We start from the raw sequence: 62,533 nt of genomic DNA, 5'->3' as shown, positions 1-62,533 counted from the left end.
AAAAACGTAGCAAGTGTTTTATAACGGTAAAAATCACTGGTTGTAATAAAAAATTGAGTTTGAAATGTAGTGTTTTTTGAAATAATTTTTACATGTTTTTTTAATTATATTTAGTAAAATATTGTTTGTTTTTATATTTTAAAAGTGTTTTTTAAAAAAATTAATAATTTTTATTTTTTTGGCTTTAAATTAATATTTTTTTGGTGTTTTAGATCATTTTGATTCGCTGATATCAAAAATAATTTTTTTAAAATAAAAATATATTATTTTAATGCATTTCTAAGTAAAAAAACACTTTGAAAAGCAACTACAATCACACAACTACCAAACATTTTATACATGTTTTTTGCTACACATAAACCCCAAGAACAATTTTTACCAAACACATATTTAAATATAAGTAACCACACCTAACCATAATTTTTTTAAACTTACTTTTTTTAAAATTACAACCACACAAAAGCTACCTAAAAGCACATATATTTCGATGAAAATTGAAATTGAAAAAGTAAAGTAGAACATAATTATTAAACTGAAACGTTTTAAACGTATCATATTTTCTTTCTACGTAAAAACAAACAAAACAATAAAAGAAAGAAAAATGATGAAAGAAGATGAAATATGGAAGATCAATCATCATGATATATGGACCAATATAGGCTGCTGGAATGATCTGTACTTGCATCTACATTTTCACAGTATGATTAAACATGGCCTAGCCTGCCACCGGACCTTTCCGAGGCCGAGTTTAAAAAAACTAGGTTGAAGTCTAGATAAATATCAAACTCAAGAAACTCCAGTAGACTCCAATAAGAACTCAATTTAATTTAAATAAAAAAAATCAAAACTAATTTTATTTTAACTTTATATATATAAAACTAAAATAATATTATTTTAATTAACTCGAATTCATCTACTCAACTCATTACTTAACTCATTACATGACATTTAAACTTAATCAGAATACTATACTAATATGAATTTAATAACTTTGTTTTATTTTTCTCACTTATATATATTCTCATTTCATATAGTTTTGAGGGGTCATAAAAATAATCCTAATTAGTTTTTTTTAATTTAAATTTCATGGTATTATAAGCATCATAAATATCTCTTATATTTTTTTTTATGAAAATAGTTTTCAAAAAAATAAAAATCATTAATATGTTAAATATATACTAGTAAAAAGAACATGGTTTTATGATACCATCAAAATAAAATATTATTTATAATAAAAAAAATTGGTAATAATAAATGGTAAAATATAACAACCCATTTCATAATTAAATATCAGTTTAGTTATATAAAAAATATCAAAACTTAATGAACAAGGTCAAATTTATACAAATTTATTTTTATTTTCTTATAAGTTTAGATTTATTATTATTATTATTATTATTATTATTATTATTATTATTATTATTATTATTATTATTTATAGCTATCCTTAAACTTCATTTAAGAGAAAACATAACATTAATTATTATTCTACAAATTTTTTCATATCTTTTATTTTTATTTTTTATTTGAATAAATCAATATTTCTACTTGATTGTTTTAATTTTAATTAAGTTATCTTGATCGAATATGGTCTACAGAAGTAGTAGTTGCGGAGATACCTTAGGGCAAGAGGCAGGAACATGCCCCCCCTCCCCAAGTTCAATTCAATTCAATTCAATTCTTATAGTCTTAGAAATATTTCATATATGTTCTTAACTATTTAAAATTATTAAATGGATCCCTGAAAAATATTCTATAAAACTAGAGTTTATGAATGTAAACTAAAATTTTCTACTCCTATTAAGGTTTTTTTTTTTTTTGGTAATAGTTGAAAGTTTTATTAAAAAAATGGCTATAAAGATAATAGCCTAACTTACATTAGATGAACAAGCAGAGGAAAGGAAACAGAGAACAGGAAAGCACAAAAGCTGCTGCAACTTTGAAACAGGGGAGCACAACAATTGGGGGGAACGAAAAAAACATAAGAAACCAACTCCTCTCTATTGAACATTCTCTATATTAAGCTCCAAAGAGCTGGAATCAAGCCTCAGCCATAAAACAATTCTTTGACACACTATAGAGAAACAAATTTGGAGGTTAGGGGAAGCGTCATTAAGACTTTGTTTGGTAATGAGGTTGCGTCTGTGTTTTGTTTAAAACACAGATGCAACCTGTTTGGTAAATAAAAAAACACATTTTACTGTGTATGGGTCCCACATGTTTTTAGGTCCGAGACGCAGGAAAAGAAAAAGCAACAAAATGCTGCTTTTTGCACACTGTTCATGCTAATTAATTAGCATGAACACTGTAGCATACACTGTTCTGGTCGGACCGGTTCCAGTTCAAAACTCAAAATGCATTGAACCAGGTCTGACCCAGTAAAATAAAAAATAAAAAATAAAAATATTTTTTATTTTTTAATTGTGTTTTATTCGAAAAACTACTGTTTAACATTATTCAATGACACTATATAAATTAGACAGTGATCGCTTGATGACGTAGCATTTGTAGAATTTGATCGCAATCCTAATTTTGTTCCTGATTGTATTTTACCTGATGTTGTTGCACGCTTAAGAAACCAAAAAAAACTAAAGTCCTTGTCGGATGTATTTCATACGTGATAAAATTGTAGATAGTTTAATGGAAAAATAAAAATTATTTTATATAAAGTATTATTTATTTCATGATTAATAATAATAGTTAAATCTACAATATTTAAATTAAAAACCATCAATATTAATATATATTTTTTAAAATTATTTTATAACCTCAATTTCAAAAGCATTATTAACCAAACACATTAAACTACTTTTTATTCAACCTCAATTTCAACCACAGTTTTAAACAAACATATATAAATACCAAATCAACCTCAACTAAAAGTATTTTTTATAAAATAACTTTTTTCAAACCACAACCACAACAGTTACCACAATACCAAACACACTATCATGATTCCGGTGAGCCAAAGATTCCATACAACGCATGAGAAAAGAAGTTGTCGTGAGAGATTCTGCTGCTTACCTTTAACCATGAAAGACCATTGGTAACACATATCATCAACATATTTTGGAAAAACACTATAAAAACCCTGATTAGAAAGCAGTTTCATCCATATATTCCAAGTGAAGTGGCAGTGAATGAAGAGGTGACTTGAAGATTCCAAGCTTTTATTGCAGAAAGCGCATCTTAATTCCTGAAAGGTGAGGTAGTCATGCTGAAATAGAAAATCTCTTATGGTTACTTTGTCTTGGACAACAAGCCAGAGGAAAAGTTGCACTTTTGATGGGGTTAGTTTTATCCAAACAGAAGATTGGAATAGTTTGGCATCACAATAGAGCAGCTGGTCCAGCATTTTGGAGCAAGATTTTACATTGAAATGACCATTGTTATTAAGAGTCCATATTTTCTTATCCAACTTGTGGCAGGACATAGGCTTGGAATCCAACAAGGATGATAAAAGTGATAGTTGTTATTGTTTAAAATGAAATAGAGGTCTGTGCCATTGCAAGGACCAGAGCCAGATTCCATTGCTTCATTTACCCATGTCAGCCATCAAAGCAGATTTAAAGGAAGACAAAAGATATAGTCTGTGGAAGGCTGTTTTGAGAAGGTAGTCACCAATCCAATTGTCTAGTCAAAAAGATGTTAAAATACCATTCCCCACCATGAATTTGCAATGATTTGTGAAGACGTGGTGAACGTCGATTTGAACATTGGATATAATATCCTTCTAGATCTTGGAGGGTTGGTTGCAGAAAATCAGGATTCCATTCTCATAAGCTGAATTGTACATCGAAGAGATAATCATTTTCCATAAACTTGTACCTGGGGAAGAGAGTCTCCAAATCCATTTTAGCAGCAGGGCTCTAATTTTTTATATAAGGGAGCCTACACCGAGGCCTTCATGTTTCTTATCGTGCTTCACTGGTCTTTATTGGATCTTGCAGAAATATCTCTGCTTGGTACATCCGCACCATAAGAAACGTCTTTGGATGGATGAAAGAAGTTTGCCTACCCTTTTCGGCATCTTGAATACAAACATAAAACATATAGGCAGAGAATTAAGGATATTTTTAATGAGATAAAGATGTCTAGCCATGCTTAATAATCTCCCTTTCCACATAGAAGCCTTTTATAAAACTTCTCTATTTTGACTTCTATGTGGAGATACGAGATGGATTGGCTCCTAGTGGCATGTCGAGATATTTGTTTGGAAGAGAGTCTGATCTACAAAAAATAAACGTAGCAAAGGGCAAGCATAAGTTATTATCGAAATTGATACCAATAATGGAGCTTTTATGAAAGTTTATGAGAAGGCCTGAACTCAGAGCAAACCATCTCAGAATTCTTTTGACTTGAACTAACTTATCAATATCTGTCGGGATGAATATTAGCGTGTCATCTGCATATTGCAGGTGACTGAGGAAAATTCCTGATGCGAACTGTAACCCTTTGAGAATGTTCCCCCTAGATGCCTTTGAAAGAGGACCGAGAGGCCCTCAGCAACTATATTAAATAGAAAAGGGAAAACCAGATCTTCTTAACGCAATCCTTATCGAACAAAAAATTCTTTTGAAGGAGATCTATTGATGAGGACCGAGAGTTTTGATGAAGAAAGAAATTCGTAAATCATGCTTCTCCATTTTCTGCCAAACCCTATATAACCCTTGATATCATTTAGGTAATCCCAAGAGACTAAGTCGAAGGTTTTATAGAAATCAATCTTGAAAATCAGACCTGCTACCTTTTTGTTTTTGTAGATCACTTACACCAGCTCATTTGCAATCATGAAGTCATTTATAATGTTGCGGTCTACTATGAATGCTAATTGGTTAATGCTAATGATGTCTTGCATGACAGTCTTCAGCCTGGATGTAAGGATTTTAGTAATGATCTTGTAGATACCATGAATCATATTGATAGGCTGAAAATCTTTAAACTTCATGGGGTCTATTGTCTTAGGGAAAAGAGTTATATAGGTTGTATTGATTCCTTTGGGTAGCCTTTATGTTCTAAATAAGCTTAAAACTATATCAAGGAAGTCTTGAGCAATAAAATCTCATGGTAATTTGTAGAATTTGAAGTTGAAACCATCTGGTCTAGGACACTTTGACCCACACACTACACTTCATTTCTTCCATTGTGATTTCTTGCTCCCACCATTCAGAGGATTTTTTAGAGAGGCATTTGAAACCCAAAGGATTTAACAGCGGCTTTCTTTTAGAGGGAGAGTCATACAACACAGAGAAATATTTCATAGCATCCTACTTAATACCATGCTGAGAATCAAAAGTGTTGCCACTATAGTGGATTTTTAGGATATATGATTTAGCCTTCTTGAAATTGGCAATCAAGTGAAAAAACTTGCTATTCCTATCACCCAATTTGCACCACATCTGTCTTGATTTCTGCCTCCAAATAGATTCAATATGGTTGTTGTGAACCCAACGGTCTTTCAACAGAAAGTCTAAATGCTCCTGCTCTTGGTTGGTTATACCTTCTTCTTCATATTTTTCCTTTATTATGTTGATAGCCGAAAGGGTTTGTTGAAGGGCAACTTCTTCATTTCTAAATTCGAGCTTATTCCACAATTTGGCTACAATATAATTGAGTTTTTTGAGAAATTTGAAGCGGCCAGGGTGAAGGGAGCATGCATCATTCCAGAAGTTTTCAATTATGTGCTTGAAATTTAGGTACCGAATCCAACAGTCTAAGAAACGAAAAGGACGCCATCTATGGTCCTGCAAGAAGTTAGACAAAATTAAAGGGCAATGATCTAAGAACTTTCTTGGAAGTTGACGGAGAGATAAATTGGGGAAATGAAGATGGCAAGATGAGTTTGTAAACATACGGTCCAATTTGCTCTTGGACCCTCATCTGAACCAAGTAAAAAAAACCTTCTGCTAAAGGGTATTCAATGAGTTTAAAGAATTTGAGCTTGTAGGGTGACAGATTCCACTGTTTCTGTTTTTTTGAGATGGTGTTTCATTAAAATCTCATACTATTATCCAAGGAAATTCAAAAGTGTGTTTAAGAAAAATAAGATCACTCCAAAGTTGTTGTCTATCCTAATAGTTACAAGGAGCATAGATGTCAATAACAAAGCAATGAAAATCACTATGAACATGTTTACTATATAAACCCATCCAACCATAACCATATTCAATGTTAGAGACTTCAAAGTTAGTGTTTTTCCACGTGGCAACCAAACCTCCTTTTGATCCTTGAGCATCATTACTAAACCAACTCACATGATTTTCATACCAAATACGAGACACAAAGCCAATGAAATAGTTAGCCAGCTTAGTTTCCAACAAGAAACATGTATCAATATTATATTATGTTATTAATTTCATGATTCTTCTTTGTTTCCTTATCATGCACAAGCCACATGAGTTCCAAGAAAGAATATTCATAACAAAATTAAAAGATCTATCTGCAGAAACTGGGGATGAAAACTTACTATTCATTGTTGTTTCTACCAATCTTCCCTCTCCTTTTCCAACTGCCATATGATAAGCCTGGAATTTTTTTCTAAGAGAGCTGAATTACCAAGACCCAGAGCTTCTCCCAGATGGATCATTTTGTTGACTTCATTGTGAGACAACTCCATTGCGGATTCCTTCAGGTTATGAGTATTATTCACCCTGATGTAAGAGTCTATAGAAGATATGCTTACTGAAAAGTGCAAGGAAATGAGGCTCCCAGTGGAGGATATTTTCTACTCCTATTAAGTAATTCATCATGTGATTTAGCATATATATTTATCTTTTTTTATGAGAGAAAAAATTATATTTTTCATATAAACAATAATACATGTTGTCACACCCGGACATCGCGACGACCGATTAAAAATTATCAATCGATTGGAAAAAAGAACAGATATATGGCATCTTGCTCTTTTAGGGGGAAATGTCTTGTTCAAGGAGTCGTCACCTAGTATTATGGTCACTAGGAACCCTAACTGGTCAACAGAAATTCTATGGTACGAGACTGGTTACACAAAAGGGAAGATACTATCACCCCCTAAGCGTTTTACATGAGGCATGCTACATTGCTAGTCTTGTCTAAAATTGCTTAAGAATTTGTTCTCCTTTTCCCCTTTTTTATTCTTCCTTTCATGTTCCTGACTCTGGCGTCAGTGAACAATTCCTACAAATATTTTCAACTTTGACGTTGGTAAAAATCGCACAAATTCAAAAAATACGATACTCCTGACTCTAGCGTCAGTGAATATTTTCGCAAAAAATGAATTTGAAGAAGAAATTTTCTATGCTATTTTTTTCTTATTTATCCTTTATTATTATTTGCCCTTTTTAGATGGAAATAAAAAAACATTGCACGACAGATTTGCATTAACAATAACAGGCCACAGATTGAGCACATAACTTAAAAAAAAAATACAAAACGCAAAGGAAAAAAATAAATCAAAGTGCGAGGGGCCCACAAATAAATCAACAAAGATCCCTAAATATTTTTTGGAATTCTTTGATATCAAAAAGGGGCTCGTTTGGCCAAATATCAAACTAAAATGGGCATAAAAATTATGGCCAAGGCACAAGGGTGTGTTTTGCCAAACACGCCCTTAATAAACATAATTTAGGTCGGCTGGGTCTAAAGCCCAGATCCGGCCCGCTCTCTCTTTTTTTTTGGGCTGGGCTAGGCAGCAGGCACGCGTGGCTCAACCCACACTTGCACTGCACAGTGCGAAGGTAATTAAATTACCTTCGAATTGTTTTCTTGTAACAATTACACAGAAGCAAAGAGAAGAAGACTTTACTTGGTGAAGTCGAAGGCAACAATGCAAGCACCGGGTGGAGAATGCTCTTTTTGTCCTTATCTTTTCAGTCTGTCCTCCCTCTATTCTTGGTTGTTTTGGGTTCTTTCCTCTGTTTTCTCCTTTGTTTTTTTTTCTTTATTTTCTCCTCTATTTTTTGCTATGTTTTTCTCCTTTGTTTTTTTATCTGTTTTTTTTCTCTATATCATCTTCCCCCCGTTTTTGCATACATTTAGATCTGTATTTATAGTGCCAAAGTCCCTTCGCGTGTGAGAAACAAAGTTTCAATCAAACTCATTCTCTTTTTTGAAGTTTGAATTTGATTAAGAATCAAATTTGAAAGTAGATAACTATTATTATCTTAAAGACAAGGACTATCTTGAAGATAGAGATTATCTTGAAGATAAAAATAGAATGACAAAAACACATTGTACTCCCTAGGTTTCACGCAAGTTGACAAATCACACTTTTCATCAAAATAAATCTCTGATCTTTTAATTTTACATTTTAAACCCTGTAAAATTAAATTAAAAAGCCAATAGGCCAAAATTGAGTTACAACAGTGGCCCCCTTTTTACAATGCTTATGGTGCAAAGGCATTAGACAATTTATTTTCTTTTGATTTTTGTATAGTAAGTTTTGTAAAGAAGAATAATTGTGAAAGCCCTTCCTTTTTTTTCTTTCTTTCTTTTTATTGAGTTTTTGTTTTTTTTTAAATGGTTTCATTGTAATGGGTGACTTACCCGGTGAAAAAAAAATACAAAGAAAGGGTCTCATTGTAATAGGTGACCTACTCAAGTAAAAAAATGAAGAAAAGGTCTCATTGTAACGCATAACCTACCCAAGAAAAAAAAGGGATCTCATTATAATTGGTGACCTACCAACGAAAGGGTCATTGTAATGGGTAACCTACCTAAGAAAGGAAGGAAGGGTTTCATTGTAATGGGTGACCTACGCAAGAAAAAAAAAAGAGGTCTCATTATAATGAGTGATCTACCCAAGTGGAAAAAAAAAGTCTTACAGGGATGACATGATAGGGCTTAAATATGCATTGTCTCCGAGATGGGGGTTCAAAGAAGCACTCAAAAAGAAGATGAGGGCTTGAAGGAGAACTCTAAAAGAGGTGAGGGCTCGAATGCGTACTTGAAAAGAAGGTGAGGGATCGAAGGCACACTCAAAAATAGGTAAGGGCTTGAAGGCACACTTAAAAGAATGGTCGATGGCTCAAAGGCGCACTCAAAGGTGCACTAGAAAGAAAATAAGGGCTCGAACACGCACTCAAAATAATGGTTAAGGGCTCGAAAGTGAACTTAAAAGGATGGTCGAGGGCTCGAAGGCACACTCGAAGGAGGTGAGGGCTCAAAGGAGCACTCAAAAGGAGGTGAGGGCTCGAAGGCGCACTAAAAAAAAGGTGATGGCTCTAAGGCACACTCGAAATAAAATGAGGGCTCAAAGGCGCACTAAAAAGGATGGTCAAGGCTCGAAAGAAGTGAGGGCTCGAAGGCGCACTAAAAAAAGGTGAGGGCTCGAAAGCGCACTCAAAAGAAAATAAGGGCTCGAAGGCGCACTCGAAAGAAAATGAGGGCTCGAAAGTGCACTTAAAAGGATGGTCGAGGGCTCAAAGGTGCACTCGAAGGAGTGATGGCTCTAAGGCGCACTCAAAAAAGAGGTGAGAGCTTTAAGGCGCACTCAAAAGGAAATGAGGGTTTGAAGGTGCACTAAAAAAAGAGGTGAGGGCTTAAAGGCGCACTCGATAGAAAATAAGGGCCCGAAAGTGCACTCAAAAAGATGGTCGGGGGCTCAAAGACGCACTCGAAAATGGTGAGGGCTTGAAGGTGCACTCAAAAGGAGGTGAGGGCTCGAAGGCGCATTAAAAAGGAGGTAGAGTTAGGAAACACGCTACTTTAGGGATGAGAAATGAAAGATGGTGGAAAAATACAAAGATTTTTTTTTCTGCGACCTGATTCTCATGGGCGGCCTGCCCAAGTTAAAATTTCTCATAGGTGAAAAATTTTTAAAAGCAATTTCAACCTTGGCCATTTCAAGATGACATTCCATTTGATGGTCCCGTCTGACATTTCTCTTGTGAAATTTGCAAAACTCATTGTCCAATGTCTCAAAGTTTAGATGATATGCATGCATCTTTACCTGATTTAAAATATAGGCCCCCATTTCTTTTTAATCTTCTTGTTTGCTTGATTGATGACGACTTGCTATCTATGATTTGGGTCATCTTTGTCTTTTAGCTTCTAGCCTACTCGAGTTGGCCCTTGTAAGTCTCTTCCCAGATTCGTTTACACAGCTTAGCCATTATGGTGCCCATCGTGACCCACTTACTTGCTAGAGATTTTTAGTCTCGTCAAATAATTTAAGAGGATTATTCATTAATCCCTGTCTCACTTTTAGAAACATTCGTTGTCACTTGCTGAAAGAATCAAGCTGCCTTTTATAAACCAAGATGCCCTTTTATCTTGTTGTAGGAAATGTTCATCTCTTTTTCTAGAAGGGATCGATTTTTCCTTCTAAACATAATGTTGCTCCCTTGTATTGGTCATTGCCCCTAGATGTGCTTTGTCAGCAACTCTACCACATAATGGTTTTTAAGCGACCATTTTCTTATTTCTCCTATTTTCAGTTTGGTGAAGGAATATTTGTCCAGAATGAATCTTGAAATCTTGATCTTGCATTTTGCAACAAAAATTGTTTTAATGTAAGTTTAAAAGCATTTGCTTTTGAAATCTTGCAACTTAGTTTTTTCTTGGAAAAGATATTATTTGCTCTTGTATTTGGCGATATTGTCTTTGGTGAAAGTACATCATGAGGTGACTTTCTGTTTCTTATGAGTTTCCAAAGTTAAGGGCTCGAGAAAAAGGTCGAGGTTTTGTTTGAGAAAAACTTGTCTCTTTTTTAACACTCATTTTACCAACATGAATAATGTGGTGTAGTTTGTTCTCGATGTCATGACTCCTGTGAAAAAGTACTCTTTGCATTTTGAGAGCATTGTTTATTGTTCCAGGTTGCTTGCTTGCTTGATTAGAAAGGACTTCTACATGCATGTAATGTAGGCTATGGTTTTTGATTATGAAAGAAAAGATCATAAGGCTCACAGAGTGTTTTAAGGTTTCAAAAATTAAGGATCACTATCAGTAGTTTGACTCTTTATGTCATTCCTTTCCTCTCGTTTTTGCCGTTTTTCTTTGATCTGTCCTTTTTCTTTTTTCATTGTTTTTCTAGGGCATACTCATTTTATCTTGATTATCACTCTTTCTTGTGATTTGAGCATGCCCCCTAGTCATTGAGTTTCTTGGGCTCTTTTGTCTTTTCGGCTTTCTCACGGTTTTCTCATTCAATGTTTCACTTGCCCTTAGTGTGGGGTGTGATCCTAGTCGGGATTTTTCATGAAAGAAACATTATTCAGGCTTAAAATAGGACCGTAAGGGATATTCTCTTTTAGAATATGAAAGGAATAACAAAGATGGTTTTTCTTTATTTCAAGCACAAACATTTAAGATCAATAAACTTTGACCTCGTCTAGTGTTATGATTTGGAATTGTGCAAAGAAATGCATTTCATGAGTCTATGAACAACAAGTCCACTACATACCATTATGCATACATTTAAAACACAGGGCTTAAGGGTCATGATGTGATGGTGAAAGTTCATTTTCTATTCGTGCACTATGGTTTAGAGTTTAGGCACCTCAATGAAGGAGTTGCTTGATTCATGTGTCATTCTACAAGTAGAATGTCAAAAATATCATTTTAAATAAACATCAAATTGTTTTTTAAATCAAATAAACATCAAATTATTTTTGAAATCAAAATGCAAGTTTAATTTTTAAACTTCCAATGGGGAAACTGATTTTGGTAAAAGAGATGAATTGAGTCTATGAGATCACGCGAGGCTTCAAAAGTGTATTTGTGAGTGCTTAAAGGGAATATTTTTCAGGATATTTTGGTTGTAAATCAAAGAAAGAGACACAATTGAAGGACAAACTCATTATTTCATTGAAATCTTAAAAAAGCAACAAAAACCTTATACTAGCAAGGTGACATATAAAAGGGCTAAACACTTAACGATCATCAATTGGAATTTTTGGAATCTTTCAACCATCTCTCTCCTATGAATTCCTTGACAAGGGCATCTTTTTAATAGTCAATTGAGGTCACACATAGACAAGTATTAGCCTAATGACACTGTAGCTTCGTCTTCAGGACGAGTGATCTCTAGATGTCTTTGTTTTGGTAGCTCTTTCTATCATTTTTGTAACGAACTTTGACATTGTGAACCTCAGTTTCTTTCTTTTCTTTAGTGAAATGTTTCTCCTTAGTTGAGTCAGCAATCCTTCCTAAATGGATAGCTTGTTCAATCCTCTCAGCTATAGCAACCTGGTCAGAAAAATGTTGTGCAGAGCTTCCAACTAGGTATTCAAAGTACGGGGCCTTGAAAGTGTTAACAAACAAATTGATCATCTCCTTTTCCAACAAAGAAGGATCAACCTGTGTGGATGTCTCACTCCACCTTTGTGTATTCTCTTATGGAGTCCTTGTTTTCCTTTTCCATACCTTGCAAGCTTGACCTATCAGGGCCCACATCCATATTGAACTTATATTGCCTAATGAAGGCATCAAATAAGTCCTTCCACCTTTTTACCTTAGTATTATCCAATAGCATATACCAAGTAAGGGCAATGTCACTCAAACTATCTTGAAAGAAGTGAATCAACAGTTTCTCGTCATAAACTACCCTAGTTATTTTGTTGCAGTATGCCTTGAGATGAGTTACAAGGTCAGTTCTTGTATATTTGACAAATTCTGGCACCCTAAACTTCTTAGGAATGACTACGTTAGGTACCAAACACATCTCGACGGCTTTCACTGGGTCATACAAATGGTTTCCCTTAACTGCCCTCACCCTATCTTCTAGGGCAGTCCATTTTTCTAGACCCTCATCTCCTACCGTTTTGTTCCTGTGAGACTCCTTCAAGGTCGACTCAACAACATCAGGGATCCTCATTGGGTATACAGGTTGAGCTGGGAAATGTGTAGCATATTAGGGCTCTGATGAGGTCCTACTTGCCCCTAAGTTTGGTGGATTGAAAAGAGTTGCAGGCATCGGTGGAATTTGGGTTGTAAATGCTTGTTGAGAGGATGTCCTTTCTCTTGACTTAGATCTTAGAGCTGTTCGAGTAGGCTAGTAAGCCTTGCGACTTCTTCTCTAAGACTTTCAATCTCTTTTCGGTGTTGGGCGTCCAACTAGGCTTTTTCTTCGTTTTTCATTTGTCTTTTTTGCAGTCGAGTGTTATAAGTGTGTTTCAATGGGGGATCTATATTTCACCTGGAGTGCAGTATTATGACAATTTATAAGTGTATGTTCAAACATGCATGAAGATGAATGCAATATATTGGGTATGGATTTGTCTTTTGGGGGATGACATAACGATCACTATTCTTTGGATGTATGGTTAGATCCAAATCCGATATTCATTGCAATACCGAGAGGAGATTTGTTTAGCCTTTTGTCATCTGAACTTTCAACCATATTTTTGGTGTCTTTTATTATGCATCTAATGTCTTTGAGTAACAGTATCCAGTCTAGGGCAGTCTCTCTCGGTCATTTGCGAGGATTTAGACTCGATTCCATACTCATCAATTGTTATCTTAGGAATAGCAACCATTATGTCACTCGAAGGCCCTGTAATAAGGACGCTTACACGTTTAAGATTATCTTAGTGAAATTACGCAGGGATCAACCTAAAAGGTAGGTTCTAGTCATTAAATGCATTAGGGTAATTTTGTTATCTAGTCTCAACGGTCTTTCGCATGCTCGGTGATCATCCTCGAAAGTTTAATATGAGGTTTACAAGCAGCATGAAGATAGAGGCCCTAAATAATATCAGTTCGGCATATCAACCACTGTCGAGCAAACAATCATGTGAGAGTTGGATAGTTTCACGAGCCTTACCTACGCTAAAGCCATTGGGATGCTGTTACTCCTCCACTTATCTTAAAGTCGATATCATATGTATTTTAAAAATAAGATGAGTGATGTGTGAAGGCTTTAGATCCATATCCAATATATATGCATGATAAACATGAATAAATATGCATGCTAAAACAATAAAAAAGAGCAAAAAAATAAAAATAAAACTTGATAAACTCAACATGGCCACAACAAGGAAAACAGTACAACAAATATTGTTTAGCAATAAAAAACAAATAGCAAAGCTTTGTCCTAAAAGTCCCCAGTGGAGTCGTCATTCTGTCACACCCGGATATCATGGCAACCAATTAAAATAATATCACTCGATTGGAAAAAAGAACAGATATCTGGCATCTTGTTCTTTTAGGGGAAAATATCTTGTTCAAGGAGTCGCCACCTAATATTATGGTCATTAGAAAACCTAACTGGTCAACAAAGATTCTATGGTTTGGGACTAGTTACGCAAAATGAAAGATGTTATCACCCCCTAAACATCCTACCTGAGGCAGGCCACATTGCTGCTCTTGTCTAAAATTGCTTAAGAATTTGTTCTCCTTTTTCCTTTTTTTATTCTTCCTTTCATGTTCCTAACTCTGGCTTCAGTGAACAATTCATACGAATATTTCCAACTCTGGCGTTGGTAAATATCACACAAATCCAAAAAATACGATACTCGTAACTCTGGCGTCAGTAAATATTTTCGCAAAAAATGAATTTGAAGAAGAAATTTTCTATGTCATTTTTTTCTTATTTATCCTTTATTATTATTTGCCATTTTTAGATGGAAATAAAAAAAAAACATTGCACGACATATTTGCATTTAACAATAATAGGCCACAAATGGAGCACATAATTTTTTTAAAAATACAAAACGCAAAGAAAAATAAATAAATCAAAGTGCGAGGGGTGCATAAATAAATCAACAAAGATCCTCAAATATTTTTGGAATTTTCTGATATCGAAAAGGGGCTTGTTTGGCCAAATATCAAACTAAAATGGGCATAAAAATTATGGTCATGGCATAAGGGTGTGTTTTGCCAAACACACCCATAATAAACATAATTTAGGCTGGCTGGGCCTAAAGCCCAGATCCAACCCACTCTCTTTTCTTCTTTTTTTTTGGGGGGGGGCTGGGTCTAGCCCAACCAACATGGGCTGGGTTAGGCTGGACCCAGCCAGCCCAGCCTGGTCACTGGCCCAAGCCAGTGACCCGGTTGTGTAGCAGGCACGCGTGCACTGCACAGTGCGAAGGTAATTAAATAACCTTCGCACTGTTTTCTTGCAACAATTACACATAAACAGAGAGAAGAAGAAGAAGACTTTACATGGCGAAGGCGAAGGTAACGATGCAGGCACCGGCTGAAGAATGCTCTCCTTCTTCTCTTTTCAGTCTCTCCTGCCTCTGTTCTTGGGGTTTTTTTTTTGCTCTCTCCTCTGTTTTCTCCTTTGTTTTTTTTCTTTATTTTCTCCTCCATTATTTTTCTCTGTTTTTCTCCTTTGTTTTTTTCTCTGTTTTTTTTTCTCTATATCGTCTTCCCTCTTTTTTTGCATACATTGAGATCTGTATTTATAGTGCTAGAGTCCCTTCGCATGTGAGAAACAAAGTTTCAATCAAACTCACTTTCTTTTTTGAAGTTTGAATTTGATTAAGAATCAAATTTGAAAGCGAATAACTATCATTATCTTGAAGATAAGGATAGAATGATAAAAGCACATTGTAGTCCCTAGTTTTCATGCAAGTTGACAAATCACACTTTTCATCGAAATAAATCTCTGATATTTTAATTTTACAATTTAAATCCTGTAAAATTAAATTAAAAGCCAATGGGTCAAAATTGGATTACAACACATACCAAATTGAAAAATATGAAAAGGTTATATTTTCACTTTTCAGTCAATTATATTTTTATTAGTTATTAAAAAATTATCATTTAGTAATAGTAATCGTAATTCATTTAGTAATAGTATCAATTATATTTACATGTTTTTAGTATTTCAAAGCTGTAAAAAGATATTGTAATAAAATATGTTTTTAGTAATAGTAATTGTAATTATTGGTACATATATTTTTATATAAAAAAAGGTTCATGATTCTATGTTTTCTTGATATGTTTTCTCATCATATTTTCAAATAATACATAAATAATTTTTCTAAAAAAAGTGAATTTGAATATGTGAGTTTGCTAGATGCTTTACTTTCTAAAAAAAGAAAGTTCATGATTCTATGCTTTACAATACCTTTTTCACTTACCTTTTCCCATTAAATAGTAATCCCTTTTCCTACTAATGGTTTCATCGTTGAGGTAATAACATTTGTGTGTGTGTATAAAGCATGCCCTTTTATTTTATATCTTGTTGTTATTCTCATTATTATTATTTTATGTTTTATTTATTTGGTGATAATGCATGCTATAATTTTTTTTGGTAAGTTTCAGAAATATTTTTTTTTTGTAATATATAATGAGTTGATTTGAACTAGGTTAATGTGATCCCAAAAAATTCATTAAAAGTGAGTGATGGCTTACGAGTCTAATCCATCTTCCTTTTGAGCCAATGCTTGCATCTCAAAAAATAAGAATCGGGTTTTCAGATCATATTCCAAATCACTTTTTAAGAAAATCTAGGTTCACTTTAGGCAAATAATTAGAAAAGCCTAATAGATATGTCATTACAAGTTTGAAGCAGCTTATTCTAGGTATGATATTTTAAAATAATGAGTTTTTTTTTAGTATAACTAGTTCCTTATCAAATAATATTTGAAAATTATTTAGTATTTCTAGTTATTATTTTAATGTTATTTTTTGCCATTATCTGGTTTTCATGGCTTCTCCGTAATGAATTGATCTTTAATAAATAACAACCAGACTATATATGATACCACTTTTCTACTCATATATATTAACAAGGCTATGTGTGTGGATTAAAGCCCTACATTCTGATTCTCCATATTGTGCTCTGGATTTACTTGTCTCTGCCAATGGTTTGAGAAGACGGTCCAACATGAAAAAAGTTAGACCTAATGTTTACTGGTTTCCTCCTGAGGCACAGGTATTGAAATGGAATGTCGATTATCATTATCATCTTTAAAAGAAAGACGTGAATATGTGATTATATTGTCTGCGATAGTGGGAGTTGGAATTATTGCTGTCTGTGTAGTGGAAATATAGTGTTTAAATTGGAAAGAAAAAAAAGTTCTCTTTTGTTGATCAAATATGAGAATGGCATTTTGTTGAATTATTTGAATGCACTTGGGACATTCGTTAAGTGTTCTTTGAGTGAGTTTATTGAACTACGTTTATTGTTGAAGATTGAATATATAAAAATAAAATATTTAAATAAAAAAATAAATGATTAAATAAATTAAACTAGTGCTTCAGTGTCTTTATATTAATCATAACATTTTTTTATGAGAAATAGCTTTTTATTTCACTTTTCAAGAAGGAGAGAATATCTTATTTGGTACTGCTAACTCATTATATTTATCAATACTATAATTATTATTATTGCTACCATCACGCATCATTATGATCACCACCATCATGTCACTATCGTCCATCACTGCTGACCACACCATCTTATTTCTTATATAATTACTTTTCTATTATTGTCCTACCATAACCTTTTAATACCAATACCACCACCACAATAACCACAAGCACCTTGTAATCATAAAACCAAATATGAAATTACTGTCAAAGAACCAATTCAACCCAGTAGCATAAACTGTTAGATGAGGTCTCAGGATATGATTTATATTATTCTCTAACACATCCCCTCAAGTGAAAGTCCTTTGAGCTTGAAACTTGCACAAGCTCATAATACCATGTGCTAAATTTTTATCAAATAAATAGAGATGGTGAGATTTAAATTCATGACCGCTTGATCATCAAGGCTCTGATATCATGTCAAATAACTATCTCAACCCAATAATTTAAGTTATTAGGTGAGATCTCAGGATATAATTTATATTATTCTCTAACAGTTACATTCATGCAATTTAGCTTTATTTTTAAAACATGAATCTTTATATATTTTTGTTTAAGTCAATGGCGATGTATCTAAGCATCTACTTGAGCTCCAGCAAGCTTCCATTTTGATGAAGCTGACAAAATGACTCGATTCACTGGGAATTTAAGAAAAGCTATATACTCGTGTAATGCCTTTACGAGAGTAGAAAGTCGTATCTCTAAGGAATGCCTTCATGTCTCCCCGTATATTTAGAAATGGATCCCAGTAATAAATCTTGCTGAACATGTGATATTGCATCAGCTTTTTTTTTTTTTTTGCAGTGATTAATTTTTTGTAAACTTGTATATTGAATTTTATAGTTAAGTTTGGATTTCATTTAAAAAAAAAAACTTCAATTTTATGATGGGTGGTTCGTTCTCAATATCTTATATTATTTATTTTTTGTGTTTATGATCACCACAAAACTATATATAATTCCTTAAAAAAGAAATTATGAACAGCTAGCAGGCCATTAATTTTGCTATGATCAGGAACTCTACAACCACAACAGCTGATAGCTTGACTTCGATTTTTATTCCCTATAATTACATCTTTTATAGAAAAAAGAAACAAAAAAAATTGATATCTTCATGACTTACCTCAGAACAAATAATATTCTCCTAAATTTATTGAAATATTTTAAAATTGAAATGCATAATTATTCAAGTCATAAACATAGCCAGCCTCGACCTTTAGAACTCTCCCTTTTTATGTTGGAAGGAAATAATTCCCTCCAATTTTTCCTTATTTTGGATATCCAGTTTTAGGCTCTAATTGTCTCAGTGAAATTCTTTAGCATTCTAATTTTTTACCACCAATGTCAACTCTCAGATCACAACTTAAACTCAGCAGGAAAAATAAAAATTGTACGTAAGCACACGTCCAGGCTTGCTGCAAATCATTGAGACAAGTGCATGTTCTTCATACAATTTTTCTTTCTCCCTTTTTTGGCATATCGATTCCTTTCTCATTCACATAGCTTCTTCACCAACTAATAACTCTCTGTCACCTAACATGCAAATCCATGTTACCATGAATACCAGCCACACCCCCCACCCACCCCAAAAACAAATTACTTGGAAAATAAAGAGAGTTATAGAAGTAAAACTTGGACTGACTCAATGGGTCGATCACAACCCTGTTAACCGGGGGTCTAGACCAATATGGACTAAAAATAAAATAGAATGAAAGTTGACCGGGTTAAAACTCGATCTTCAGCCGTTAATTCTTTTAAAAGAAGAGTTGATCAAAACAATAATGTTTTGACTAAAAAAAAAAAAGGGGTTGGCTCATGAGGTTTTATAACTACAAAGAAAATTTAATAATTTTAGAAGCACTTCGTATGCGCACGTGATTGTTTAGTTGGTGAAAGTTTGGAGGTCGTGGCTAGACTATAGCTAGATAAAATTTTATTGGAAACAAAATCCATTGTGGAACCATTATTTATACTTAATAATTCATTAAGATGACACTACCGGGATTTTTATATTTATCAACGGAGTATTCTGTTGGCAGGTGGATATTAAGTCTGTCGGGATGGTTTTTACTGAGAGGACTACGAACGGTTACTGTTGGTTGTAAAAACTTTCTTGGGTGATTCCTGATTTATCTGTAATTTTATCTGTAAAATATTCACCGATAAATTTATAGATGAAAAAAACATGTTAAATAAAAATCTAATAAAATAAGTAGAAAAACATTAAAAGCAATTACATTATAAAAAAGAAATCAAAGATTTATTATAGATTTAAAAATTTATTAGTTCAAATACAATTCAGCTAGAATAGAGGAGTTGGAGGTGGAGGCGCACGGGTCTTCGCTAAAACCGTGGAGCCAATAAGGGGGAACACATGTACCACTGATTTGTGATTTCAGCTCCATGTACATTCTCCAGAGTTCAATCGTTTCAGCACTAAGTTGTTCTGTCTTAGCAGCAAAGGATAGGTCGTCTGAGCTTTAACTCATTGGTTTAAAATCACCTCGAATTTTGGAGTTTGAGTGCTCGGAATTGATTGCGAGTATCCAACTGTTGAACACTTCAGGTCATCTACAAGTCCTTGGTAGTATTGTTTGAGATACCGTAAGCCCGATTTCAATCGGATCCACCGGACGATCCTGTCTCCAATCACAAATCTGAATCGAGTTCTGGATGGGTCGAAAGATCATCCCTATATCTTTTCTGCAATCGGGTGTTATATGTTTTCTAGAAAAAAAAAGTCAGCAAATTCAAAAAAATAATAACTTAAGAAAAGAAATTGTTGAAATCCAACAAGCCACGAAGTACTGAGCTTGATTATCCACAGGTTGTTGCACCCTTTTCTGATTGTCATCATTCCACACATGTCTCTACAAAAAGCTTCTTCGGTCTTGGTTCACGTCAGGAACCATAGTTGCAAGAAAAAAACTATTGTTAGTTAAATATGTTCATATAAAACAACAATTTTTTAAAAAAAATGGATGTAAAAAAAAAATAATATTATCATTTGTTGCAAAACAAATGGAATGGATCTACCAGTATGCGTTGTAATGAAACCATGAATTTGTTTGTTCTAGTTCTCCACACCAGATTGTGACGGTTGCATGAAACACTCGGATACCACATGCTGAATATATTCTTTCCATGCAGCCTTCGAGACATATATAGAGGTCTAAAATTTTTCTGACCGCCACGTCCTTCCAACCTCAAAGCTTTATTTCTTTAACATATTTTTTTAGTTTTTTTTCTGGACTTATTATTGGTTAATAAATAAAAATAAAATTTTAATATTTAAATACAAAAATATTTATCTTAATTTTATTTTTATATAGTTATATCGTGATTCTCCCGAACCACGTATACTTAATAATTCATTAAGATGAAGAAGAGATGAAATGAGAACCACATAAACATAAGCAGAATGTGAACCAAGTGATACGGTGGTCCTGGCAAATCCAAGCTGGGTTCATGTACTATATATGGTTCTGCAACTATCATGATATATAGTAAGGTCACATCTTGCACAAATTTGGAAAGAGAAGTCATGTGGTCCACTATATTAATCCAGCTATCATGGAAAGAAAGTGGGGAGATTTTCTTCAACCTTTAGTCAATGAGTTATGATTGATTTTTCCTTCTTTCTGTTTTCATTTAGTGTTTTTTTCTCCGTCTGAATCCTATAATGATTCCATCGTATTTGGTTTTGTGTTTTAAAAATGCTTTTTAAAAATTTTAAATTTTTTTTAATTTTTATTTACTTTAAATTAATAATTTTTTTATATTTTTATATTATTTTGATATGATGATATAAAAAATATTATTTTAATATATTTTCAAGCAAAAAATATTTTTAAAAACAAATGCCTTAAAACTACCGAACATCACCGAAAAGTTGTCATGATGTTTTTCTACTCCTCTTTAATGTGAATTGTTTTTTGTTATTTCATAAATATTGATGAATGAATCTTTTTATGTGAATATATATATATATATATATATATATATATATTGCAAGAGTTAAAATTAAGTATTTCCGGACCAACTTTCTCATATCGAATCCGTAAGGAAATATAATAAAAATGTTTCTTCAGATTAATATAAAATTTTAAGTTGAGTGTTTTTAATATGATTGTGGTATGTGTGCTTTATAAAAGAATTTATGCTTTAATTTTTTTTCTGAGTTCCTATACTTTTTTAAAATTAAAAGAATTATGATTTTGTTATGATTTTGGTGTGTTTTATTAAAACTTCTATGCTTTAATTTTTTTTCTAATTTAGTTCCTATATTTTTTTAAAAAATTTCATGTTCCTTCATTCTTAGAAAATGATCAATCATACACATTTGTTTCAAAATCACCTTCTCGAAGGTATTTAAATAATTTTTTTTTATTAACATGGATATCTGAGCCAGCTTGTGTTTATCTCGACTAATCCTACGGGCCCTGAAGTTAACGACCATATAAACCTCTAGTGGTTCTGAGATTTGTGAGACTCAAACTGGTAACCTCTAGGAATCAACTCTAGAGCTTGACCAATTAAGTTACACCCCTCATATTTAAATAATTAAATCACTGCCAAATTAAAAAGTCTTTTTTTTAATAATTGTACTCAATTGATCCACTTTTAAATAAATAACTAAAATGTGGGACATTAAATAGAATTTTCTAAAAAATACAGCCATAAACATAGGTGATTCCCTCTTATTGCCAAAATTATCGTAAATTACAACATGGGAAATTTGCATGAAATACAGCTTTAAAATCAATTGTTATCACATACTCAATTGATCAACTTTTATATATTTCATTGAATTAATATTGTTAGAGCGAGAAGTTGCTTGCCACCTAGATTTTGCTTCACACTTCATAGGGTTAACCTATCATTTTGCCTTTTGTTTGTCTCATTTACTCAAAATTATCCTCTATTAATAATATACATGTTTGTAAAATTGGCTTAATTGTGTTAATTGTCATCCATTTGCTCTGTTATTTGACAACAACATTAAAAGTCAATTCACACAGTATAAATATTGTTCTTACATGTCAAGTGAGTTATGCCACATGAACCATAGAGATTCTTTTAATGTTGGATGGGTCAGGGCTATACCATGATTTTATTTAAGTTTGGAAGGATTTATATTATTTTAGTTTTAGAGAAGAAATTAGGATTTAGATTATGGGATCAATGCAGTTCATTCATAAGAATAATGAGAGATTTTTTTTACCATGCACATGCCATGTAAGATAGTTTTCAATTAAAAATTTATCAAAATAATATTTTTATTTAAAAAAAACATAAAATCATCTAAAAACACTTAAAAAATATCAATTTGAAGTTCTCCAACCAAAAATACAACTTATTTGGAGCAATTGGATGATTGCCAAACAGCAATCCAAATGAAACCAATTTTACGAACACAAAGTGTTAATAAACCAGTTGTTAACATGTTGACTTTGAATAATAGTTCACACATTAAAGGTTAAACGAACTCTTTGATAAAAACAGCTGCCTACAACAACAAAGGTGATTAGCAGCAAGATTATACCAATGATGGATGCTGGCCTGCTGTAAGGGGTAGTTTTCACCCAATTGATAGCTTTTTTCATCCTAATCATGCCAAGAGTTGAGTAAGACAACACAGCAGCAAAATTCTGAAATCAAATTTCAATTGATAACCAAGAATTTTCCAATTAAATAATCAATATTTCTGATCACTAGTAATGGGAAAGTTACATGAAAGTTGGAAAGAAAGAAAAAAAAGGGAAGAAAACCCTCTTTGGAGAGGTTAACAACTTGAAATAAACCGTTGACAAAACTCACTGATGGTCACAGGTATTCATTAAACTCCCTTTTCAGTATGCTTCACTGTCATCTGCTGCTGACCTACTTTATGCTATAATCTATGCTGGAAACTCTTAGCTGCTTTGAAATAAATTATGGGGAAAAAAACAAAAGAATGAGACCCTTTGATATGATACTAGTTAGACAGACTAATAGGCCAAAAATGCTAACGGATTCAACAATGATGTCTAGCTTCTATATTGTTCCTCAAGATTAATAACTCTACTTCAAAACTCTTCTGTAGAAAAGAACATATGCAGCAGAAGTCTTTATCTTCTCCTGGCTGATTGGGGAAACATGACTATCGTCAAAGTCATACCACTGATCACCCCCATACTGCATCAGAACAAAGACAAAAAATAAACATTCTACACAGAACATGAGCTCACTTAGAAACACAATCATTTGTAATAATTCTTATGAGAAAGGGCAGAACAAGCCTCCAATTTCATACTAATGTATGAATTACAAATACAGCAGACATATTGCCCTTTTGCAGTAGCTATGCAGTTTAAGACCAAGCACACACATCCACATGCAGACAGCCAAACTAAAAGGAGCATACTTTCCTGGCATGCACACTCCAGGTTAAAAGGAGTTTGTTTTTACTTTTAAGCCACACCCACATGCAAACCTGAGTAAGTGTTCGAGTAAATGGTTCGGTGCATCAATTCTTGTGAATTTCTTAGTAATATCATCAGATGTATGTTACATATTTGCAGGCTTTAAGCCTCCAGTTACCCAAAACATAAAAACTAGATGAAATCATAGTCTTTGTTTGATTGGAATCCCTGTTAACAGTGCATCCAATCTGATGGTTGACTAGCTTGATTTACATTCCACATAAGCAAAAGTAAGGTTTTGATATCAACTATGAGATAGATTCAAATGTCACTAAAGCAATACATGATATAGCATACCACAAACTATGTAATATGTCATTAGCTGTCAAATTCTACGAAGTCCAGGATGAGAATGAAATCCCAGTCATTAGCTACAGCTGGGGAGAAGGAGGGAAGAAAGGGGACGGTGAAACAGAAAAGGGAGAAAATACATCACTTACATGGATAAATGCTGTGTAGTGACCGCCTCCCATGCTTCCATAGTGATTACTGATAGCATAAAGCATGTAACGATGGGATAACTGACCATTCTTGTGGGAAAGATGCGTTGACAAATCAAGATCATCAACAGGGAAGTCAACATATGTCTCTAGCTTGTTCTTTGCAGAATGCGTATACGAGAATCTCTTTAAATGAATAACCAGAATCTCTGGCAGTCTCCAGAGATCTAATTTTTTACTGGCTTGACGATGCTGCTTGCAACTTGGACAGTACCTAAAATTGCATAAGACATTTCCTAAGTTACAAGAATAAAAAAAGAAACACAAGACTACATTTTACAGCAGGGAACCTCCAGGTTTAACAAGTATAAACACACACACCCTACTTGATCACTTCTCAAGTGTGCAAATCCCCTGCATACGTAATTCACAAATATAATGAGCAAATATACACTCACCAATCCCAGATACACATAATTCCAATAAAGATGCTGAGGTTAGTTAGTGGCATTTGTTGAGAGCAAAAATCCATAGCAAAAAGAAAATTGCACTTTTAGATGCAAAACATAGAGCCATTTGATTTTTTATTGCTTGTGCAACTCAAGTCATATTAAAAAGGAGGATAACATGAGTTGACTTAGAGAAAAAAATTATTAAAAGGGATTTCAGAGCTAATACAGAGAACCTGATTGCTACAGCAAATGTGTATATAATGACAAGCCCCTTCTACCAAAAGGTTCCTTAAGCTGTAAGACGATATTGAAAATCTTTGGACATGACTAAAACTCCTTGTTTATCTACCAAAATAGAATGTCAATGCTAATGGGATGTTCGCAAATGGAAATAAGGAGCTATAAAGAACAAAAAACTAACTGACAATAGCATTTCTGCCAAAAAAATCACACCTTCAAATACAAATACTTTCCAAGTTATAATTATGAGAAACGAAGTGCACTGACCACATGTCTTCTGGTCCAAGAGGTTCCTCCTTTAAAAATGCTTCTAGGCAGTTGTATAGAGAAACAGATTCCTGAGGTCTCTTTGCAAAAAATCCAGACTTGAAAATCTCAGGCAATGAGCTAAGAAGGCTTGTGTCATACTGTTTAGTCAGTTTTTCTGGCCAACAAACAAGCACGTTAAACCGCTTGTGTAATCCTATCTTTGGTACAGGCTCATTCATTACTATATTTTCATCCTTGACCATTCCCTTCTCATCTGTTAAATAAAACTGTAGTTCAGAATCTGATGGTAACTCAACCCCTTTTGCACTACAGGGTTTTGCATCCCCATCAGGAGAGGAACCGGTGTTATCCACCATCCCTTCCACTTCTTCAATTGTAGTGCTGTCCAAGTCATTATCCAAGGTACCATCAGGAGGTATCCGAAATGGAGCAACCAATTGCAGATATAGATTATGAATGTCAGACCCAGTGACAAAATTGTGGACATTCCCTACTAGAGGGATTCCAAATGCCTTCCAACTTGAAGTAAGTTTCCCATGGAAGTAATGCCTGATAATATAAAATCAATCAGAGACCTTGGATATGGGAAACTAAACAAAGAATGAAAATTATTCATGTATCAATCAAAAAAACTCACAAGTACTTGTGAGTACACGTTTTCATTGAGAATCACAGATTGTGATAGCAGTATTCACAAACACACTTCTCCATATACTGATGCATAAAAAATACAAGCAAACTAAGAACTAAACATAAGAGCATGAACATGATCCAAGAACTAGGAATACTTACTCCTCCATGTGCTGATGCATAAAAACAACCAAGGGAGAATTGTCAAAATCTTTTTTTAACCGATAAGCAACCAAGCGGTCATTATCTCTGATTAAGGACAAATAATCTGCTGGCTCCTCTAGAAATCGTATAATGCGATTGTTGTATACCTGTATAGAGCTCTACTGCTTAGTGACCAAGTTAAAAATATATGAGAAAATTAGAACCCACCAAAAAGATTCAGATTTCATAGCTCCAAAATACCTCCGCCACCAATAGGGTCTCATCAATCCCTAAAGAACATGCAATGCTTAGAGCCTGGATAAGATCTTCACATTTTCCAAACTTCGGCACAGAAATGGTGTATGAAGATGGTGGAATACTGCCATCGGCACTAACAACTGTCAAAGTCATAGTCCGGGTATTTGTTGACGGTAGAGGTAGTGATAGGTACATAAATGGATCAAATGTAACAGAAACCTTTCTGCAATCAGGACAAACTAGAGTTGATTTATATTGACCCTGCAATAAAATAAAAGATATGATATGAGTGAACATATGGCTTAAACAGTTATCATATTAGCATGCAAAAGCCACCAATTTCAATCTCAAGCAAAAGAGATAATTAGGAGCGATCTAGAACCATAGAGATACCATATTCAGATCATTGACTTTAAATAAGGAGATCCACACTAGTAAAAAATTTCAAATCAATTATACATCAAGTTACATTAATCTAGCCATATATAGTCAACTTAGTCTTGAATGTGGTTTTGGTTCTCTGTAAGGAGCACAAGAGGCTCCCTTATGCAACCAAACAAAAAATAAGATTGATCTGTATGTAGGAATAGAAGCCAACTGTTAATGCAAGAGAGAATCTAACAAAATACATAGAAATTAAAAACCTGAAATTTAACTCATTAGTACATAAATAGTAAAAAACTGAAACTCAACTCATTAAGAGCTCACAAATTAAAACATCTTAATAACCTCTATCAAAGATTATTCCAGAAATGGAAGTCTTAACTGACCATCGAAAATGTTTTATGCTTGTCTGGCATGTACAAACAAATTTGTATTCCATAAATATTACTATCAGCAAATTGCAAATAAAACAAGGAAACAAAACACATACCTGGCAAACATCGACAATAACAGAGTCATTGCGAGCCACATGATTCTGCCAATATTCATCAGCTACTTCTTCATCTGGCCGACTCTCCTCATCTTTGGCTTCTACATAAGGTTTGGATTTCACACGATTCAGATCCTCATGGAGCCCATCCAACAAAAAAGCAAGGAGTTCCTACAGAAAATCGTGTATCAAAATTCAGAATACATATATATGTTATACTGTGTCCCTTGAACCATTCTTAAGAGAGCGAGAGAGACTTAAAATTTTGGAGCAAGAGAACCTAACAAACCTGAGAATCATGCTGATTAAAGCCACTGAATTGAGGAGCAAAACGAGCAAGCTTTGACTTGAATGTTCTTGGAGCCACGGGAGTTGCTCCAGGAGCCCACAATCTCCTTAACAAATCCCCGAAAGCTAAGGCAATCTCGCCCTGGAAAAGGCAACAAGCTATGACTGATAAGAAAACAGACATGATGGGCGATTTGAAAAGAGAAACAGTTAGAGAATCATCAGGTATGATAACCCACATTCATCCCCAAAGGGTTCTTGTGGTTTACTTCTCTACCATAATCTCCAAGAAAATAGTCTACAAGCTTTGGTGTGTGTGCTAAGCACTGAATGGCACTATTCATGAAGCAAGTATTTCCAAGATTCTGTAATCCTGTCAATCCCAAGGAACCAGCTTCTCCAGATCTGCCGAAAAACGCTGAAGAATTGCTGCGGAAAATACTGGTGCTTGTATTGCCTGCATTTCCATTCATAGCAGTTGAAGTTCCAGAAGAATGTATTCCGTTATAATTTTGTACAGCCATATCAGCTTTCTTCCCTTCTCTGCACTTAATGCTATCAGATAATCCATAAATTTGCAACTCCAGGAGAAGCTGTAAGGGAAAATGATGTTGATGAAACGGAATCAGTTAACATGCATAACATGTCATGGAATGGCCAAACAAACTAGTCTGTGCAGACATGAACCACAAGATATGTAATTTTATATCAGATCTGTGTATGACCAATAAGAGATTCCAGAAAACCGAACAAAAGAAAAGTACATGAAATCCAGCACTAAAACAAACATTGAATTACTGAGGCTTGGACTCTCAGTCCATGTGTTTTTCAGGTTGCACGCACGCAGCTTATGCAGCAGAGTATGTTGGCTACCAGCTATTGGAATAGATGTTCTGAGGGTAAAGTTTTGTGCATTATTCTAAGTGTCATGCAACTAGATATAATTGGAGGATTCGAGTGCCAAGCTGGGATCTCTACATCGAAGTATCTTCTGTATGGACAGCAACCTGTCCAGTATTCTGACTTGAGAAAATTTCTTTATCAGAAAGAAGTGTCCTGAATAACTGCTAGATGTGAAAAATAGGCATGGAAGTGGATTACGATTTGGATTGTACCTAAATAAAATAAAATAAAAAATGAACAGGAACAGGAAACCCTTAATTATTGGTCAATATGATGCAGCCATCCACCCAAATTTTGAACTTTTATTTATGGAACCCTCAAATTTTGAACTTTGTCATCTGAACCTCTGTCCTTGTTTTAAACAATCAGTTAAGCATGAGATGAAAATAAATTAGCAAAATGATGACGCTGTCAAGCTGGAGATGTAGCAGAGCAACCAGGACGGTTCCACTTTATGTCTAAGATCTTTGACCACAGCCACAAGAATCAAGAGCTATAGATGGAATAGAAATTTCAATTAATGACAACAAATCTGGGATTTTTATAATTTCACTGGTTCAGTCCTTCCAAAGGAGAATTCTTCAGATTCTTATTGGATTTTTTTTTTCACAATTTATTGAATCTGTCAAATTCCACGAAGCAGCCATAGACTTGTCACAATCAAGATATGTCAATTGCACACTGGTGAGCAGTTTCCCAAAAACCACCACACCCAATATCACTAGAATCACACCAACTTACAGCCAAGTCAATGCAGCACATTGTCTAGCTTAATACCTAAAACTACCAATCATGAATCCATTCAACATTTCAATCAACATGGTCCGCAAAAGTCCATGGCAATTTCAAATAGCATTTGACAAAGTTGAAAGGGAATGGCCAAATACCAGTCCCTGAAGGATTTAAGGGTATATTTTTTATTTTGCAAAGATCTATGTGCATGCAGCATAATGACCAAAAGGTTACAAAACAGCTACAACATAATTTACATTTTTTTCTAGAAAACATTCTTTTTCCTGGTAAGTATACAAATCTACTGACACAGACACCAAGAGGCAAGAAGAAGCACTCATTTATAGAGAGAACCAAGTTCATTGACAGTACAGCACATGAAAACACAAAAATTATGTGATTGATAAAATTCAAGAACCCTCTTCATTAACAAAAAGTTGTCTAGCTCGCCAAAAGCATATAGTTCAACCCAAAAAATCCAAAAGGAGTTGAGGGCTGACTCTTCATCCTCAGGTATTTACTTGCTTTACTCCTTCCACAATACCAAAAATATGTTGAGGATAAAACCTGAATATCATTGTTCCCTTCAACAAAACAACAACTTCTTCAAGCATTTAGCTCCTGGTCAACTAAAAGTGTCATAACCCAGTGGAAGGCATGCTAAGTAAGCATAAAATTGCCATGTCACATGTTGACACCATTACACCATCTGAAAACTTATGTGTGGCTTCAAATAGATGTTACATCATATTTTCTTCTTGTCTCCCATTTACTCGTACTTTTCATCCCCAAACCTAAGTTTTACCTAGGTAGATGATGGCAATATTTCAGGACATTGGCCGGTGAATGATGCCAAGGTTAATTGCATACAAGTCAAACCAGAATGTAATATCTATGTTCACACCATCCCATCAATGCTCATGTGCACATGTGTGTGTGAGCAAGCGCATACACAAGCATACGTATGTAAAACAAAAGAGCTCTACATCAAATTTAGGAATATTAAACTTGGCATCTCTTTGGATTTTTAGGAGACGGGTGGAAAAGGAGGGGGGCAATATATATTCTTAATTCATTTTGCATGGTAACTTCACAATCAACTGGTGGAACATTACAAGAACTAATTTATACTTGGTTTCTTTCACTGAAACCAACAATCTATGAGAATTAGAGATTGTATGAAAGCTTAGACATCATAACTCACTCAAGTACATTCAGAAGGCACCAAGAGCATCATTGATGATAGAAGTGAGAAGCTTCCCACCAGAGTTCTCTTGAAAATTGTATGACAGGTTTAAAAAAGTTTTCAGCGTTAGATAAATTAAATATTATGGAAATGTGCAATGGGTGCGGTGCTACCAAGCTTAGCTTAGACCTTAGCAAAATACTTAACATTAATTCCAAGTGATCTAAGATCAAATCCCACTGACAGAAGGGATGGCAAGGATGGGAGGAAGACTGCCCCCCTTGCATGGCTCAAATCTCAACATGCTTCCCAATGAAGCAAAAATAATGATGCTGATGATGATTACAACGACTGCATGCCCAGGATAATTGATGTAAACATCATTTTCAGTCTCTCTTGGAAACCTTAATTGCTGTGTACGGGCATAGTTAGTAATTCATATAGCAGGAATTTGATCCCAGCACTTATGTCTACAATCATCCAGGCTCTAATATCAATTATAACATGATCTAGCATATATTCATAGTAATCATGATTTCTAAGATAAATTAAAGAATCTAAAAAATAAAATAAAAAACACTTACCTCCTGATCAGACTGCTGCTGACAGTCCTTCGGGAACTTAGTTTTGTCATTTATGAAAAAAAGAGCCGTCTGCCCCGAAAAGTCCCAGATGCGAAGCTGTACAGCAGCAATAGTTGGACTCATTAGCCATTCATAAAGTTACCACTACACCAGCTGGACGAAACTCTATCTTACCATCTCAGAATCAAGACTGAAAATCTTGCAGGCTCTTCTGAAAAGCTCAGTTACATTGTCCTGGAAAAATTATAATGAACATCAGGTATGTCGTTGAACCAAAGACATCCTCAACAAGCTTCATGGCCAAAAAATTGCAAGCACAAAAGCACCAGAAATTAGATGCAGGCAACATTGTTGAAGCAAAACCATTCCTCAAAGAGTAAGGAAACCCAATTGTGACTGGAATTCTTAAAATGCTTGTATCAATTATATAACTATCATGATGTCAAGAACACTGACACAAATCAATGTCCCAGATTTAATTGATCACCAAAGTCTATTCACAGAAAGTAATTGCAGCATAAAAGATGTGCCAATAATTACACTCAACTCAATCTTACACAGTTGAAGAACATACCAAATACAATACATCTAAGAACGTATAGAAAAGCATGAAGAGTTGACGGACCTACAGATTCTCAGAAAATTGATTAAATAATACACACTTTGAATTGGAAAAGTGTAGGGGTACGATGTCCTCTAGTTTCAAAATCATAGGGTCCCTAAGTTTTCAATAGACTGTTCAGTACGACTACAGTATGAATAACCAAAACCAAGATTACAAAATGGATAATACTCCTCCGAAGCTAAATACGTTTCTTAATTAGTTTCCTGTCTGCAGTGCAAAATGAAATTAGGCTCAACACCGCTCAAATAGGTTTGACTTCCAAGTACTTAACATTGAAAGACAGAACCCAAGTGATAATAAGAACAAGAATAAGAATAAGAATAGTTTGGATTCTCCACCTGAGCTTCTATCTCTACCTGCTTCCAACAAAATAAGAAAAAAGAGGGGCTTAGTCTTGCAAAGTAGAACTTAAGAGCCCCTTCAGATTTACAAAAGTGCAAGAAAACAGGTAGGTAAAAAAGCTCAGATATTTTTATATCTAAACAACCATGTACCTCAAGTGTTTCAACTGTTTTTATTTGAGGATTTAAATTTGACCTAAAGACAACTGGTCCTTTACTCGAGTATTTGATCATAAGAAAATCCATGGCCTCCAAGTCAAACTAGGCCACTGAATTGATGATGCAAAATCACTCTCTTTTGCAGCTCATATCTAGTCTTCCACTCCTATATATGTTTCTCATTAAATAGATTTTTGTACCATAAATTTAAATCCATTGACTAGAAAAGCTAAAATCTGGACTTTAGATTGGAGATCCATGCTTTCACTTCTCTTTTCCATTAGGCTTCAATAGAAACAGTCAAAAGTTAAGATCATTTGAATTCAAGATTGACATTGCAAAAATACCAGCTTATTTGGTACAGGTTAATCGAAGAAATTATCAGAGTCCAGACACTATAGTACTGTAAAATGTAAGTTTTAGGAACCAAAGTAGCCGAAGCATGGATAAATTAAACTGACCTTTTTGATAACTTTTACTCCTAATGAATTTGTCTCTCGCAATACAGAAAGCCTGAGTTGTAAAGGGTAGACATCTGACATGTCATCTTCTGCAGCTGAAAAGGTTTTTCCACACTTTGCTGCAACTTTAGTGTCACTGTGCCTGAAGACAGAATTAATATAAGGAACTCCAGTTTTATAGATAACAAAACAAAATAAAGCAACCAATAGGGCTTTACTTCTTGCATGAGAACAATAACCAGTATCCTAAAAACCAATATGCATTTAAATTTTTAATCAATCACATAAAAGACATACCATCATTATAATAAAGAGCAAAAAAGAAAAGGTAACTTCCATATTTATCAAAGTTCAAATAATAAAAACACTCCAACAGGTCTTTTGCTAGCTTCCAAAAGATTTTAGGCTGGTTGCAATGGGAAGCTTCAAGCTAGAAATTTCTAATTCATATGGATGTAACCATCACTTATGTTTCTCGAATGAACTTCATTCAAGATGAATAAAACTTTCAAAAGCAGAACAAGCTGCATTGAAATAGTTAGCTGCCAGACAAAAAATTCCAGTTGATTTTTGTTGCCCCACATTGCCAAAACTGGCAGAGTAGTTTCTCATGAATTTACTCAAGTGTAACATAGGGAAAAATAGTTTCAACTGCACTTGGAAGACTGTAGAGTCCATCCCTTAATTACAAAAAAGCATCCAACAAATTCATGAGTGATCACTAGAAATTAAATTATAACTACAGCATTCACAAAGCTTTGGAATTGAAGGCAAATGAGATATTGGGAGAAAATGCACAAGATTGCAACAGGATAAAGTCTCCTTGCAAATATCTCAAATACCAAAATTGGAAGAACTGGCATGGTGCAGATTAAAGTCATTATTTAGTAATTAAAACAATGCAATGTATAGAACAAATAGCAACAGATTCGTATCATAGCAACAGATTCGTATCAAAACCTCATTTTGGCCTTGAAACACATTTATAATGGCAAAAAATGATCAACTACTCCCATGCAACCCTAAGACAAAGAGTTGTTTAACTAATTATTAAAAGCTTTTATGGTGAGGCAAAAATAAAAGGGCAAACGCTAAGAGGATTAGGTGAAATGAATTATCAACCATAAACAAAAGGCTATAACCGTATTAAAAATGGAAAAGAATAAATTGATGAAGTGAAGCAACACTACTTATGGGATCTTCATGGAATCATTCCAATAACTACTTCAGTAATTAGCATGCTAAAGAATACCAACAACTACTAAATGATATTAAAAGAAAAAAAGAGGCATCTAAAGCATAAGTGCCGTCATGCTAAAGAATAAATTGATGGAGTGAAGCAGCACTACTTACAGGATCTTCAAGGAATCACACCGATAACTACTTCAGTAATGAGCATGCTAAAGAATAGCACCAACTACTAAATGATATTAAAAGAAAATAAAAGCATCTAAAGCACAAGTGCTGTCATGCTAAAGAATACCTTCAGTACATATTTACATAAACCTTGCCAAATTCTCACAAAACTACCAAAAACTTAATCTAAAGAACTTACCATTTAAGTGCCTGCAACCACATTTCTCCCGAAACCAATGCAAAATCCCGCCCGGAGATACCCACTTCACCACTTTCACCATTCTGCAAAGAATTCTCTTCTCTCCTCAAATTAAACGCAAGTTCTGGATTGAAGATGCTATTTATAAGCTTCATAGGACCTGCATACGATGAAGGTGGAGTTGCCATAAACAGAACCCCTCTATTCCCATCTGATTCATCCGACGTCGTTGCATCTTGTGCATCCTTCCACCACCTAATCACCCAAATCAAATTGCAAAATGCAGGCCGGCCCACGTCATGAAAACATTAAACAAAAGAAGAAAAAAGATTCCCCTTCTTCTCTTCCGAAAAATCATATCTAAAAAGCAAGCCTCGAGATTGAATCCTTAAACAACTCAAATCCCAACCCAAACCAAACCAAACCCATTTCATAAATTGCATCAAACTCAAAATGGAACCAAACCCACTCCATAAATCAACGAATAAAACCACAAAAACAACCTACTTAGTAACCCCACACTGTTTCCCAAAAAAACAAGAACAGAATTTGAATCCTTTGATCTTGCATTCCTTCCTATTGCTACTTCTTTTGAGATTCAAAATCAAGATTTCTATTCATTTATTCCCTCTTAAGTTTTGAAGTTGATTGATTTAAAATTTAAAAAAAAAAAAAAGAGATTAAATTAAAAGGAGGTTGGCACCTCTGTTTTGGTCTAGATTTGTAAAATGTAGAGCCTTCAAAGTATCAGATAAAGTAGTTGAGAGAGAGAGACCTGTATGGAACAAAGTAGACTCGCTGGTCGTTGTCTGATTCGGGTAACTGAGTTGAATCGGAGAGATCTTCAGAGAGACCGTTCTCCATTGGAAAGAGAGAGAGAGGGAAAGAGAAAGAGAGAGATTTGAGTGATTTTAAAAATGGATAAAAGAGAGTAATGCAATGCAAATCATTTTTTTTTAATCTCTTTTTGGTAATAGACAAAGACAGACGAAGAGCATATAGCGGTAGTGGATTTTGCCGGGAGAGAGCTGGAGCTTTTTTCTGTGAAGAGGATTCAAGAAGGGAAAATAAATAAATAAAATGCTATAATAATAATAATAATAATATGTAATTTAAACTCTAACAAATTAATTTATTTTTTATCTTAATAGAAAGAGTGTTTTTTTCCGTAGTTAGCCTTGTTAAGTTATTTTTTTTGTAAGGAAAGAAATCAACAATCTCAGATATATATAGGAGAATGACGAAGGTTATTTTTAAAAATAATATTTTTTTTATTTTTAATATTAATATATTAAAATAATTTAGAAATACCTAAAACATTAATTTAAATTAAAAAAATTAATTTTTAGAAAAACTATAGCATAGCCGTAAAGATAGACATAACCTTAAATCTCATAGTTACCATTTAAAAATATTTTTAAAATAGTCTAAAAAATAAATTTAAAGTAAATTAATATAAAAATACCTAAAAATATTTTTGACAATAAAAAAAATATAAACAAATTGATAAGCCCGGAGATAGCATATGCTGGAATCTTCACATCATTTGAAAAATAAAAATAGCTTCTTATATAGAAATAAATTTGATAGCTTATTTTTTTCTTTTCTTTTTTCATTCAACATCACAAAAAAAAAACCCTTTAAACTTTTTTAAATTAGGATTCTTCAATATATAAACTAGGTGTGATCATTTTCAGTTCAGTTGGATTTTGATAAAAAAAAATAATCAAACTGAAATTTTTAAAATAAAAAAAAAACCGAAACCAGTTCAAACCGATCGATTTTGGTTCAATTCGGTTTTTTAGGACAAAAACCAGTTCAAACTGGTTTGGCTTGGTTTTTTCAGGCTTTTTTTTATTTGGGTTCGGTTCGGTTTTTCAGTTTCAGGTTTATAAAACCGAACCGATTGGTTTTTTTAAAATTTTAATTAGTTTAATCAAAAAAAATTTCACAAATCAATCTTTTTAATTATTATTTTTTTATTTTTCTTAATTTAATTAATTTTTTGATTTTTTTTTCTCACACCTTCAACGTAAACTTTCTTTTACAATCATGCATATGGTCTACTCTTAAGCTAACTTTCTTGTGCCTATTGGCTATTAAAATGAAAATGGATGGAATTGATTTGATTGGATTAGACTAGAAAATACATATTATTGTCTTGTATTTAGTGCACAAGGTATATGACAGGATCAGACGAAGTTGTGATGGAAGTTTATGCTGCTAGTTCTAAGAATTTTTCAAGAAATCATTTTAGTCTCTATTTTATTCTTATAAGATTTTAATATTTATTGAAAAAAATCCGGCCCTTGAATTTTATGGTATGTCCAATTCAGTACCTCGGGGACAACTTTAGACGAAACAAGGATCGATCTTTGTTCAGTACTCCAACACAAACACCTTGCAATTTGTCATGTCTTGTCCAAAATATGCACCAAGCACATCACAAACTTGTTCTATCATATCTTGTCTTGACTCTTGTGGATTATCTAACATTGATCTAATTTCTAAATCTATTTTTTATGTAGTTATACAAAATAATAGATGTTTTGTTTAATCTTTAAGAAATTAGGTAAATTCGTTTTTAGCTTGATAGTCTTGTTAATGGTAAAATATCAATTCGTCTCCTAAAAATATTACATATACTATCCCGGGACACTTATAGAACTTAATATAATCAGATCCTACTTGAATATTTCTAAATCTAAAATTGTAATCTCTCATGTTAATTATATTATAGCCTTTAATTTCTAAAATTTATTTACAATCAAATCTCATTTGATCAATCATTTTAGTTTAATTTCTTATCGATGATTATTATTGCGTGCGACCCATTAGGTTGACTCAAATATAAACCACAATCCTAACCAAAATATGATTAAATGAATTAAATAATTTAATTTATTGTCAATTCAGCTAATTAATTAATTTATATTTTAACATTTCAGTTGTCAGTTTTTCAATGTAATTATTATTTCTTCATCAATAATATTTCAATTTAAATATTTGAGTATAAAGTGTATCTATTATGTCAAATCATATTTGTTCTTAACACCATAATCATTAATTCTTTGAATAAGATTTGAAACTATTTTATAATTTTATTCAACCTTGAAAGCGTGTCTACTCTATCAAATAATATTTGTTCTTTACATCATGGTCATTAATTTTTTAAATAAGATAATTTCACCTTATACAAGGATTTTATAATTAATATTATTTGAGAACATGTTGAATATTTTCTTTACTTCACATAGGTTGATGAACTATTTTTTAATCACTCAAATACCTTAATATTGTTTATGGTATGCCCAATACGTATATATTTATTACTTATTATTAAAGCAACATGTAGTCATAATCAAAACATAGCATTTCCTAATATAAAATACTTACTGATCTCAAGTTCAATAATCATTTTACACAATCTTCACATAAGTCTTTTTATATACTCGTGTGACCTCTTCATATGAAATTCTCATGTGAGTTATTTCAGTGTATTTATCATTTAACAATCAACTATTTATTAGTTTCATGTATTTCTTATATTCAGCTTATGAGAACAGATGATTCCTTTCATAAAAAAAAATATAGTATATATTTGTCTCAACAACTTTAATTAATGTATCGTATTAATAGAGCATTAATCATAAATATTTTAAAAAAATACTTTAATATAATAAAAATTCTCAGTATTATAATTATTTTATAGTTTTATTTATAAAATATTTTTCTCAAAAACTTTACACTCATCCTAGACTCGCTAATTAATCATAAATTAATATTAAAGATAAAAATATGCCTTTATTATAAAATATATATTTTTTATAATTAAACTCATTGCCACATCTAACCACGTGATTGACTAAAGGCATACTTCGATGATATGCGTTAGCGTGGTTAGACTATTCGTGTCATAGAGATGGTTGTTCGGTTAAAGGGCATTGTGTGTCAGGTTAGAGGGCTGCTAGTGCATGTGAAGTTTAGAGAGAATTTATTTTTATTTTATATTTATTTTTCTGTGCAGCTGGAAGATTTGACCAAATAGTAGCCTCTGTTCAGCTGGAAGGGAAAAAAATGTATTTATAATATAAAAGATTTGAGCAAATTATATTTGGGTATGTTCTTCTAGGATATTAGTGGAGGACTCAGATATGGTATACCAAAGAATTACAATGAGTGAAGACCTAAATTGATTATCCTGAAAGAAATAAAAATTAATTCATAGTTCTTAACTAGAAGATTTTTAATTAGAAGAAGGTATGGCCTCTATTTTAAGCAGGAAAGCAAATAATCTAAGATTAACAAGAATCTGATTCATTTTACAAAGACCAAACAAGAGAATTTTTTTACATAAAGTCTTCTGGAAATTAATGTGTGGCTATAAAATCTTTTAAATCCACTCAGTTTATAAATAATTTAATCGTATAAAATATCAGTATTTATCTGTCATTTGTCGCCTGTCAGTTTTCTATTTTATCAAAAGTTCATGAATATTTCTACTTTATTTGAAATATTTATTGAATCCCCTGTTCAAGGATGTTACCGAGCTCAATAGCAAGATTGCACAACGCATCAACTAGCTCTGTCTGCAATTTTTGTTTCTATATCATGTGCTGTTTACTTATCCTGACTATTTCTGACAACATATCATGTGCTGCACTTGCCTTGTCTGTTCTGCGAAGAAGTCCATCGTTTTACTGTCTGCTACCTTCTTTTATACAGCTAAAACTGGATCAACTTAAGAGACAATTCTGGCTTGTCTTCTGGGACTTGCCTGCACTTGAAATGTGTAGAGATGATGATTAGTGGCGTATATCACTTAGTCCAATTCTCAGATTTTCAACTCCAATATCGCCTGCTATCTGTGCAGAGCCACTATTTACCTGTTGCACAAGTCTATGCTATAAACTCTACCCATTTTCTTATGTTATGTAGTTTGTAAACAAATGTGTTCCCCTCTTACAGGTGCTCACATTGCTGACAATCTTGGCAAAACTCTAGTATCTGAACATCTTTTGGTGTCTTCTGTTGGCTTAAAGATTCTCTTCCGATCATAGCCTCGTGGGTCAAATGGCAAGCTGCTGTTGAATCTTGTGCATTTTCTATCCTGTATTTCTTTGATTCCCCTGTATTTCATTCTGGAATTGCTTTATGTTTCCTATCTGGTACGGTTTCATGTTTGCAGGTAATTGTAAGGAAACTTTTGGATGAGTTGGATAACAGTCGATATTAGAATTTTTTTTGTATCTGGATCGGTCCTCTAGTAAAGACTTTTCTTCCTACGGCAGCTCATCTATATCGTGTCCAGATAGCTCATATTATTCATAGCCTGTGACAGCAATCTCGAATTGAGGCAAACCAGATAGTTAACTTTCAATCAGACTTTGGAGGTGAAAAAGAATCACCATTAAGACCCTGCAAAGCTCAACATCACACTATTAAGGACCCTTGTAAAGGAAACTTTTTGTTGATTTTTTTTCTATACAATAAAAGATTTTGGTGAATCATATTTCAATCACCAGCGACGCAGTCCCTATTTCATAGGCAGTTCCTCATTGATTGATTGAAATTAAAAATTTATCCTGACTCGTTAAACATATTGCATGAGTTAATTAGCAATGCCTGCAAGTCGGCAAATAATGCGGGAGTTAATTAGCAATGCCTGCAAGTCAGGAAATAATGCAGGAGTTAATTAGCAATGCCTGCAAGTCAGCAAATTTGCATGCGAGGTCTTGAGGCACACGACAGTATTGTTATGGAAAGATAATAGAAACCCTAATCTTTCTTCAAAAAATATGTGATTGTGATTCACTTCCATAAATGGAATGCTAATCTCTCCTTGTATATACATATGGCTTGAAGCTATGTTATTGTGTGCTCATATTGGAACTAACTACAAGGTTGGAAACGCCATTAAAACCTAAGGTACTTTCTTAATTTTATTGCACTACTCTCCTCTTTTATACTTGAAAAGAATAATTGTTTCTAAGATGAAGATTGTTTTTGTCTTCTATTATATATTGTATGTCTCTTATCTTGTTTTTTTGCTAGCCTTCTACAGTGTTTGATCTTAATGTACATGTCCTTTACTTCTTTGAAACAGAAGAAGAAACCACAGAATATGGCTTTAAGGCCAGCTTGTTAATTTCTTAATAGGGTTTTTGTGTTATCTGTTTTGTTATGATCCCTTGCTTAGTGTCTTCAGTTTTCTACTAGTTAGGCAATGGAAGATCTAGACATGGCTAGGTAAATAGAGTATATTGACGATAAACTCTTGTGTTGCTAGGTGAATAAAAACGGAAAAATGGGTCGTGGTAAGCTAACCATGGAACTCATACGCAATGAGAGATCTCGGATGATTACTTATCACAAAAGAAAGAAGGGTTTGACAAAGAAAGCTAGGGAATTCCAAATTCTCTGTGGTGTAGATGCATGTGTTATTATTTTGGGGCCAAAACTGAATAATCATCCTGTTGATGTCGAAACCTGGCCAACCGATCGCATTGAGGTCAGACGCATTATCAACAGGTTTAGGTCGGAAGGTACAGACCGAAAGAAAACACAAGATTTGTCTTATTTTTTTGAAGCTCGGAAGAAGAAACTGGATGATGAAATTGCTAAACTGCGCAAAGCCTGTATGGAAGCAAAGTTCCCTGCATGGGATAATCGTCTCAACTTGTTATCACTCGAGCAACTCAGGGTACTTGCAGGAGTTTTCGAATCTAAACTTGATGCTGCAAGAGGTTGGATATTGAAGCTAAAAGGCAACCCCTTTTTGATGGAAGATTCCAAGTCAGGGACTAATGCAGCTGGCTCCATTAGTGATAAATCAAGCTTTCTGGCTTCTAGTACTCTTGCTAATGCCTTACTTCCGAAGAATATTGAATTAGAGGCTCAAAACCAGCAACCCTTTTCTTGTGCCAAACCAATAGATATGCCACTGGCTACATGCTACCCATCTCATCAGCTGCAACAGATGCTTCCATTCAATGTCAATCCTATCAATAGTCCCATGTTGATGATGATGAACCATGAAGATTTCGGTCAGTTTGGCGGCCTTTCTAGTAGTAGCACCATAAAATCCACAGTTCAATACAATTATGATCCAGCCACAGAGATGATAGGGAATATGATGTTCAACAATCCCAGCTGGGAACTCTCAGCAAGCTATCATGGTCCAAGCAGGCAACCGATTTTTCCCTACAGGCAGGGTCCAATGACGCAGAATGTTTCTTCTCAACTGTGCATCCCTCAGTTCTCTTATTTTTTTGATGTCAACGAGCTTGAGATGAACAGAACAGAAAACTTCGGATGAAAACAGATGCTTTTTGATTGAAACGTAGACGCATGCATAAACAAAACGGGCACCTAATCACTGGTGATTTTGAATGTTTATGTTAGAAATGTTGTCTCCCAATCAATAAGCCTTTGAGAAGCAGTCTCAACGAATAAGTTTTTTGATAATATCAATTTCTATACAGCCCTTTATTATTCTTATGATTATTTTTCTTGAATTTTATTTCTTTTCTTTTCTGTCGTATGTCTTTAAAAAGGATTTCGAAGAATTTCCTGCGACAATACACAATTGGGGTGTTGTTTTTAATTTTTTTAAATATGCTCAGGTTAAAATTATCAAAATGTTAACTTTTTTGTATATATTTTTTAATTGAAGAGATAACTTTTTTGCTCTTATTTCAAATTATCTATATTGTTTTAATAAATATTCCAATTGCTTTTGGTTTTTATCAAATTAAGACTCCAAAGCAAAAAAAAAATATTTTTTTTTGTTGAAGAAAAATATATTAATAACGAAATGAGAAATTATACAATAATTGTTTTTTTAATGGAATTTAAATTATTAATTTTCCTAAAAAATTGTTATTTATTAAAAAAAAAACATAGAAATTCCCACATCACAAAATTATATATCTTGATATAAATCTTCATCTTAATATTCCTACTCAATCATTGGTTAGCGTGCGTTTATATATATATATATATATATATATATATATATATATATATATATATATATATATATATATTTTATTAAATATATATATAAAAGAAAAAAAATTAATCAGCATATGATTATTTATTGTAGTGAATCACAATTCACACAGTAAAATGTAAAAATCAATTGCAACAGTGCTAATCAATAAGTATTCTAAATTCATTATAATAAATAAATAAATATTTAAAATTAGATTAAATAACCTATAAATATATAAATAAGATTTTTAGTCTTTAATAAAAGATATTTCACACTAGTTTTTGCACGCCTAGACTGAATTTCATTTTAAGCAAGTCAACCATCATGCATGAGTGCATTTGAAAAAGGAAAAGTAATTTTCTTGGGAAATTATATTTGAGAATATACCAGGCTATGTCTTCAATCATGAAATTTGTTGAAGACTGATGAAGGGGTAAGCAACCACCATGAAAACAAAGAAATAAAGAAAGGTGTACGTTAGGAAAAGGGAGTAACTAACTTAACGTCAACAACAGGTTGGTAGAGAACCAAGTTGCCAAGTTGCAGTACTTGAAAAGAAAAGCAAAGAATCTTCTAAAGATTTTGCAAGAAACCCATGTCAATAAAACATTAATTAGTAAGATTGGGCAATGAAATTTAATTTGCAGTGAACCGACTAGAACTACTGTTCAAGAAGACAAGAAAATATCAACAATTACTGTAGATAGCATTCGGCAAGAAACTATGCATCGCTTGATCCAGAAGATGAGGCCTTACCTTCTTGCTTGGCTTCGCCGATCTCGATCTGGTACTACTTCACTTTCTTGATTTCCTGTAACAGCGTGAACAATTCTCATGTCTTTTGAGCTCTTCCTCAATTACTGTGATCATGTGATTATGATTTGACCACTACCTCGTGATTTAATTAGTTAGTTCTTGAGACTTGATCTTTCTTGGAATTGATAATCTGTTGAAACCCTTAACTCAATTTTGCAGAATCTTTAATGGGGGCAGTACTCAAGTTTTGTATACTTCTTGAATTGGAGTTGTAGTGGTAGGTATCTAAGCTGAGAGTGAAAAGAAAAGGAAAAAAATTAAGAAATGGGTTTTCGCTGTCTTAATGAGAATTGAAGCCAAGCTTTTCTCTCTAGTGTTGCTGTACTCTCTAATTTTACTGAATACAAGTAAATAACCATCTTGACATGCTGGATCTTGTTGAACGGATTAGTATGGTAGATTGAATGGTATTGCTGTTGATTGTACATGTAATGTTTTTTTGGTTTGATTAAGATTTTTTGTTCTCTCTCCTAAATGTTGCTGTTGCAGGTCCAGCATCGTTAGTGAGGCGCTTCTCGTACAAAGACATGAAGAGGGCAACGGATGGTTTTCGCCGGATAATATATAGCAATACTCATGGGGCAGCCTACAGGGCTAGATTTCAAGATGGCGAGGTTGCGTTGGTGAAGGAAGTAAAAGACTTGAATCAAGGAAAGGACAAGTTTTTCAAGGAAGTTCAACTTTTGGGGCAGTTGCATCATCGCCACCTTCTTCCACTTAAAGGCTTTTCCATAGGATGTAAAAGGTTTGATGCCTGACTTTTGAATTAACTTTACTTCATATGTTTTATTTTTCAGAGAAAAGATTCCAGGGGACACTGCTTCAGTTTTCTTTAAAACACGGGCAAGATTTTAGAGTATATATGGTCTGTTTGTTTATGTGACTCTGCACCAGTGCATGTGTGATCTGCGGAGCACATTTGATGAACACCAAGCAGCAAACTATTTCCTGGTTCAGGGCAAAGAGATGGGCAGACATAGGTTTTAATCTTACCTAACAAAATTTTGAAGAGCATCACTGGTGCTTCACATGATGATGTAGCCTTAAACTTGGCTACTTATGATCAAGTGATGTGTGAATTAGATTGAAGACTGAATCCAAACTTCAACTTGTAATGTTGGGGCAATGTACCTTATAATCCTGGTCAAATGTGAATTTAGAGCTATTAAAAGAGTTTTTTTCAAAATATTTTGAGATTACTAGCTGGAAATTATTGGTTTATGTTTGTTCTAAAGCAAATCTGTTGTCATGGATTCGCTCTGCACTGGAGCAAAGACTGCTCTAATTTTTCACTTTGTGTATTAACACATGTTGCAGGTTGCTAGTGTTTGACAATGTAGAAAATGGAAGCTTGAAGGAACATCTCAGTGGTAATTTTCAGGGAAGAACTTGTAACTGATGCATGGTTGCAAGCTTTAATTCTTAACAAGTCTTTGGCTTTTGGCAGATCCTCTTAAAACTCCCTTAAATTGGAATACAAGGTTACAAATAGCCATTGGTGTAGCAGCTGCATTGGTAAGTCATGAATCATGATGATATCATAGTTTCTGCATAATTTATGAATTAGGAGGATTGAGATCTGGCTTAACCTAAAAACGATGCTGCCCCAAAAACTTGATTATCAATCGTTTGCTAAGTAATTTGTGGAGTCAGCAACTGGATGTGTGAAATATTCCTAGCTTTTAGCCTAGAATCTACCTGGAAGTTGACCCCAGTTAGAAGCTTTGTGCTCATGTTTATTCGATACTGCAGGAATATTTGCTTCTCTTCAGCAACCCACCAATATATCATGTTTCCATCAGCGCAAGTAATGTAATGCTAGATGAAAACTACACTGCAAAGGTATGTTTATGTTTCTTTTCTTTATCTTGATAGTATAGGAGTCCAATATAGTTCGAATTTCTTGTGTTTGAGTTGTGTTGGTGTCAAACTTGAGAGATGTAGCCAAAAAGATCGTCCCTTTTCTCATGACAGATCTCTGATGTCGGCCTTCTTAATTCCATTGGAGATTATGTAACAATGCCTCATTCCTCGAATTCAGAAGGTTCTTTCCAACCATCATCCTCGCGAGGAATTCAGGATGCTTTCTTAGAATTTCTCGTGACTGTTAATTCTTGTCTCACGTTGCAGATTGTATGGACCATGCATGTGGAAACTTAACTTTTCAGCTTGGTGTGCTAATCCTGGAGCTGATAACTGGTCAATCATCAGAAAAAGGAAGCACAGATTTAATCCAGTGGATCCAAGAGTCCCGTTTCCGCAGTTCGATTCAAAAGATGATTGATCCTGATCTAGGAAACAATTACGACTCCAGAGAGCTTAAAAATCTTCTAGCTGTAGCAAGATTGTGTATTAAATCTGGGGATAAGCCAAAATTCTCTATTCCCCAGATATTTAGGTATCTCCAGAAGGTAGAAAATACATGCGAGTAATGTCTGCACTCTCAGACACCTTTTAAATGAAATTATTTTATTGGTTGAAATCCAGAACCATTGTCTGCCTATACTCTGTTTGTTCCTTTGAACCAGAGTTTCTTCTCCGAAGATATTAGATTCCACAGGATGGATATCAAGCAACACTCTCCTAAGGCTAAAAGATATTGGATTCCCTCATTGAATTCTGTTGCTCTACTAGAGGTATTCTTCTCATGGCAATTGAGGTAAATCCAGACCTTAAATTCAACACTTAACAGAAGCTGATTTGAAACAGAGCTCTGATTTTTACAGCCTATATGTATTCCATATGTGGTGAAAACTTGCGAATGCAATCTCTCCAATACTTCTGCACGAAAACTATATGGAACAACCAAGCACTTTTAACATTTATATTTCACTGTCAAGAGAAACATATTGTGCCATAAGGAAGGCCGTTCCTGAAAAAATTTCGAAATCATCCATCTTTCACAAGTGAAGTACGAGTGTTGCCACCCAACAACGCTTCCAATCCAAAGTTACTGACAACCCTTAGGTTTCCTCCTCATTCCTACACTATTCAATTCAGTTATCTCACTGCTGAGCGCATTGGACCCTCTGACCACCATGAGGCATGCCCTCATCCTTATCATATGCTTCCTCGCGAGCCTGCTGCTTCCTTATCATTTCCTATTCAATGTTAACATCATGCAGTGTAGTCTCCTCACACTCATCGAGCTCCATATCTGTCAACTGACTTAATGGCCTAAGCAGAATAGTCCCCATTGCTTGAACTTGATCAGGAGTCAGAGAATCAGGGAAATCCACGGTGAAGTGGGTGTACAACTTCACTTTCACGAATGGCCTTTGGTACATTGGCATACCCTCATCATTGATTGCCTTTTATGAATCTGCATGTAGCATAAGCAAATGTCAGTTATACGGCGGGCATCAAGCAGAAAATTGACTGTGATTTCAGTTTATCCCATTCACATCACGTACCAGGTTTGACAACCTCCCCAGGGTTCGATTTTATAAGAAGCTGCCTGCCATCAAGATGTGTCAATGCAAACTTGAAGCCACAGAAAGCCTCAGTGAGCGACAGAGTATGTTCCACAAAAAGATCATCTCCCTTTCTTTTAAATTCTGGATGTTCCTTCTGCTTAAGGACAAAGACGATATCACCAGTGACTGTATCCGGATGCAAAACATCAAACATATTCATTCAGTCAATGATGCTCAAAATAACAGCACAGTCAAAATTAACAATGAGGATATGCAACACAACGCTTCGTAGCTTCACCAGGGAAGGTAATCTTCTGTCCATTCTGCATCCCTTTCTCCACTATAACTTCCAAAACCTTGTTCTCTGGAACATCCTTCTCCCCCTTGCACTGTGGGCAACGATCCTTATCTCTTATGGTCTCTCCCGATCCCTTGCATTCATTGCAAGGACGCTGCATCTGTTGAATCATTGAAGGCCCGAGTTGCCTTATCGAGACCTTCATGCCACTTCCTTGGCAGACACCGCACTTGATCGACCCTCCAGATTTCGATCCCTTTCTGTTATTCAAAATGCATTGCAGAAAATCCCATGTCAAAAACACCACGAATAGAGAACAATTACTTACAAACATACCGAAATACTCACCCATTGCACTTGGAGCAAGAGCAAATCACATTCCAGGTTAGAGAATGCTTCTTTGATGTTCCAAGGTACAGATCCTCCAATGACACCTTCAATGAATGAACCACATCCTCTCCCCCGTCGTCTCTGCCTCCTCCCTCGGCTACTACCACCAGAGAAAGATTAAAAAAAGTCAAAAGGGTTTTTCCGGCCAGCACCGCCAGCACCCATTCCTTCCTTGAGTGTTTCTTCCCCATAGTGATCATAAATTTCGCGTTATTCAGGCCAGCTCTTTAAACTGCATTAATTTTCAATGCAATCCATTATAATTCTATCTTTTATAATGATAAAAATAAAAGAAAGATGATAGTATACTGTACCTTGACAGGATCACCACCTTTATCAGGGTGGTTCTTGATGAATGATGGCAGCTTTCCGGTGAGCTTTCTTTAAATCATCTCGGCTGGCATTCTTTGACACCCCTAATATCTCATAGTACCTTGCGTTGTCACTCTTCTTTGGTGCTCTCCCAACCATCTCTCTCTTTGCCTTTTCTTTTACAATTTTACAGTGCTCTGTCTATCTCTCTCTCTCAATCTGTGGGGAAGAAGAAGGGGAGCTGGCTCCGGAGACGCAAAGAATATTACATATAGTTCCTGTTGTTGGTGACGGTTATGATTTTGGGTGCTGTTTTTTTGAAGAGAAAGGCTCCAGAATCTCCATTGTTTTCCTGCACTCTATCCTCCAACGTATAATTCGCGCTTATTTAGGTGGTCCTACTCCTACCTCATCCCTTGCCCAATCAAACCTTACCCTGAAGCATCCCTTATCTAACCTTCAGGCGTCTTTGACTAGATACTAACGTGATTTGAAGGCTCTATCTTTAAACCTCCATTATTAAAAAATTACAATTTATTTATTTTTAAAATTATAATTATTTTTCATGCTTTTTCATTGCAGCTTTGTAAAAGTGCCGACAGATGTAGATGTCATTCCATGCTCTGCATATGCTATATTAACCATTGAACAACAAAAAAGAGAAAATAAAAAAACCATTAGAGAAATCCTTTGCATAAAACCCATCTCTTCAATCTTCAAAGTTCAAAGTTATATCACTATTAGTTGCAATTCGTGAAAAAGAGCGGAGGAGCAAAAGACTTCAAGGCAACCCATACCGGTTCAGATATGCGAGCAAGTAGATAATCCTTCCTCCAGCTCCTCATGACTCTCCTTCTTTCTCTTGCCCTCTTTATTACATTGTTCATGTCGATTGTGATCTCTTAAACCACAAACAAACGAAGCAATCTCGATCTAGGAAGAAGCCATAAGTCTAATAATGAGACATCACGACATGGAATAAAGTAAATGCAACAATTTTGTGCAGGCCATAAACGAGATACAACCCATATTTCCAGAAAAAAAAAGGATGTATGGGGGACAGGAAAAACCCAAGCGGTAATTGTGGACCACAAAGAAACATATGAATCTTGTTTTTAGGATGCTAAACTAACCAGGGTTAGTAACCAGTGGTTAGTAACCACCACCAGCAATATAAGTCATGCCTTGGCTTTTATTTTCTAATTTTAGGACTTTATTGTAGAAAACTGTTGTGTTGCCTTAAAAACGAATGGCATGCCTTCGTTAATTAATTTTAGCAAGAGAAAAGAAAGATTGGCTTTTAAATTCTATTTTTTAGGTTGACCCGGATTAACATATCTAACTCGTGACCCGATCACTGTACTGAGTTAATCACCTGATAGGGTTTAAAAACTATGCTTGAGAACTCTAACTTGATCTTAACCTAACCTTAATGTGTTCAAGAAATGTCTCAGTCTAACCTCACACGCCACGTACCCATTCATAGCTCGACCAACATGTCGGAGACCAAGTATTAATTGACCTCTTGACTCTCCAACCAATCCTAGGGTAAGTGTGGATGCCAGAGCTCGGGTGAGTGGGTATTTATTTTTATGTTACAGTTTATTGTTTAAATTATTTTTTATTTAAAAAATATTTTTTTTAATGTTTATTTATGGTTATAATATGCTAATACTAAAAATATAAAAAACATATTTTAAAATATTTTCAATTAAAAACATTTTAAAAATATACTATATACTAAAAATATCAAAAACTCAATCAAACCTCACCGTCAAACTCTCTGAAACCTAACATGGCTTGGTCACTAATTTGGCAACAACAATTCCAGTTTAGAGAAAACACTAGACAAGCGCCCGTTCTACTTTTTTCATTAAATATTTAGATGGCACAAGTTTGCTTAAAAAAAGAATAAAAATTAAATAATTTGAGTTATAGTTACAACCAACCAATTATAGCCTTGGAAAAAACTAATCAAAACCTGTTAACTTTTTTATTTATTTTTAAAAGAAAAATGTTGTTTTTACATATGAAACACATATCAGCAAACTGACTAAATAAACTCATGTCCAAAAAAATATATTATACAGGGCCAAACATATCAGCAATATTATTTAAAAATAAATATATCCTTTTATTTTGAAAAATAAACCTTATTTATATAAAACCCAAAAAATATTCTAGATAAATTAGCATAACATCTTGAAAAATCAAACATAAACAAAACAACTTTAAAAAAACTTATATTAAAAAATGACATGCAAAACCTGTGACCTGTATTATGAGATCATGATAAACTTATAAAAAAGAAATTGAAGATAATTACAAAACCAATATTAAAAAAAACAAATTTAGAGTGATAATATCATATAAAGCTGAATCTCCAACAAATCAAATGTCGAAAGATGAAATAAAAAAAAATCAATTACACAAAAGGATTTTAAAAATAAGAATGAAAAAAAAAACATTAATTAGAAGGCAACTAAAAATTTGATTTGATCTATACTCCGTAGCGGGTCATATTTTTTTTGCATCTATGTAGATAAATAAAAAATTTATTAACAATAACTAAAAGAGAAACTGAAAAAATTAAGAGATGTAGGTAGATCAATATATTTGATCTCGCAAAATGAAACATTTATCCTTTTGTATCCACTAAATTTATTTATTAAAATCAATAAAAGATAATAGAAAAAAAACACATATGAAACAGAGTGAATAAAATAAAAAGGAAAAAAAAGTATGCATGGTCAAACGTATTAGAAATATTATTTCAAAATAACTATTTTTTGTATAAAACAAAACCTACTTGTACAGAGTAAAATAAAAAATCAGCAAGAGTTAAACACAGAACATAACAGTTTTTTTTAAAAAAAAATTTTATCCAAAAATAGCTTTGCAAAACTCGTGGTTTAGATAATGAGACCAAGACAAACCGATTGAAAAGAACATGAAGGTAACCATAAAACAATTTTTTTAAAACAATATAGAATGATAAAATCACAAAATAAAATGAGAAAACAAAAAAAGAATTCCTAACCGTATTAATACTTAAAACTTGTGATCCATGTCATTAAATTGGAAGTATGACAAATAAAAAAACCACGAAACCCAATCCTAAATAAATCAAACGACGAAGGATGTAACCGGGAAAAAAATCAATCACATAAAAAAAATTGAATTAAGAAAATAAGCGTGGAAACCGAAATAAAAAATAAATTTGAGGTCATTTAAAAAGTTAAATTAGAGTGTTAAATCGAAAAGAAAAAAACAATTAACAAAAGGAAAAAAAATCAAAAGAAAGAAGGCTAAAATTAAAAAAAAAAACATAAACTTTGATTGAATGATGAAATTGAATACTAATAAAACTTTAACAAAAGATCCAAGGGTAAAAATGACAAATCAAAAGAATAAGGATCGAATTGGAGAAAACAATATATGACAAATTATAATTTAAGGACTGAATTGAAAACATAAAAAACTTTTGTCAACGGGCCAATGATAAAAATAAAAAATCAAAAACATAAGAACTGAAATTGAAAACAAAAGGAAAAGAGGACAAACATGTACTTTAATTGGAAAAGAGAGAAAAGTAGGAAGAAGAAAGAAGAAACGACAACCGGTGACTAATAATCGATTCACCACTGACACGCGCCACACTTAAAGGAAAAGCACATAGAGGCGCTTCTAGTGACACGATGGAAGATCATTTTCTGACAAATGGTGGCGTCACACACGCCGTTGAAAGAACACGAACGCCACCAATGCATAAGCGCATGAACAACACAGGCCAATAGATTTTTTGAATTTAATATTAAAAATAAATATTAAATTACTAAAAAGCCTTCCATAACTCTGGAAATAACAAATAAACCATTGTGGAAGTACCAAAACACCTATGAATGCATAAAAGCTATTTTGTCTTATCTAAGAGCAAAGAAGAATTTTACTTAATTTAAAGTTTGTGCAAAGTAAAAAAAATTCTTGGTCAGCAGGTTTAAATTTCGTTGACCTTGGGGGTAGAAGAGTGTTTTTGCTGTACAAAATACTTTGCAAAGACAACAATATCCATGTTCAATCTTTTAATGATTAATTGGTCAGTGTAAAAGATCAAAATAATCTATATCCCAGCTTTTAAACTTTTCCACCAAGTGATATAAAAGTGAATTCACTGTAGTAATTAACCAGAAATCATGTCTATTTGAATTCATCACACGTTTTAGAGTTTTGTTAATGTTAATTAAATAAAATCTTATTTTCTTATTTAGTAATGCACTATAATAACTGCATCTAGTATAAAAATATCCTTATTGTTAAACAAACATTAAAAGAAAATTCTCTCTATGCAATTGTCACGTCCATTTAATGGTATCTTAATTTGAGATTTTTCATTAATTAAAAAAAAATGAGAAAGTTTATTCTATCCATAAACATAAAAAAAATGCGTTCCACTACTCTAATTTTATATCGTTATTGCTATACCTTTGTCCACTAATTTAATTTCGTACTATATTACTTTTATTTATTGTTGGTTATGTATTACTCATAATGCAGAATTCCACTTCTTCCCCATAGTGTATAATTACTCAATTTTACTCTTATAATTTCTTAAGAGTTTCAATTTTATCCTTTATTCTATAACATATAATAAAATATCACTTTTAATCTCAATTTATTTCAGTATGTCTTGATTTCTCTCATTTTTCCTCTTAAATCCCTGTAACTATTATAATATCTCGTATAAGCACTCAAAAGGGTAACATTGGGAGATTCTAAATAAAGGGATATAAATGGAGCATTGATGAATTTATAGGAGCAAAAATGAAGTTTACCCATCACTTATCAACAATGAACGGTGCCGTTTACGTGTGCGCCAGTCATTTTCAAAATTTCAAGCATGCGACCCCATGACGGGGATTCTGTCGTTTTAGCCACTCGCCGAACGAAACACAACGACAGTAATGCCACGTCGCTATTGGCCCTCAATCCTCACGGCCTTGTACAGTAAGGGGCGGTTTGTTCAAGTTGAAGATTAAAATATATTTGGAAGGAATAAATAAATAAAGTTAATTAGTTTTAGCAAGGAAAATACATGTTTGGTTAGATAAATTCTGTTTATTTTTGCATTTTAAAAATATTTTTTAAAAAATTTAATAATTTTTTTAATTTAAATTATTTTTTTAGTATTTTGAAATTATTTTGATTCGCTGATTTTAAAAATAATTTTTTAAAAATAAAAAATGTTATTTTAATACATTTCTAAGTGAAAAACACTTTAAAAAACAATCGCAATCACACTTCCAAATAGGTCCTTCACCGTTGTTTGTTATTGCTACGAGGATAGGTTTTTTTAGAAAATATTCAAGAATTGAAAATGTATTAAAATAATTTTTTTATTTTTAATATTAATACATTAAAAATATTAATTTGATATTTCTTTTAAGATAAACATACTTTTAAAATATACTCAAATGAAATTAAAATTTAAAAATATAATACCAATAACAGAAAAATCAAATGAAAAAAAACTAGGATTAACTTCATTTTTAATTCATAAAGGTTGCTTTTATAAACGAGAATAGTGGTAACATAATCTATATATATATAATAATAATAATAACAAAATTGTCTTGAAAATAATTTTCCCTTTGATATTTTAATTTTTTCTATCTCCACTACTATTACCTTTATAATTTTCAATTTCATATAATATCACCTTTCTAGCTCCAATGAAATTCTCATATTAACCAAGAAATGGTCATTTTATATAGTTAATATATAATTTTTCTAGAGTTTCGAGGATTGTTGCGAGTAATGTAGCTGAAATGTTGGTTTAAAAAGAATTCTGAATGAGAGAAAAATATATATAAAAAAAGCGAGAATTTCGGTAGTTATTTATAGTAAAAAGTAGATTAATTATCAAGTATATATCAAAAGTGAACATCTATCTTCTATGAAAATAATATTTTTTATTTTTTAAATTTATGATTTATGATGGATTCCATTAGGGGTGTTCACGGTTCGGTTCGGTTCGGTTTTTATCAAAAAAAGTAACCAAACCGAAATTTTTTTTTTTTTAAAAAAAAACCGAAACCGAACCGAAATCGGTTCAAACCGACCGGTTTCGGTTCGGTTCGGTTCGGTTTTTTAGAGCAAAAACCGGTTCAAACCGGTTTGGCTCGGTTTTTTCGGTTTGGCTCGGTTTGGCTCGGTTTTGGCTCGGTTTGGCTCGGTTTTTTGGGTTTGGCTCGGTTTTGGCTCGGTTTTTTTCCGGTTTCGGTTCGGTTCGGTTCGGTTCGGTTTTTCCGGTTCCAAACTTAAAAAACCGAAACCGAACCGAACCGGTCGGTTTTTTCAAAATTTTAATCGGTTTAATCGGTTTTTTTTCACGGTTCGGTTTTTTCGGTTATTTTTTTTCCGGTTTTCTCAGTTTAATCGGTTTTTCGGTTTTTTTGAACACCCCTAGATTCCATGTTCATGTGAGAAAGATGAACATAGCTTCATAAACACTTGGTAATTTATTTTTTTAAAAAAATTATAGGAGTAAAATTAAAAAAAACTACAAGTACAAAATTTATAGTCTTGACGAATCTATATGAATAAAAATGAAGTTTACCCAATAATAATCCACCACCCCGGCGTATTTTATCCTACGCTGGGCCTCATTCCTCACTCTCTTCCTCTTCCTCGCCCGCTCATACTCTTCCTCCTCCTCCTCCTACTTTCCTTCTCCCTTACACTCACTGACGCTCCTGATTCTCTACTTCCCGCGTCTTCCTATCCCTCCCTCCCACTCAGACGAGCAGGTAAATTCTGCTCTTGCTGCGTCGTGATCTGTGCAGGATCTGCATTTCTGTAATATTTTTTATTTTTTTCCCTTTCATGGATTCTTGCTGCATTTCGAGCTTCAATTGCTTTGATTCGGTTCAAATTCTCTAAACTTAGAATTTTTTAAGGTTTATTTATTTCTTGTTTTTTTGGATTTTCAGATAATTCGTGTTAAATTGATTTCCCCCTTTTTTTGGCTATTTGGAAGCAGGGTAGTGTGCTAAAGTGACCGGCAGGTCCGGCACCATGGGTGTCTCAGGGAAATGGTTTAAAGCATTGGTTGGTTTAAAGAAGTCTGAAAAGTCACAGTCTTTGGACAAGGATGAAAATGTGGGTTTCTTATTTTTCACTTTTTTTTTTATTATTTCTAGTTTGAATTTGATATATGCTGTTTTTTTTTTGCCTTTAATCCTCACAGAGGACGAGTGCCAGCAAGCTTCGGCATAGGAGGAAGCATTCGGTTGAGTTTGACGGTGATAAATTTGAAGAGGAGTTTGATAATCATGACAATGTAGCTACAGTTGGTGATACCAACGTTGTTTCCGTTCCAGATGCGTCGGAATCTCCTTCCGCTTCACTTCAAGTTCAGGATGTTGCTCATAATCAACAAGTTCTGAGAGAAGAATGGGCTGCCACTCGCATCCAGACAGCTTTTCGAGGGTTTTTGGTATGACTTGTTTATGCTATATCAGTATCTGCGTTGAATAGGATTTATAAGCCCACTGCTTGTGACATCACTAATTTTTAAATGAAAGGTGGATTTTAAATGTTTCTGCATTATCTCTGTACTTAGAAGTGTTTTGAATTCTTGCTTGTGAAGATTGCCCAGGGAAATTATGCAGAATGCAAGTTCGATTGACCATTTGTTGTGAATAAGGAATCTTGGCATCTCAATTATGTGATTCATTTACTATTTTTAACAAAAACATGATAATCCCTCGTGCTTAAAATGGAAATATTGGTTTAAGCATGCTTTATACCATTATTGTCTAATGCCATTAAGATTGCTCTCCTTGCTGAGTATATGGAATGTGGTTATCCCATAGATATTGTATTTTTTTTTCCACCGAGGATGGAAATAGATCGTTTGTTAATCCTTTTAGGGTAGGGGGCAGATAGTAACTTCTTGTCTAGCATTTTGGTCTGTGAGGTAGGAAATCTGTCCCATAACTTGGGTCTCCCGTTGAGTGCTAATTTTAAGGATACAATGACATGAAATACTGTTGAGAAAACAGGTTAACCTTTAGTGGGGATTATGATGTGATCGAGATGGAAATTATCAAAAGAAGGTAATTGATGTGAAATCTTTCTGTAGAGCTGTGTGGAAAGATCACCGCAATGAAAGGAAGAGTAATTTTCTTTGGAGAGCTATTTGAATGACTGACACCTTCTTTGGAATCAAATCACATGCTGAATTAAATTCAATTTTTAAGCAAATTTGAATTCAATTGATAACATATTATAATTCTTATGTTTGAAATAAAATATTAAACCACACAATTGAATTGAATTATACTGTTTGGAATAATTGTGGAAATAAATTGAATAAACAATCTTGATTATTTTGCACTTAATTTAGCAATCATTTTTGTTACTTAAATTATTATTTTTTTGTTATGAGGGTCCTTATATTTATTTAAAATAACATAAAATATAGGCATTTTAAAGAAGATATAAATAGATTTATCTCATATTAATTGTTTATTAAATATTTGTTAAAAAAATGAAAAATATATGTTTGTTAAAAAAAATTCGATAAAAGTCTTTTCATTGGAATGTTGAGAAAAAGAAAATTCTAGAAATATTCCAATAAACATTCTTACATTTTACTCTAATCAAACTTGAATAAAATTAATATCAAACGAACACAAATCACATTACCAAATAAACAAGTTAATGACTAAAATATTTTGACAATGTTAATAATTCAAAAAAGCATGATGTTTAGTTCTAATAACTCAAAAGATATCACCATACAAATCATGCAATAAGAAGTTTCAACTTCAAAATGAGTTTTTGACAATTGGATAAATAAGTTTGTGGCAATTGTCTAAATATTAGTTCTAACTTTCATGCATATCTTGAACTCTTCAATAACATATTACCTACTCATTTTTTTTGCCAACCATTCAAAGCGTAGCTCTTCTATATATCCGAAAAATATTCCAATAAGATTAGAATGATATACTATGATGGCAATCTAAGAAATTATTTGAGTTGGGTGTTAAGACTTTATCTATCGTTACTCCACCTAAAAAATAGGAACCGATAGTTATACTATTTTTGTTACTATATACTAGCTATAATTTTAAATACTACTTTTCAATCTTTACTTATTTTTAATTTATACCCATTCACGCACCACTCAACCATCATCCATGCATATTACCGAAAACAAAACCCCATCATCTACGTATAATTGGCTGAGCAAAACCAAAAAAAGAAAGAAAAAAAAAGGAAAGGAAAGATTTAGGCAAAAACCAAAAAAAAAAAAAGAAGGAAAAAAAGAAATGAAAGATTAATAACATCCCTTATGAGAAACAAGAATATCTTAACGAGGATTGATGTCAATTAGAGAAATAAAGGATATTTTGTTGCCAATGGTTTTTGGAAGGAAAGAAAGAGGTGTATGAGAGAGACAAATCAAAAATAGAATTTGTGCTAACATGGGGGTATTTTTTAAATATTTTTTCAACGTTAATTTCAAGAGAGATTACTGTGGCAAATCAGAGGGTCTCCCCTCTGATTTAATTTTGCACCTTTTTTTATAAATTGAATTCCAAACACTAGAATTCATTTAACACTCTGAATTGAATTCACAGGATTCCAAACAGGCTGTAAAGTAATCCAGATTATCTTGGTGTTATTTGGGAAAATGACATTTTAGCTGTCTATTGTGTGCCTTCATTTGTTCTGATTCATCCACCTTTTATTTTGATTCATTTTTTTTTAAATCATTTCAACTGCATTCAAGTTTCAACTTACACTTCTGATAAATATTTGAATGGTTTTGCAAACATGCAAGGCAAGAAGAGCTCTTCGAGCTTTGAAAGGATTAGTGAGACTGCAAGCCCTTGTTCGGGGCCATGCTGTGAGGAAACAAGCTGCAATAACTCTTCGCTGTATGCAAGCTTTGGTGAGAGTTCAGGCTCGTGTCCGTGCAAGACGTGTTCGCTTAGCATTGGAGAGTCAAACAGCTCAACATAAACTTCAGCAACAACTAGCTAATGAGGCTCGCGTTCGAGAAATAGAGGTAGCAACAATGAGTTTTTTCTTATTAGTTATAGAAATATGTCCACGCATGTGCAATGTACTTATATCATGCATGCGCATGACTGGTAAATCTTGTTCTTATAGAAAAAACTTGACCTTAGTTCATAGTGTCAATTGTGCTAGTTTCTACTTTTACTGCCCCTTTTTTCTTCTAATGTCAATGTTCTTAAATTAGTTATTCTATCATTAATGCGTCAGAATGTATATTTTCTTTGTTACTCCATTTATGAAATGCTGTTCATTACATAAATGGCAAAAGGTTGTGAGGCAGTTACATTGGATGGATTTAGACAACCAGTCTGATATATTGTATATTTTTTCTCCATAGACTTGTGAGCTTCATGATTTGTTTTAACTTATATGTTGAATAGCAGTCCTTTATACCTGCCAGGATGTTATTGCAATGTCTTTTTCAATAAAGGATTGTTAGGTAAATGGCCTTGGAGCTCTAGCTGAAATAATATGGTTTGTGTCACTTTGGCCTTCATCTTTGAAGAGTGATTATTTTATCATGGGATGAATTTAAAATTAATTCATCTGAAATAGGGTGAAGCTTATTAACAAATTTATAGTTGCAATGCCATGATACTATAGTCAATGAAGTTCTAGTCAATTTGGAGTTGCAAATCACAAGAAATAGTTCAGAGGCATTTTATCACCCCCTTAGGTTGAAAGATGTGGACAGATGCATTAGATACAAACATATTTCTCAAGTGCTTCTCTCTCTGTTTTTTTTCTTTCTGTTTATGATTCTGTCAAATATATGTCATTGGTGGGAATCAATGGATTGCTTTGCTTCTACAGCTTGGCTATTCCTTTGCTCCTGTATTAGGTTTTGTCATGTTCCTGGTTTTTTGGAGTTTGATGCTGTAGTTCTCTGGGTAAAAAATGGTCATGATGCTTTTCTTGGCCTGTGCGGCTACAGCATTACACCTTTGGGTGAAATGTTAGTCATCCACTAGGGCAGAGAAAAAACAATGCATAATGAGTTTTAGACTTTAGTTTTTTTATTTTTAATGATATATGTTGATTGTTTCCTTTAAGCTTTTTCTATAATCAGCTTCTGTAAGGATTAAGCATCTTCTTGTCTGAATGCTTAATCTCCAATTGACATTTTCACATATAAACAGCTATTGCTAGCATGGGTTGAAATGCAGAACTGAAGATTTTTAAATTACTACCATAATGATAGATAAATTTATGGTTTACATCAAAACATGGGTCATGCAACTTTGTCTTCTGTGGTGGCCAAATAGCTGGTAGTTGGAATGTTGGATAGATTTCCAATTGTGTTTGCACAGCAATTCCCTTTTTTCTGCTTGTTTTTCTTTCCACCTCTATGTAAACAAAGCTAAATAGGACTTCATCACTGTCTATTCTTATGTAGTAACAGAAAGGATTGTGTGAGATGTACCAGTGCAAAAGAGTAACATCATACAGAACAAAAATGTTATATGCTACAAGTGTTGCATTTTACCATTCTAAGACGGTGGTTAAAAGATACTTCATCTGCTGAACTGCTCGTTTCTTTACACTAGCAGCTTTAATTTTTGTTAGGCTTGCTGAGTGTTTCACAGCAATTTCACTTTTACACAGGAAGGATGGTGTGATAGTGTGGGATCTGTTGAACAAATTCAAGCCAAGTTGCTGAAGCGGCAGGAGGCTGCAGCTAAGCGTGAGAGAGCCATGGCATATGCTTTGGCCCATCAGGTAAAAATATGATAGCTTCATGGGTTGTGCTTACAGTTCTTTGCTTTTTATGAATTTGATTTTATATAATCCTACATTCTTTAACTTAGAGTGCAGACAGAAATTGTGCCTCTGAGTGATCATTGATGTCATTTAGGGGTTTTGAGCTAGAGTGTAATGTAAAATCTCTCCTTAAAACGTGTTTTGGAGGACACTTGCATAATATTAGCTCAATGGCATCGTTTTCATTGCTAGAAAAGGTGAATAATTTATTTTTTTTGCCTTTTACCTCTGCATGGATATTTATAACCATCATTTCTGCAAAAGCTTTGTTACCCTTTCATATATCTCTTCATTGATTGCTGGTACACTTCTCACTGTATGTGTGATTGATGGTTTATATGTACCATCTAGTTTCTTTCAGTGACTGTTACTGTGGTATAATTTTATTAACACCTAGGTAGAGTGTAAGGCTTCCGATCCTATTTATGGCTTTGTGGAGAATTAATTGCAACCGAAGTAATTCAATCACAATGGCAAACACTAGCCTGATCTTCTATCTACCTGAGAAAAGGGGGGAAATGTGGCAGATACTTTTAACTTCATTTTTGTTGAGTTGTGCTGCTTAGTTGTTTATTATTTGAAGACTAGTACAAAGATCTTCTGTTTGCACAGTGGCAGGCTGGGTCGAGACTGCAGGCTGCTCCCTCTGGATTTGAACCTGATAAAAGCAGTTGGGGCTGGAACTGGTTGGAGAGATGGATGGCTGTTCGCCCATGGGAAAACCGCTTTCTTGACATAAATCTCAGAGATGGAGTGATGAGTTGTGAAGATGAAACAACTGCTGAGGTCAAGAATGGCAGCAAATCCCAGCTAAAAACTACTACCAAGAAAGGAGTGGCCTCAAACCTTCAATCAACCATTTCAAGTCAGAAAACAGGTCCATCTCATTCTGATGGTGGCAGTTCCTCCCCTAGTAAGTCAGCAGGCATGTTAGATGTGCCCGACACTCTTTTCACCAAACCAAAGCCAAAGCTAGTTCTTGAAGACCTGGTTGAAGAAGCCAACTCAAGACGTGCTATTGTTACAAGATCTCACAGCAACCCAAAGGAGAGAACTACCCAACTAGATAAACAGGCAAGGAAGAGATTGTCTCTGCCTAACAGTGGTTAGTTTTCTCTCCCATCAATACTCACATTCTCACGAACATGTACATAGGTTCAAAAGTATGCAATTGCCACACTGCTTGTCACAAAAATGGTCACTAGACTGAAAATTCTGAACCAGCTATAGTACATCAAAGCCATGGTGCACCTTTTTTCTTCTCTCTTTTGAAATGCCTATTAATTTAGCCTTTTTTCCCTGTCAATTGTCAATAAACATTAAACCGGGCAAAAGATACCATTGTACATCTTCTTAAGATTGTTCAATGTTTTGGAGAAAATACACGTAATATTGGTGACTGTTTTCACATGTATTAAGGTAGTTAATCATATCTTCTTCAGCTTCTCCTTATGACCAAAATCACTACTTATGCATCAAGCATAGCCTCAAGGCAGACTTGATGATGGATGGTTACTTGCATGAGCATAACTATGATACTGGTCCAGTCCTTCAGGTGTTATTGGTGTCTATGATAAATAGTAGCAGCTTTTTCTCTTCATTTATGACATAATTTGGTTCAGCAGGGGGGGGTACTGGCGCTCAGGTAGCCAGGCATAGCAGAAACACTACTAGAGGGGCACCTAGCTCCCAGAAGCCCGTCAGGGATAGATCCAAGTTAAACGGGAAAGGAGATTCAAACACCGCAAAGTCTGTTGCACAGGCTGTTTGATCTGTAAAGTTGAGAAACCATGGACGATTTGACTCATTGAGGCTATTCTCCTATCCTGCTGCGGTATCACTTTGTATATATATTTCCACGTTGCGAAAAGATGCAGCCAAAATAGCTTACATTGCCTGTTATAAAAACCTGGGTTGGTTTTGACACGGCGAAGTCGAGGAGGTTGGCTTGGCTTGTCAGCGTAATAAGATAATCAGGTTTGGTTGATGAATGTTGTAATCATGTTTATTTATTGTTTTTAATTATGTCATTGTGCAGTATTTATTTTTGAAATATATGATTTTCAGAGCAGTTGCGCCGATGTAGGATTCTTTCCCGGTTCCCCTGTTTGAAGAGTGTGTAAGCATTAGTTATGCAAGAAGAAAGTAAAAAAAGGAAATAATGTTTTTTTTAAGTTATTTTGTAGAATATTCCATAAATTGGACCATAGTTTTCTTAGAGTGTTTTTTATTCTTTGTATGGTTTTAATATATTGATGTCAAAATCATTAAAAAATAATTGTAAACTCATAAAAATCAAATGCATTTGTGTAAAAGCATTCATGTTGTATTGATCCCAATTATCTTATGCATAATTGTAAAATTTAGATCAGCCTAGCCCTAACCCAGGTCTAGATTGGTTTAAGTTAAAAAAAATAAAAGAAAAAACTTGGTGTACTCGGTTAAAACCTGAGTTGATTTACTGAACTAAATTTAAGCTTGACTTGGTTAAAATTCAACTTAAAACTTGTTTTTTATTAAAAATAATTTTTGAAATTGATTCATGACTTAACCTTTAAGTTAGGTTATACAATTATAAACTCATATTAAAATAGAGCTTTAAAGGATATTAAAATGGAGCTTCAAAGGAGATATATTAGAAATTTCTTTTAGGAATGGTTAAGTCATGGACCCATTAGGTTAGGTCATGGACTCATAAAAATAAATATAAGATGTGGATAACTATTTAGGTGGTGGTCTAGTGGTAAGAGTTTAGTATCAAGAAGTGTGTTTTCTCTGTGGTTTCAGGTTCGAGTCCTGTGGTTGCTCATATGATGGTCACTGGAGTTTTATATGATCGTTAACTTCAGAGCCTGTGGGATTAGTCGAGGTGCGTGCAAGCTGGCCTGGACACCCACATTAAATTAAAAAATATATATATAAAATGTGGATGAATGTGAACTATTTTTTAATGGTTAAGATGTGGATGCATGTGAATTATTTTTTTTAATGGTTTTTTATTGAAAGAAAATCTTTCAATGTTTGTTGGAGAGGGGAAAAAAATTCTTAGTTCTACCATCTATGAGATAGGTTATTTGACAAAACAACCTTTTACATTTGCTTTATCTTGAATTTACATGATCTCTTCATTGGGTTGAAGTTATCATGATGCTTTTAGATAATGATGTTTAATCATTTGTTTTATTATAAATTTTTCAGCATTCAAGAGAAAATTATTGAAATTTATTGATAACATAGTGATTAATATGTGAAGTTGTAAAAAAAACTTCAAATAAAAATAGATTTTCACTGCTAATGAGTCTGGGATCCATATTGATCCTAAAAAAAAAGTTTTAAAAAGTTTTTTCGTGGGATGAGAAATACTTCAATATTATTTTAAAAAGAAAAGTAAAAATTATTTGAAGGATGAAAGAGATTTTTCTTCTTTCCTTCTTCTTTCATGTTTGGGTGGTCGAGAGATCCTGCTTTACTTGTCCATAGCAACTCATTCTTATAGAAATTTTTCACAGCTCATCTTCTCCAAGACAGGAGTCCGGGGCAGCAATGCAAGTGGTTGTGCTTTTCCAAGAATATATAATTAAAGGCGGCAAGACACATGGC

The 62,533-nt window shown here is 33.6% G+C and overlaps 4 protein-coding genes and 1 pseudogene across 10 annotated transcripts; 3 read left to right on the top strand and 2 right to left on the bottom strand.

Annotated features, from left to right (window-relative positions):
* Window positions 1-22,895: 22,895 nt before the first annotated feature.
* Window positions 22,896-34,909, bottom strand: LOC133671616 (ubiquitin carboxyl-terminal hydrolase 8). The gene is made up of 13 exons (XM_062092426.1): window positions 34,628-34,909; window positions 33,853-34,107; window positions 32,298-32,439; window positions 30,886-30,945; window positions 30,712-30,807; window positions 27,546-27,899; window positions 27,308-27,448; window positions 27,019-27,189; window positions 26,148-26,405; window positions 25,905-26,053; window positions 25,110-25,661; window positions 24,151-24,424; window positions 22,896-23,423 (listed from the first exon to the last, which is right to left on the bottom strand). The coding sequence occupies exons 1-13, from the start codon at window positions 34,714-34,716 to the stop codon at window positions 23,310-23,312; spliced, it is 2,655 nt and encodes an 884-aa protein (XP_061948410.1). The 5' UTR covers window positions 34,717-34,909; the 3' UTR covers window positions 22,896-23,309.
* Window positions 34,910-40,159: 5,250 nt separating this feature from the next.
* On the top strand, window positions 40,160-41,170 carry LOC133681003 (agamous-like MADS-box protein AGL17). The gene has a single exon (XM_062104087.1). It carries the CDS (start codon window positions 40,160-40,162, stop codon window positions 41,168-41,170), a length of 1,011 nt encoding a protein of 336 aa, XP_061960071.1.
* Window positions 41,171-42,255: 1,085 nt separating this feature from the next.
* Window positions 42,256-45,146, top strand: LOC133677619 (probable receptor-like protein kinase At1g49730). 3 transcript variants are annotated; one of them, XM_062099735.1, is made up of 8 exons: window positions 42,256-42,635; window positions 42,824-42,881; window positions 43,154-43,409; window positions 43,982-44,034; window positions 44,112-44,179; window positions 44,417-44,506; window positions 44,639-44,708; window positions 44,795-45,146. In XM_062099735.1, exons 3-8 carry the CDS (start codon window positions 43,192-43,194, stop codon window positions 45,094-45,096), a joined length of 801 nt encoding a protein of 266 aa, XP_061955719.1. In that variant the 5' UTR covers window positions 42,256-42,635; window positions 42,824-42,881; window positions 43,154-43,191; the 3' UTR covers window positions 45,097-45,146. The 3 variants fall into 3 exon arrangements, with proteins under 3 accessions (XP_061955719.1, XP_061955728.1, XP_061955711.1); XM_062099727.1 differs by lacking the exon at window positions 42,824-42,881 and having other exon boundaries at window positions 42,261-42,635; XM_062099744.1 differs by lacking the exons at window positions 42,824-42,881; window positions 44,639-44,708 and having other exon boundaries at window positions 42,258-42,635; window positions 44,795-44,971.
* A 311-nt stretch (window positions 45,147-45,457) lies between these two features.
* Window positions 45,458-48,171, bottom strand: LOC133677636 (dnaJ protein homolog 2-like; annotated as a pseudogene).
* A 5,530-nt stretch (window positions 48,172-53,701) lies between these two features.
* LOC133678355 (protein IQ-DOMAIN 5-like) lies at window positions 53,702-61,107 on the top strand. Of its 5 annotated transcripts, XR_009835988.1 has the most exons (8): window positions 53,702-53,886; window positions 54,120-54,238; window positions 54,327-54,575; window positions 56,934-57,161; window positions 58,778-58,891; window positions 59,546-60,038; window positions 60,556-60,910; window positions 61,001-61,107. XR_009835988.1 is itself a non-coding variant. In XM_062100676.1 (7 exons), exons 2-7 carry the CDS (start codon window positions 54,155-54,157, stop codon window positions 60,702-60,704), a joined length of 1,317 nt encoding a protein of 438 aa, XP_061956660.1. In that variant the 5' UTR covers window positions 53,702-53,886; window positions 54,120-54,154; the 3' UTR covers window positions 60,705-61,107. The 5 variants fall into 5 exon arrangements, 4 of the variants coding, with proteins under 4 accessions (XP_061956660.1, XP_061956802.1, XP_061956728.1 ...); XM_062100676.1 differs by having other exon boundaries at window positions 60,556-61,107; XM_062100818.1 differs by having other exon boundaries at window positions 54,117-54,238; window positions 60,556-61,107.
* Window positions 61,108-62,533: the final 1,426 nt, after the last annotated feature.

The sequence above is a fragment of the Populus nigra genome, chromosome 1, assembly GCF_951802175.1.
Source record: "Populus nigra chromosome 1, ddPopNigr1.1, whole genome shotgun sequence".
NCBI lineage: Eukaryota > Viridiplantae > Streptophyta > Magnoliopsida > Malpighiales > Salicaceae > Populus > Populus nigra.
Note: the sequence above shows the minus strand (reverse complement) of the source record. Positions and strands in the feature narration are given on the sequence as shown.

Bases quoted from the DNA above. Each gene is read 5' to 3' on its own strand.
- LOC133671616 (XM_062092426.1), bottom strand. From the start codon at position 34,716: ATGGAGAACGGTCTCTCTGAAGATCTCTCCGATTCAACTCAGTTACCC. The intron at 26,406-27,018 runs GTATGTGTTTTG...ATTTTATTGCAG, and splicing joins TTATTGTCGATGTTTGCCAG to GGTCAATATAAATCAACTCT. The intron at 25,662-25,904 runs GTAAGTATTCCT...TTATATTATCAG, and splicing joins ATGCATCAGCACATGGAGGA to GCATTACTTCCATGGGAAAC.
- LOC133681003 (XM_062104087.1), top strand. From the start codon at position 40,160: ATGGGTCGTGGTAAGCTAACCATGGAACTCATACGCAATGAGAGATCT.
- LOC133677619 (XM_062099727.1), top strand. From the start codon at position 42,572: ATGCATCGCTTGATCCAGAAGATGAGGCCTTACCTTCTTGCTTGGCTT. The intron at 42,636-43,153 runs GTACTACTTCAC...TTGCTGTTGCAG, and splicing joins GCTTCGCCGATCTCGATCTG to GTCCAGCATCGTTAGTGAGG. The intron at 43,410-43,981 runs GTTTGATGCCTG...CACATGTTGCAG, and splicing joins TTTTCCATAGGATGTAAAAG to GTTGCTAGTGTTTGACAATG.
- LOC133678355 (XM_062100676.1), top strand. From the start codon at position 54,155: ATGGGTGTCTCAGGGAAATGGTTTAAAGCATTGGTTGGTTTAAAGAAG. The intron at 57,162-58,777 runs GTAGCAACAATG...ACTTTTACACAG, and splicing joins CTCGCGTTCGAGAAATAGAG to GAAGGATGGTGTGATAGTGT. The intron at 60,039-60,555 runs GTTAGTTTTCTC...AATTTGGTTCAG, and splicing joins ATTGTCTCTGCCTAACAGTG to CAGGGGGGGGTACTGGCGCT.